Consider the following 72089-nt stretch of genomic DNA (forward strand, 5'->3'; position numbering starts at 1 on the left):
GAAAGAGCTTAGGACAAAAACTAGGGTTTCATCACCAATAGAAAGAAGCCTTCCAAAATCAAGACTCCCAATAGGCTAGAGAGGAAAACCAACAAAAGGGATAGAGCTCATGAAGGAGGAGGAAATAGTAAAGGGCCCCTTCCCTTAGAGATTTGAGTTGCAAACCACCATACAGTCCTTCATAAAAATAATAGTGCCAAAAAAAAAGTTACCTCGAACACCAAAACCAAATAATAAATAATACCCAAACTAGAATCCACTACCAATTTGAAGGATGTCAATTGGATGTCAAGAAACTTTCCCATCTTCTCGAATAACTCAGCTATTAATCGACCATGTGCTTGAAATGATGAGGATCCATTATGAGCCATTATCAATCATGAATGGAGGTACACACCTATATTAACATTTAGGAGAGGTGTCCATGTATGCCCTTCCCATTAGTCGAGGCATCAATCTCCCCACCCTTTGTTTCCATAATGCCATATCTGCCAACCCGATCTAGGAGAGGGGAGAGCTTCAGGTTTTTAGATAGAAGGATACTAGGTCATTCCAAAGGGGAAATGAGGAGTTGTCAATCTTGGGAAGATAGAGTTAATAGTTGAAACTCAAAGATACCTCATTATCTAGTCTATAAACTATGCTATTGTATTTCCTATAGATATGAGAGAGAATGGGACTGAAGATATGGAGCAACAAAGTAGGAATGTGAAAGAGGTACTTTTCCAATAACCAATTGTGAGATATCCATCTAGGTTGAGAGCTATTGAGGATTCTTTTCATCATTTTGATCACCGGTTTGGAGTCCCCTTTTATTATAATCTGCGAGAAGTTAAGATGAATTGCATGGTGGAGTCCTTTTTCTAGGGTGAATAATTCTATAACGACACTAATTTTAATTCCCAAATCCCAACATATATTAAAATGGTGTCTCCCTCCAAGTTCTAAAAATCCCACATAGCTTAAGACCCCTAAGTTTCCTTTAGGTGCTCCATCAAAATTAATTTAATGAATTGCTAAAAGAAAAAAAACCATTTGTCTAAAAAAATTCACTATTAAACTAAATCCTTGGTATCCTCATAAGTGACGAGGATGAGCTCAATAATTTAATATTTATAGTAATATGTTTTTTTTGTGTTATGATATAATTTTAAAAATTATAACTATAATATTAATACATTTAAATTTTTAAAAATTGAAAAAAATAAAATTAATAATTAAATATAAATTTAATTAACAATAAATTAAATATATTAATTTTGAAAATATGAAATTGATATATTATTACATAAAGCATATTTAAATATTTGTAATCCTAAATAATTCTATAATTTAATTATTTAAAATTTATATACTTACCAAAATCACAATTTATTTTTTATATTAATTTTATTTATCATATTATTTTATATAATTAAAAAGATACATTCACTTTGGATAAACCTTTCCTATGTAAACAAACCCTCGAGTGTTAGTGAACTAAAATAGGATGTAGCTGGAGCCCAAGGGAACTTGTCTTTCTATACTATATTTGGCTTTCAAAAAAAAATTCAGTTAAAAATAATAATCTTTCATTTTTTTCAAAAATAATTCTTTTGATAATAAATTGACAATCACTCCCGCACAATCCAATTCTTCTACACAAAATTGTTGCGACTTCAACATTTTTCTTATTAGTCCCTGCCATCTGGCAATGGCCAGGGACTATAGTAATCCAAATGGGTTGATTTAGCATTAATTTGAAGTGCTATTTCGGTGATTACGGTGGTTAGAGCAAAGTTTTCAAATGCGTCGTGCCAGGATAAGCAAAGTCTTCTGGTTTGCCATCTTATTTGGCCTCTTCCCGAGGTGGAAGAGGCCGGAGCATAGGTTATTTTTCTTAGCCGTGTTTATTATTGGTGACCGTCAGACGATTTCATATATTAATGTTAACATTACTTAACATTAGTTTGAATTATTTGCGGTTTGAATTATTTGCAGTTTTAGTTTGAGCATATTGGCAGGCAGGTGTTCTGCATGCAGGTGCTGCAGCTGTCCATGCATGGCGGAGGTCCCATGTTTCGCTGGCCTCGCTTGGTTGTTAATACCCTGGACCTGACCTGCTCAGGAGCCGAATTAACTGAGACCAGATCTGGGACTGGAACTAGAAGAGATGCTGAGGGGACTGCATCTTTCGAACGAATGGTCGGTATGGCTCCTGCCTTTGCACCTTTGAGCTCTCGACCTGGAAAGGATGCCGATGGAAACTTCATCAACGACAGAACCAACCTGATCAACTTATTCATCGCCGGGATCAATCGTTTTCTGCAACAACTCTCTGCAACAGCTATGGATACTGAATTGTTGTGCAACAGCTATGGATACCGAATTGTTGTGGATTCTGTAGCATACTACAGTCACCTCTTCTTCATTCTTATTATGTGCTTCTGCCCGTCACCTCTTCTTCATTCTTATTATGTGCTTCTGCTATGGGCTGTTCTTACTGCTGCCTTTTCCTCTTCTTCATTCTTGTTATGTGCTTCTGATATGGGCCGATGTTGCTGTGGACAGAGTCGGCTGTGTTTCTGCGGTGAGATACAATGAACCTACAATGAACAAGGTGAGATAAAACTGAAATGGTTACTAGCTATGGATACAAAAGCAAGGCGGTGGAAGCTAGCCTCACCTCTTCGAAAACGTTTACTGCCGGTGGTGGATCTGGCTTCTCCACTGCAACCAATCTGTGATTCGAATCCCTATTCATGGTAGAGTTGACACCAATATGTTATTTGAATCCCCATTCATAGCATCCCCATTCAGTAGAGTTGAACAGTCCCAAGTACTGCCCATAACTATTCTCAGGGAAATCATGTTTCTCATTTGTTACAATGAAAGCCAGGCCATCGCCACCGTTTCCACTCTTGTTTTGTTTAGCTTGACATGCTTCTCCAACTTCGTCTGACTCTAAAGATAGTGTTCCAACGAGAGGTTTAGAGAGTAATAGCAGGAGCTGAGTCGACTGAGCTACTCAACTGTGGATGCTGTGCATTTTGGCATCAAAAAATTTAATACTATATCTTTCGCTGCCCCTCGAATGACGGATTCGAGCACCCTTGGCGACAGAGCGCCACGATTCCTCGGGTGTTCTTGTTGTGCAGCCCTCTGACGGTGTTGTTTTTGTCTGTCAGTGAGCTTGCCTCTGCTAGCCACGATTCCTCGGGGGTTCTTGTTGTGCAGGCCTCTGACGGTGCTGTTTTTTCTGTCTTTGTTGCTAGTGAGGTTGTCTCTGCTGTTGCCTTTGCTGCGGTTGCACATCCTTAGGCAGATATCCAGAACTTCTGCTTATATTGTTGAACAGTATACAGGGTAAGACTACCAGTCCATAAAGGGGAGTATCCAGGGCATGAAGCTACTACCTCTACCAGGACAAAGATTAGATGCAGGAGTAGGATCCCTTCGATATGGAGCCCGAGATGCACGAGTAGCAGATGGAGTAGCACCAGTACGAGGAAGGGCAGATCCTGAATATCCAGACGCAAAAACGCAGGGCAGGCAAGCTTAAACAACCGTTGTTGTTGCGATTTTCATGAGCTGGTGTTTTTAGGATTTTTATTTTCTCTTACCACGTGCTGGTCTTCTTCAGAGACATGAAGACAAGTTTCATTTTCCTTATGCATGTTTACAGGTTTCGTTTTTTATGGGCATGCCATGTTTCATTTTCTTTCACTGACCACGTGGTTTCTTCGGCCAGCGGGAGTCTACTTTATTTGTGTCGAGATTTCTGGGATTCTGCAACCGAAAGCAAAAATCATTAAAAAGGAGGTAGCAGGAAAGTTAATTTTGTTTAATTCTTCATTTATACATTATTATTAAAACAACGTTTTCAATTTACGATAATGTTGTGGTTGAGAATGTGTAGAAAATCCCACAGAGTTAATTTTGATGCGTGGTTGAACGTGGCACATCAATGGCTCTCCTTGGTTTTGTACATCGGACAGTGGAGGTTCGACTTCGGCCCCTATGTGGAGTTTTTCGCCTGTGAGTAAACCTATGCCCATGTCTAATGTCGATTTGTATGTAGATTTGGACTGGTGTGATTTCTCCACTAACCCAATGACTTGTCTCACCCTACAGCCCTCTGTTATGGATATTCTTGCTACGGATGGATTTTCTGAGAAGATCTCTGCCATTCCAGGTAAGTGTCCTCCATAAAAATCTTTTCCTCTTGCAAACTTGTTTCTCTTTTGGCTATAGATTTTCCTAATAGGTTGTTTGGCAAGTGTTGCAGGTTAAGACGCTGGAACACCAGGTGGATTGGCTCTTGCTGTAGGCTTCCCAAACACTCGAGACAAATCCCATCAGCTATGCAAATGGGTTATCCAAAACGGCTGATGCACTCCTCTCATTAAATGAATTCTTTTCTGGCTGGAAAATGTAAATGAATCAGATCTTTACCTGGAGGCAAATGTTGTGATCAAGGTTTTAGTTGTAGGAATGAGTGCCCCTTTTTCGACTGTGTACAGGAGTTTAGCATGCTCCTTCTTAACTGTAACTGGCAAATGCTTAAAAACGGAGTTCCCTTGCTCTAGCTTCTGAATCATAACATTGATGAGCAATGGAACAGCTAGCATGCAGGAGTGGCACTTTCTCAGTCAATGCAGGTGCAGGTGCATTCTCAGGCTGAACTTAATGCAGGGGCAGGATGAGCAATGGAACAGCTAGCATTACTGGAGTTTGTCCCTGAATCTTTTGTTTGACTAGTTAGCTACAGTGGACTGATTTTCTTCACAGTGGTATTTTTTTATTCTCTCTGAGGTCTGATGCACTCCTCTCATTAAATGAATTCTTTTCTGGCTGGAAAATGTAAATGAATCAGATCTTTACCTGGAGGCAAATGTTGTGATCAAGGTTTTTTGCCATGATGTTGCTGGCTTGGTTTGGACCACCACTGCACAACAAGTTTCGAGCAGTGTTGTGAGACCTGGTTAAGATCCCTGAGACTTTCTGAAATGGGTAATCAGTATAAGCTGTATTTGCTTCTTACAAGGTCATTCCCATTAAGATCTGGTATGCATGGCAGTAGTTGAAACTTGAAAATCCCCAAGGCAGGGACTAGCTGCGATGCAGCCTCCCTTATGTTTTTGTTCAACCTTCTTTCCTTTATGTTTTTACTCCTGCTAATTTTGAAATATTGGTTTTAGTTGCTTTTTGGTGTGAAAATTGAAGTTTTCCAAGCCTTATTATTAATTATATTTTGTGTCTTTTCTAACCTTTCCACTTTGTGTCAGCAATTAAACAAGAAAATCATGACCCGACATTGCGTTTAGGCTTATGTTTCTGAATTTTCTTAGGCATGTTGCATGATAGAGAGGTCAACTGCTGGAACTTGTTTTTGCAGTATTATATGGTGTGTATAATAAGTTCTTTAAGCGACTGTTGCTTGTATTTTCAGGATATCAAGTATTGTTCTTTTGGTGGCCCTTAAGAAAATCATGACCCGACATTGCGTTTAGGCTTATTTTTCTAAATTTTCTTAGGCATGTTGCATGATAGAGAGGTCAACTGCTGGAACTTGTTTTTGCAGTATTATATGGTGTGTATAATAAGTTCTTTAAGCGACTGTTGCTTATATTTTTAGGATATCAAGTATTGTTCTTTTGGTGGCCCTTTGGCTACTTCTTTGTAAGCTAATATTTAGAAGAGCTTTATGTTGCCACTTTTCCTCTGTGGTTTTGAAACACTCAGTTAATCTCACTTTAAAGAGAATTCAATTCTGATTGTGTTGCCACCCTAACCTGCCATGAACATGTTTCAAGTAAACCAATGCATATACTACGCGCCAAGTATATGAAACCAAAATCAAAATTAGAGGATCAGGAATGTCATTTAGGCACAACTTACAGCACATAAAGGCAAAATACTTTGGTAATAAAGTATACATCTTCAAAATTCTTCTTTTAGTTCACTAATGTGTTTCATTATTCTGAGCACTAGATTTTCAAGCTTGAAACTTGCATCTCAGTATATCCACTAACTTGATGTTGTCTGCTTGATATGTTTTAATTGTTAGCATTTATTTTGTTCAGAGCCATAGGAATACAGTGCCTCCCATCCCAAGCAGCTATTGATAAAGCATAACTCATACACCTGCCCAAGAGCTACAAGCTGCGCTGCCACCTGCTCTGTTTCTATTCATGCTGCTCTGTTTCTATCCATATTTATGTTCTTCTGTTCTATCAACCGAATTTCAAGGCAGTTGGATCAAATTGGAAAATACCTAAAGTCCTCCTGCCTGCCATGAACATGTTTCAAGTAAACCAATGCATGAAGATGTAAACCAATTCTCAGGCTGAACTTGATGCAGGGACTTGCTGCCTCGCAGCTTCCCTTGTTTAAATTATACAAGCAAGCTCTGATTCAACTTGATTTTAAATAGAAGCAAAACAAGCTCAAGAAGGTCATAAGAAGATGATGTGTGATTAGATTTCATAACTTTTGGGATTTTAAGGAAATTCAACATTATACCATGTTTTTTATTTTTGTATAATTTTTTCTTGTATAATATTAAAATTTTTCAATATATAATAAATTTAAATAAAGATAATTTTTTCAATATATAATAAATTTAAATATTTCAACTAAAATGTGGTAATAGAAATTAGAATTAGGTTGATTGTAGATCTATTATGTGTTGTAGAGGGATTAAGTTTTTTTATTTTATAAATTTTAGATTACAAAAAATTACATAAAAATGATGTGATCATTTTCAATACATTATAGGTATGAAGTTAAAATAAATTTAAATTAATTCAAAATTAAAATATATTAGAAAATAGATTTAACTAATTTGAACTTTATATATATATGAATAAATTATCTATATTGCATACTAAGTTACTCACATGTATCATAGAAATTTTTGAATCATAAAAAAATTACATAAGAAAAATATTAAAATATTTATTTATCAATAGATTTTATTACTAGACACCCAGTATCAATTCCATATTAATGATTCATGGAATCAAGCATCACCCATCTCCTATTTCTCTACAAAGCACCCTTTTTAATTAATATGATTTTTTCTTATCGATATCATTTTGAATGCTAGGTAATAACTCCATAATGAACATAGAAAAAGTCACTCATTTCCCAAATAGTCCGTTATCAAAAGTTTTTTTATGTGCAATATATCGATATATAAAAAAATTATCTCCATGTAAAATAACTAGCTATGTGCAATATATCGATATATAAAAATATCATCTCTATGTAAAATAAAATAACTAGCTATGTGCAATATATCGATATATAAAAAAATCATCTCTATGGAAAATAATTTGCTATGTGTAATATATCGATGTATAAAAAAATCATCTTTATGTAAAATAACTAGTAATTACATTAAATGTTGTAAAAAAAATTTCGTAAGGCAATAACTTAGGAAAGAGTAGCATTAAATTGACGGTGAAAGTGCCACCAGATGTTGCCAACGGGTGTAAGTAAAATTTTGGATCTTAGTTAAAGAGGGGCTCTCAAGAATTGCATCATTGACATGACAAGAGTTTTCAAAGTATCAGGTTCTCTCGTTTTCATCATTTATTGTAGTTTCCAAAGAATGCACTGTAGAGATAGCAAAGATCTCTATCCTTAGAAATTATTGACTAGAAGACCTTGATTTTGCCTTTTGTTGAAACATTCATATGTAATTGCATTGGAAACACTTGTGTTTGAAGTATTTGCCTACTTGGATAGTTGGAATTTATCCACACCCTATTTGTATAGGGATTCAATATTTCTTGAAATTGATGTAGCTCTCTTAGGTTTAATTGAAATCCATTTACAGTGTTCCCCCAATTCAAACTCTAGCAAATATTTGTATCACTCTATTTTTTATGGTGGAGCAGGTCATAGTGACCTACATCAAATGATTTTGGATAAATTATAAGAAGATCAAGTTGAAGCCAAAATATGAATCTTTTGAACTCAAGGATGTTGAAAATATCAAATTACCATACTCTACCACAAGTATGGTAAATTTGAATAATGAAGATCGACACATTTGGTCTTTGAATCCTAGAAAGGACTATGAGCCTAGACTAGGATACCAAAGCCCTTTTAATTGATGATATCAACAACCCACGAACAAGTGATTAAAGTTTCTTTGGAAATTCAAATTTCTGTCCAAATAAAAATATTCATGAGTTCACTTTTAACTAATAAAGTTTTAACACAAAACATCCTCCAAAAAATATACTAATTAGTTAGCTCATGCTCCTTGGTTCTAATTTTCTTTTCAAAGCACTCCATGTAAAAATAAAAGTTCCTTCAAAATTGTTGAATAAATTTAAAGAGAAACACTTCTTTGAAAATTTTGATGAGATTTGTAAAGGTGAACTTTGATACTTTCTCAACCTCTACCTTTTTTGAAAACAATTTATATTACTTTAAAATTTTCAATATTTGGTGAAATTAAATTAAATTTTTATAATAAAATTAAAGTTATAATTAAATTTGAAATTTGAAATTCAAATAAACATAAATCAATTATATATATTGTATTTAGCTAAACTTCATTTCAAAAATAATTATAATTCCAAATTGAACCAAACAAATTTGAAATGATAAAATTGAAAGTATTCAAATTTAAATTGCTCTTAATGAATATAGATGACACTTAAAACACAAATTCCAAGAGAAAGACAAAGCAATATTCATATAAAAATTACAAAAGCTCTTGTGTGGTGTAAATTGATATCCCTCATTATTCTTTGCATTTACTATTCTATCTACAGTTGAAAGATTAAATTGTTTTAAAAGATTGCTACTGAAAGATAAGAATTTGGGTAAAAGTGATTGAAACAATATATAATACTGGTAAATTAACAACATCAATGTACCATTCAATTTATTACCACAACTGTAATCAATCACATAAGAAATCAAACACAATATTTATAATGAAAAGCAAGTAGAATATTAGGAGGGAAACCCACTATTAAAAAGGCACAATACTCATCTTTAAATCAAGTTAGAAGATCTAGATGTGTAATTTTGACTACTTAACTCTAAGTACTTAGATCATCAATCAATTCGTAATTACAGTTTCAAATGACTATCTATTTATAGTGAAGTCATTCCACAATATTAATTGGTAAAATCAAAATTGATTATACAGTATATGCATCATTACTTTACACAATAGATATGAACATTTGTTTGAAAAATCTAATACCATGATATTAAAATGAATAAATAAAATTCACATATTAAACTCACATTAAAGTATGAAAATACATTATTAGCTATTTAAATAAAAAAGTCATATAAATAATTTATAAAATTATATATATATATGTATCCAATAAAATAATATTTAAATATTATACACCATTGTCATAATAATAATAAATGCATTTATCATCATAATCATTCTACAAACATTTCATCTATTCAATTTTATTTTTTTTATTTTTTTTATTAGGCTAAGCTTAAACCTAGGCCAACCAGTCTATTGGATAGAAGAACCTATTTTCTATGTGTGGGATGTTAACCTATTGTCCATTAGTGGGATGTTATCACTGGGATGTTAACCTATTGTCCATTAGTGGGATGTTATCACTAGGATTGTGCAACTTCATCAAGCTCAAATGTCCCTTGGGATAGTTTAATTCCTCCAAAAAGTGACTTCCACCTTCAACTCCTCCCCATGAGAATTGAACGTAAAACCTCTTGGAATTCACCTATTCTAACATTATATTCATATAAATATTTAATTTTTTTTTATTTTTTTTATTTTTAACTTTAATACATAATTGTATTTTCTAAATAGTTGGAGGATGTTGAAATTATTTGAGAGAGCATAGTCATAATTAAGATTTTTCCTTACCATAGGAAGAAATGTATCAAAAGAGCTATATGATTGGAATCTCTTTAAAATTTAATGCATAGTCAAATTGTCTACTTGATGATCAAATGTTATTAAAATCTCATGGTAAAAATGATTAGTCTCAAGCTTTAATTGTTAATCAAATTATCTACTAGGTAGGTAGATTAGATAAACCTATGTTAGGAGTAAAAATTTCTATATATACTTTGCACTTGTGCAGATTGAGTGCAGAATTGAGTACAATCACATGAAGGGTATATTCAAATCTTCATTTCGATATTGTGTGTAACTATCTCTCGATTGATTGACATTTATAATGAAATTCCAGAAACAGTACATCAATCACTATATATAGTAAATGATTTTCACTTTCCAAAATATCTAACATCTAAGATTACTCTATAATAATGAATAGAATGTTTATGGAATAAATTTATAAAATTATGATTACAATTAATAGAATATTTTTGCAATAAATTTATTGATTGGCATTTACAATAAAATTCAGAAAGGGTGCAACACTCACTATATATTATAAAATTAATGAATTTTATTTTCTAAAATATCAAACAATATTTCATTTTCATCTTGGGTGCAATTCTCTATGTGGAAGAAGGGTATGAATGTAAAATCATATGTTTGGAATCTTCATTTCCATATTTTGTGTAACCATCTCTTGATTAATTGACATTTATAATGAAATTTAGAAAAAGGTAGAACGATCATTATATATAGCAAATGATTTTCACTTTCTAAAATATCAAACATCTCATATTACTATATAATAATGAATAGAATATTTATGCAATAAACTTGTAAAATTACGATTACAATTAATATAATATTCTTGCAATAAATTGTTCTAACGATTAAAATCATATACCATAAAATACCATCTTTAAATATTAAGAGACAATCTATGTTGGAAATCTTATTTAAATTTGGATTAATGTAAGTGATTTCTCTTTATCTTATAGCTTTGAATGGCATTTTGTTTACTAATTTTTGCCTTCTTTTATATGTCATTTGAATGACATTTTGTTTACTAATTTTTATATGTCACGATTCTTCTTGAATTTATGCCTTATGGTATTTCTTTTGCAACATTGGTGCAATTGCTACTTATAGATAGCATGAATATATCTAATGTTGACACTTAAAATGATGATTATTCACATAAATTTATTTTTCTTATAAAAAAAATATTTATTATAATTATAAGTAATTATATTTTGACAAGATGTACATAATCATATTATATTTGACTATTAATTATATTTTTGCTAACTAAACTATGATACAATACATGATATTTTTGAAAATCAATAAAAATATTAAACAAAAGTTGAGACATGGTATAACATTTAGATTAGCTATTATTAAAATCTCACAATAAAAATGATTAGTCTCGAACTTTAATTGTTAATTAAGTTGTCTACTCCAGAGGTAGATGTTGAAATTGTTTAGGAAAATGGTTGCAATGGTTAAGGTTAATTTTAATTAGAGGTAGAAGGGTTAAAATAAAACCATATGATGACATCTCCATTTCCATATTGGTGCAACAATCAATGTGGAAGAAAGGGTATACATGCAAAATCATATTGTAATCTTCATTTCCATATTGGGTGTAACTATCAATTGATTGATTGGAATTTATAATGAAATTTAGAAAAGGTGCAACAATCACTATATATATAAGAAAATTATTTATTTTCATTTTCCAAAATATCAAACTATATCCCATTTCCATCTTGGGTGCAATTATCTAAGTGGAAGAAGAGTATAAATGTAAAATCAAATGATTGTAATCTTGATTTCCATATTGGGTGTAACTTAACTATCAATTGATTGATTGGAATTTATAATGAAATTCATAAAAGGTGCAACAATCACTATATATATAATAAAATTATTGATTTTCATTTTCCAAAATATCAAACAATGACTCATTTCCATGAATCTTGATTTCCATATTGGATGTAAATATCTCTTGATTGATTGACATTTATAATTAAATTAAAATTTACAGCAATGACTATATATAGTAAATGTTTTTCACTTTCCAAAATATCGAACATCTAAGACCACTCTATATTAATGAATAGAATATTTATGCAATAAATTTATTGATTACAATTAATAGAAATTTATAAATGTGACGGATCCTCAAGTTGAATGATGGAAGAGCGTCTCCAATAAATTTATATAATGATGATTATAGTGTTCAAACCATTAAAAACCAAAACAACATTTACTGTACACCATAAAAGACCATCTTTAAAGATTAAGAGGCAAACTATGTTGGAATGATTATAGAATCTGTCAATTTGGCATAATGTAAGTGATTTCTCTCTATCTTCTAGCTTCTAATGGCATTTTGTTTACTAATTTTTATCTTCAACAGTTTTTTATATGTCACGATTATTCTCGAATTTATGCTTTAAAGAGTTTCCTAATTATAAATTACATTAATATATCTAATTATAATATTTAATATATTAATAATTACATTAATATATCACACCACTGGTAAGCTATCGCTGCCTCCACCACACACAACTACTCATAGCTGATCACATCACTGGTAGGTAAACACCCACACAATAAAGGTGTCAAACAAAATAATCCCCGTTGGGAATCCCAATGTTACTAAAAAACTAGTAGACCAATCCCCAAAACCAAGAGGAGAGAGGAAGACTTATAAAATCAATATAAAAAATTCAGATCTCTCAAGCGTCATCAAGTGTGAGTTATTATCTCAGGGTTAAATTCCTGCATTTAACATTTTGACGGTCTATGTTAAGCATTAATAGAATTAGCATCACTCTCATATTGAAATATTGAAAGGGTGGATAGAATAAGACTTTTTTTTTACTCTCCATTACTGTCTTCTTTTTCTTTTTAATATATAGGGAGAGTCTAGATGTCTAAATTAAACATTAAATATTCTATTTATAGTTAATATTAAATATTTTATTTATAGTTAATATTAAAATGTTTTTTTGTTATTAATATTTTTTTAAATATTAAATTTCAACTTTACATATCACAAACTAAAAAAATTAAACATCCTTGTCATATTACACTATAAAAAATATTTTAATAATTTCCATATTATACACTAAAAATTAGACATTCTAATCATATTGAATTATAGAGAAGGCATATAGTGAGAAAATTTCCAAATAAACTTAAGAGAAAGAACTAAAAGAGAGGATATACCTTGCAATAAATTTGTGGTCATGGCCATCCAGCATGGTTTTTTTCGTGGTCATGGCCATCCAGCATGGTTTTTTTCTTTCTCTCTAAATTTTTAGTTACATGATTCACTATTTACTCACAAGAATATTTGCTCAAGTTTTGAATAGATTTTTTTTCCCGCTCATTTTTAAAACTTTCTTCAATATAAAATTAGTGATTTTAATAACTTCGAAGAAATAATGATCTAAGTAATTCTGATATCCCTTTAACTTATAAGAAAAGTAATAATCATAGTGATTAAAAGATCAATCTACACATTGTTAAGATCAAAGTATACATAAAATTTCAAAATGCAATTTTAAAATAAGTGAGTTCCAATTTCAAAAATCATTTTTTATTCCGTGATGTATGAAATAATGAATAACATGAATTGGAATGTGGGGTAGGAAATGGATTATGAATTTGCATAAACAATGGTGTGATTCATGGAATAAGGGAGATTTGTTGGAGGAGAAATTATCTTTAAGTATAGTTTTTTTTAATGTTCAAGAGCTTTATGTTATATTGACAAATGTATAAGGTACATGTTAAATATCAGTTAAATTTCGTTGGAATAGGAATCCGACTGAGAACACTGATAAATTGAGAACACTGATAAAGCCTAGTCTCAAAATGTTCCAAAATAAGCATATTGAGTTAGTTGAAGGTTAATTACGTGATTACGTGATTACATGAGTTACAAAACTTACGTATGATAGTCATGATAACCAGATAAACATGAAAGAAAAAGATATTTCTACTAGAAATGAAGTAAACTAACAAGCTTACCACCATTGGCAGTATCCAAAAGAAGAGTCATGAGATTAAGAAGTTGGAGTAGGGTGCACAGGTGGACCAGGAGGAAGTTGTGGTTCTCTGTATTGTAGTAGATTTGATTCCATTCTTTGCATCTGCCAATCATCATCTAATAAAGCAAATGGATCTCTCCCATGCAAAAGAGGAATTTGTCTCTACTTTTGTTGTGGTCGAATAAGACTTTCTGCAATAAAATTTTGACATACCAATATAGATAAACCATGTGTAAGTATTGATTTCCACATGCCCTTGGAGTACCTATGTCTAGAATCTATATTTCCACCTACTTCATAAATTCAGAGTATAAGTATTCATTTATTTCATCCAACAATTCCTATTCCATGTCGATGATTTCATGTTGTACCACCAATGGACTGTGTTGGATATATATTTCCACCAAGGCCTGGGCTTGAGCTTGTGCCTAAGAATTACAGATTGGGCAATGCCCCCTAACCCCATGCCTTGAACAATCCCTTTTCTTGGGCATTGTGGATACTCAAAAGGCATCACAATTGAAATAGCCAGCATAGGGGAAGAGAACTCGAGCAAGAATGGGAATGATAGAGGTGGTGAGAAAGAGTGGAAGTAGTAGGGAGAAACTTTGGAAAGAAGGAAAAGCACTAAAAAAGGATGAATGATGGAGGTCTAGTTTATGAAACCATAAAGAGGCAACACAAATATCCAAAGAGTTAACTAGATAAGAATATAAGAATAAATATGCATGAGGTGACTCGATTCCTGAAGTAGAGTAATATGGAAAATGTGTTGATGAAGTTTTTAGCATTAGCCCTCGTGCAACTAGCAAGGATGTATGGGGCTAATTGCCTACAATTAAGATGGTTTCTTAGAGGTATAGGGACAAGGCTAGGAGGGCCTAGTTATTCAGCTACAAATAAACCACACTTGGAGCTTTTCCTTCTTGTGGCCATATACCGATGGGCTGGTTCATGTAAATATTTTCTAAGATGGAAAAAATTCCTAAATACCTCCTAAGCTTCTCACAAAATTCATTGAGAGTGACACCACATCCATTAATAGTCTATGTTCTCCTTTGTACTTTGATTATAGATTGAATGCACTGTGTTGGGTAATCACTCAAAGGAAGGATTTCTTGGGCCTTGTTTAATGCCCTAGGCTATCATTCCTTGATATGCCAAACAATTTGACACCTCACTTAATAAGGACTCTAGCTGTCCACTAGCTTCAACCTCAACTAGTGCACCTTCCTTAATTCTATGCTGATTGTGTCTAGAGATAGAATGAGGCACCCCCATCAAGGGGTAGTTGTTTTGTTAAAAATATATTGGTTGCCTTTGGCCAGAGATTCTATGGCCATATGCATTTCCATGTTTTTTGGATTTGAATATCATGGTGACTAACAACTGCGAAATAATATTCCTTAAGTATTAAAGTCCTCTTCGGTTGATAAGACCATCAAAGCTTGTCTGACCCTTCTTGAAGAGGGAATTTTCTATCTTGTAGATTCTCCCCACGAATGTTTCATGCTAGCATCCTCTTTAGGGTAGGGCCATTGATCTTTGTCTTTCCATAACTGCTAAGGAGAGGTTCATAGGTTTTCCTTCCAATAATCCATCGCCCTTATCAAGTTCTTGGATTGCTTTCTAGCTTTAATATCATTAAAGGAGTTACTGCTTGTGAATTTATAAAATTTCTACCACAAATGGAATTGCTACAAAATATCCTCCCAAAAGAGACTAGATTTTCCATCACACATATCCTAGAAATTGTGTGCCTAGATAATATTTTTGTTGGAGTTGGCATGATTCTAGATAGATGAAACTTGGGAGTATGACATGGCTTTGATATGATATTAGAAGGAAACATTGTGGATGTATTTGTATGTTCATATAAGTTTCCAAATTTATGTGCCACCTTGAATCAATCTACACAATATATTGGCTTTGAAGACCTTGCTAAGAACTTTTTCAAGATCAAATCCCATTTACTCTGCATGGTGCCTCCACCATGGAAAAGAGCATTGAATGTATTTTTATGGATTTGAGGATTACTTTTGGGGGTGCCATGGTTGAGAAAAGAAATATAAGAATAGATTGCAACCTAGATTTGAGAAGAATAAGTCGACCATCAATACAGAGGGATCTAAAGGTCCATGATTTGAGCGTGTCTCTGATCCGGACATATGAAAGAATGCAACAAAATATAGAAATACCCATATACACAGAGATGCTCAAGAGGTGGTAGCTTATATATGAGAAGAGATGTGATGGCTATATGTCTCTGAACTATGTTACAATGAGGCTCAAAGGCCTATTTATTATTGAGAAATAATGGAAAACCCTAAACATCCAAAAACCTACCCCTAGGAGATGAAGTGCCAAAATTGCGGGCCGTGTTTGAGTAAATTGGTACATCAACTTCCTGGGTTTGTAACTTTGGCATACGATCTCTGTTTAGCTATCATAATATCTCATTTCTAAGGTCTCAAAGAGGAGGCTGAAAAAAATTGAATAAATTGATTTAGGGCTTTTTCAATCTCTCCGTTTTCCCTAAAAACATCTTTTAGTCCCTCAAAATGGTTGTGGAAGTTTAGGACCCGAAAATCTGCCAAAAATAGTAAGTTGTGCTACAATTAAGGAAATTGAAAAGAAACAATGGTGGGGGTCTAAGTGGAATAGGCAGGTGGCCACCAATATCCACCTAGATCAGTCTCTGAGATTTCAAAGGAGTTATTTATAGTATTTGGATTTCAAGTTTGTTTCCTCTAGAGGAGCTCCCAAATATTTATCAAGTAAGTGATTGATTTGATAGCCAAAGATGTGAGCTTTATGCATCTGGATGGCCGTAGGAATATTAAAGAAAAATATGTTTGGATTTGGAAAGTTTTATGGTAGTACTAGAGGCTAGTGAGAAGTCATCAAGAATATTCTTTAGTGTGTTAGTTTCCCTCACAACAGGATACCATCAAGAGGGTATCATTTATAAACTATTGTTGCAATAAAATGAAATCATCTCCCATGATTCTTACCCCTTTGAGTTTCCCTTTCTTGATTGCTTGATGGATAATTTAGCCAATACCTATAGGGTTAGAATGAAAAGGAAAGGGAATAGAGGGTCAAACTAACAAATTCCCCAGGAAGAAGAAAAGGTTCTTGTTCGAGGATCATTAAGGAGGATGGAGAAAAAGGGGGAAGATGCTAAAGAGCCAATCCATTTTAGCTTTCATTAGGAAATCCAAAGGCTTTGAGAACCTCGTAGAATTATTAACAAAACAATTTTTCAAAAGATTTTGAAAGGTTGAGTTTAATTAGCATACCTATTTTTTTTATTTCTCTCAGAGTGAATGACTTCATGCACAACCATAATGTCATCCAAGGTCTACCTTCCTTCAATATAACCCATCTATTCTAGAGAGATAAGAGTTGAGAGGATGGGCTTATGTCAGTTAGCAATGGATTTTATTATTATTTTGTAAATGGTGTTGTAGAGTGTTATGGGTCGAAAACCATAAGCATCATTAACTTTTTCAAATTTTAGGATCATAGTGAGAAAAGTATCATTGAGAGCTAGGAGCATTGAGGCATTAGCTTTGGATTCTTATACTAGAGCGTGGAATTCCTACTTTAGAAAAGACCAACAAGCTTGAAAGAAATATTTTGTGAATCCATTCGGTCCTGGGGATTTTTTTCCCAGAATGTTCATGACCACTTCCTCTACTTCCTCTAGGGTGTTTAATCTGGTTAGGGCCTCATTATGCTCTTATTTGACTAGATAAGGGATGGAGTTGGTGATTCATCTAATCATTGTTGATTCACTCTCTTGAATATTTAAGAGAATATAATGCTACAATATGGTTAATTAATTCTCCTTGTCCACCCAATTAGTGATATTTTTACCCAATTCATTCTTGAGAGACAAGATATTGTCATTATTTTGATGCTTTATCATAGACTTGTGAAGAAACATGTACTTTTTTCACCTTCTTTTAGCCATCTCATGTGATATTTCTGCCTCCAAAGTATTTCCTATAGAACTTAGCCCTATCCCAATTGGATGAGGATCACTCCTTCTTCATTAGCAAGTTAATTTTATTTTCCCTTTAGAATAATGTGTTTTTGTATGTTTTCCATATTGGCTTCAAGCTTTTGTTTATATTGTTGAATATTTTGAATTCATTTGGGCTCCATTGTTTGATTTTGGCTTTGAGTAATTTGAGCTTTTATTGGAACTGGTACGTGATAGAGTCTGATGAAGGGGATTCCTCTTGCCACCATTTATTGGAATTTTCCACAAAAGAGGAATCTCTAAGCCAAAATATTTTAAAGTGAAAAGGACAATTCTTGGGGCTATCTTTGATGTCAACTTCCAAACATACCAACCAATGATTTGGTCCTCAACATGGAAGGATTGAGTCTTCCATGAAGATGTCCTTATCCCATAAATATTTAGACTAAGAATCGATCAAGTCAAGAGGAAATTTGGTGACAACATCCTCTTCTATTATTCTAGGTAAATAAACTATTGAGTCCTTCCACATTAGTAAGCTAGTGTGTTGTCATTAAATCCTATAAGAGATGGGAATTATCATCTAGTCTCCATAGACCTCTTTTTTTTTTTCCAAGGATTTAATCAGGTTAAAGTTTGCACCCATGATCCATAGGTATTCTAGAACAAGAGAGTGGATGTGTTCAATATATAGAGAATTTTTTCCTCATCGTTGAGAAGGGTTGGCCCATATATTGTGGCCATTATGATGGTGGTGTTGGATCCTGTTAGCTAAAATTTCCATAAGAAAATGTGAGGGGCCACTACTAAGTTTGATCATTTTTGTTTTTATGTTGTGGATAAAATCACATAGACACAAGGAGTTATTGCTATGTAATCCTTTCCCAGGGATCACAAGACAAACATGTGTGTAATCCAAAGTGCAATGAAATCCTGAATCAATTGCCTATCATACAGATCATAACATAAAACAAGAAGAGGAAGGGATGCCACACCTTTCAATTGAAGACACAACAATCAGTTGATGTAGATAGCTTTGGGGACACGAAATCTTCTAGTCTACAAGCTTCAAGCTTCTATACCTACACATATACAACCACACCCAAATACCTTCTTGCATTATTACATTAGCATGATAATTATTGATAATCAACACATGAAAAACATGAAAATAACATGAGCAACATGTAAATAATGTGAATACCAATAATATAAAATAAATAAAGTCATAGAAAAACAGAATACATGAATGATATACCTCCAAGACACATCAAGGTCATCCCTTCAACCTAGGAACCTAGTCTCCTCTAGCCTCTCACAAGAAAAAATCTCTTTGACTATAATAAGGACACTAGATCTCATATTCTAACTAGCCTGACCTTTTGATGTGATATGTATATATAGTCCTATAAGCCTCCCTAGGAGGATGAATCTAGAATCTTAGGCAGAAGATAAGTTAGTTAAGTTCCATAATAATTTGCCCCTAGCCAAGTCATAAAGGTTATCCATTGATCTGAGCTTCTAGGGAATGAAAAAATCTAGAAAGAAGAGGCAAACATGGATTAGATAAAGGAAAATATGCTACTCTCAAACTAGATTGTACACTGAAAACTAGGGGAGGTAGTAGATTAGATGAAGCTAACTAGCATCTGTGCACTAAAAATATCAGGAACAAGGGTACAAGTTATGCAAAAGGGTCAATAGTATAAGGATAACTGCAACTGACTCAAATGTGGGAAAATAGGCTAATAACAAGGTGATATTTGTAGGATTCTAAACTAACTAAAGGCCTACCACTTTCCCAGATGAATATAGAGTGGCCAAAGCACTTCCTTTCCAACACTTGCTTGCAATTTCATCCATTTTCTCATTGGAGCATTTAGTCTCTTGTAAAATTATTACTATAGGTTTTTCCTCATGGATTTAGTCTTATAGGAGCCTCTACGTACCTTTGAAATTTAGACCCCTGATATTTCATGTGATCAAATTCATTAAGAAGGATGGGGGAAGGAGGAGAAGACCTCTTATATGAGGGAAACTTACCTGTGTTGGCTAACACATCTCCTACTTCTTTTATAAGATCCCTTTTTCTCTTTCTTCCTCTATTATTTATCTCCAAAAGAGGCTTTGTTGAATCCTTGAAATTATGAGTGTGGATACCATGGCTTGATGATCTAGAGTTTTGTGCATTTTGTCCTTTACGATATTGAAGGTTGAGATAAACTTGTTGAAGCATATGTAACTTTTGATTAGGAACTAATTATGAACCCTTACCTTGTATCTCTTCTATCATGCTTACGAGGGTGGATTCGTTTATATACATCTCCTTCATCTGCTCTTAAGTTCCTTCTAGAGACACTTCCTCATATTTTGGGATATTCTTGTATAACTCCTTTGGGCTAGCTTCTAGGGATTTTCTTTTCATGGAGCCTCAGTTGACATTGGGTTTCTCTGAGATGGTTTCTAGAGTTCAGATATATGGAATTCTTGAGTCTTCATTTAAGGTTGAATACCTATTATTGGTTTGAAGAGGGTCTAAGGGGCAAAGAGCTTCTTGTTATCATGGATTTATTCTACATGGAGCCACCTTTTTAAATCCTTTTTTCTTTTTTTCCTAATTTCTCTGAATGTGTTTCCTTTTGGATCAAAATCATGATACAAATGACCATATTCATGGCATTTGTGGAAATGAAATGGGGCATTCTCGTAGTCTACTGTTCGTTGGTGAAATTTATCATAATAGTAAATATCTATGGTAGTCAGCAAGAAATCAGAAATATTCATATAAATGTAGATGCGGGCATATCAAATGTATCAACAACTTTTAGTTATCTTTGAAAATTTGAGGAAGGTTTTTATTATGTTTCTTATTCCTTATAAGACTTCCCTATTCGAAAATTCCCTTGGAAGAGAAAAAACTAAACCTATATAGGGGTTGTAATAAATTCTTTCTTTTCTAGATTGTATCCTTCCTTCTAGAACTACATGAAAAGGCCCACATTATTAAAGAAGTAAGGGACATTTTAAAGAACCATAGATTTGTCTTCTAGGTTTCTGAATGGTATTATGAAGAACCCTTTAGTCCCTAACCGTAGCTCTACTTTTCCTTTGAGTTTCCAATTACTTTTCATCCAACTGATTAAGGCCCTCTCGATTGGCCATAAACCTATAAATATGTAGATCAATCCATGATCCTTCATGTGTTGTATGTAGACATCCAATATACCAGATTAGATTTCTAACATAGGATTTTTTACTAGTTTGGGTAGGCATCTACCCTGATTGTGATTCTGTCAGTAAGGTATCATGGGGGATTTGTCTTTTCCTCCCTAATTTGCTTCTGTCACTTTATTCTTGTGTGCTAGTTATGATTGATGAGGTGTTTCACATGCATTACCTTGAGCTGCATTGTCTCTAAAAACTACATTATAATAGGAGGAGGGGCTCCCCCTCGAGAGAACTATGCCATGGTTTCTCTCAGTCGAAGAGAAACTTGCAAGGTACTAGAGAAAACCCATTCGGGTGTCAAGATTACAGTTTGAGAATACCAAGGCACCGAAAAGTTACAGAGCTCATTAGCCTTAAGTATAGTTTGTTAATTTATTGTAGTTGTTTTAATTAGACTATTGAGGAGTGAATATTTATTTCCTTTATGTAATTATTTCTTCAAATTTAATGTAGCAATGAATAACTTTATAAAATTCTCTTTCCTAAAATTTCATAAAATGTTATCACCTCATTTGTATGGTTTGGATATGCTCTCTCTCTCTCTCTCTAATCCAAGATATTTTGCTTATGGATACATAAAGAATTACATTTAAAAGAGCATATTAACCAAGGAAACTTAAGAGCAAATAAAACATGAATATAAGATCATGAAAGCATAAGAAGAGGACACAAAGGGTTGATAACAAAGTTCCTCCAAATTTGACTACGTCTTCGGGCCTTGCTCAACAGTGGGGATGCCTTCATTCATTAAGTGGCATTAAAGAGAATAATTACAAAAAAATAAATAAATATGAACCCTTATACCTCCAAGCTGGAAGATGGTCAAAAACTGGAGAGTCCATCTGTAGAAATAGATGGAACCACTAAATTCCTGGCGAAAAATTGTGCAAAAACAACTATCCAAACGCTCAGAAAAAAATCCCTTATGCACCTATTGGAATCTTTTTGATGGCCCCAAGATTCCCTAGGGCAAGGTTCCGACCTCCTTCCAGGCTTAGGGTTCCGCTCCTGCAAGTAAAAAAAATAATAAACATTAAGAAGCACGTCGATCCTCTAGTCCACACCACTGAAAGTCGAGTTTTTATATTGGCTAGGTGGTGGACTTTACAAAGCCATCACCCATGGTAGATTGGTTTGGGCGGACAAATGGAGGTGGGGTGGTCATGGTTCGAATCCCACTGACGCCGCAACCGTGGCATACGTTTTAACGACATATAAAAAGGATCTATATTTTTTGGATGGAATATTCAATAACTTGCAACTGCTAACTGTTATGAGTCACTGCCATTTGGTGGTTGTGAGACTGACTAATGGGGGCTGGCAACATGGGCGAAGTGGGTTTGAGCCCTGCTGGTATTGGTTGTTAATCTTGTTATAATTGATGGGCACTGTGAGTCATAGGGCAAGGTTCCTGGTCAGCCAAACCCCGACCCCCATTTTACATATTCGTTATACCATGGAGCGGGCATGGCGGGGGTGACAACCCACCCCCCATGTAAAATAATTTTGTCATATGGTTGTTGGGGGTGGCGGGGTAGGTGGCTTGCCACCATTTTAATATATTTTTTGTTTTACCATAAGAACATGTCAATTTTTGCCAATATTAGATATATTAGAAAAATTAATCGTCCCAAAAAAATCCCATCTGTTGGCTAGATTCCGGGCATCAGATCTAGCAAATTTTCTACCTCCTTTAGTCTGCCATTTGTACAGGTCAACCCTGAACTTTGACTAGCTCTATCTTCTTCATATAAGCTTGCATTCGAGTGTCATTCACACCATTTGAATTAGGGCAATGAGCACTTCGTTCTGGTGTTGATTTCACTGCAATTTCACCACTTTGAATTTTGAGCCTTTTCTCCATGACGTTTGTACGTTGGAGATCCACCTAGATTATTCCTCCCCACTGAGGAGCTTTTGGACAACTAGAAGCATTAACACATCCAACAGACTTCCTATGTCTTTCAATCACCTACATGCAAAACTTGTACATCCTTTGCAATCATATACAAACGATACATGACTCCAACAACCACTCACTTGCCAAGAGTTTATATCACACACTCTTTGGTCAAGGATTACATAATTAAAAACCAATACCTCAACTACTCATAAGAAAAGGCCAAAAACATCATCGCTGCATTTTGATGTGGTGTTCTCATCATCTATTGTTTTTGGGTTGCTGGCTATTTTGGAGCATTCCCCAACTTCATTCCTGACATACCCAAGTTCTGCATGACGAGGCAATTACTCTACTTTGATGGGGCTCATGATGCCTTGGCCATTAATGCAGAGGCCTTTCCCCTAATACCCCATTTTATTCAATAGTTTGGATCCAATACTTGTAGTATTTTTTTCAAAAGCAAGGAAATCATCATCACGAAAGGTACATGAAATTGAAGAATCACTTTGTAGTACCTCAAAGTGGTTATGTTGTAGCTTTTCGAAGGCTTCGTCCTTGGCTTCCAACTAGCATAGCAACCTTTGTTTCTCCTTTTCTGCTTCCTGTAGAAGTCTCCTTAGCTCTGTATTCTCTACTTAAATGATTTGGTTGATCTCCTCAAGTTCCTGGAGCCATGTTGCATTAGGTGTCCTTTTCATATTTGGTACAAAATCTATTGAAAATTTTGTTTCATCGCCCGAATCAGAACCCAAATCAACAAGTCCATCTACTGCGATCCCAAGAGTTACAATCTTCCTTTCATCACCAGAATCTAACCCTAGATCAATTGGTTACCTCATGCAAATCCTGCAGTTGTGATCTTCTCATCTTCCTCTAATTCAGACTCATGATCTTGTTGCACGGTGGTAGTTGTCTTCTGCCTCTCCTTTCTGTCATTCCTCTTAGGTCTCAGGTCAGGGTGCAGTTTCCAACAATTCTCTTCATCATGTCTCTCTTTCTCACAATGTGTATAAGAGGGCTTTGCCCCTCTTCTCTTGGTTGTTTTGGCTCTTTTTGGGTGCTCATTTTGTTCATGTGTCCCCCTTCTTTCAAGATGCATGACCTTCACATTGGTCTTGTTGATAGTTGTAGGCTCAAACAATAATAATGAATACCTTATGTGACTATGTAAGGAACCAATACACTTAGTTACAACCTCTGGTGAATCTAATGAAATTCTCAAATTCAATGCTTGTTTTCTAAATTCTTCGGTGAAGTATTGCACATTTTGACCCATGCCTTGCCTTAGGTGTTGCCATTGCATTAATGTTTTTTTATTTATATCCCAAAGGTAAAAATTGATTCTTCAATATAGAAACAAAATTTTACCATGAGGAGAAAATGTTACCCACATTTTTGCTACCTTGCAATCTGCTCTCCCACCAAACAAGAGCAGTGCGACTCAGTCGAAGGGATGCCAACTGGATATTTGCCTCATCTTCCTTGATTTCTTGAATCCAGCAACAGACCTCAATCTGTCTAATCTAATTTTTGAGCTTTTCTGCATTACATTCTCCAACATACATAAGCAAGTCAAACTTTACATCTAGTTTAAGGAAATATTTCTTAGATGTATGTTTATGACGCCTAGGAGAATGATGAGAAGAATAAGAGGAATTGTCACTGGAATATGGAGAGGGAGGGGGCTCTTCTTTACCATCTCCATGATGTACCGATCCACAATCATCTACATCTTTATTCTTGTGTTGGAGAGCCTTCTCATACTCAACAAACAACTTGTCTACTTTCTCATCCATGTTGTAGAATGCCTTGTGGTAATTCCGCTCTTCTTCCCAACGAGCTTCCTCATCTGCCATGTTTCTTATTTGTGGTGCACTTCTTGCTTCGGGATCAAAGGACTTAAGCTTTCCTTCGCCTCTTTGCAGCTTGTTCCTGGTTAGCATATACTCATGCAATTCGCATCGACAAAGAGCTGCTCTGAAACCAAACTTGATCCAAGATCTTTTTCTTATGGATACATAAAGAATTACATGTACAAGAGCATATTAACCAAGGAAACTTAAGAGCACATAAAACATTAAGAGAAGATCGTGAAAGCATAAGAAGAGGATACAAATGGTTGATAACGGAGTTCATCCAACTTGCACTATATCTTCGGGCCCTTCTTAACAGTGGCGAGGCCTTCATTCATTAAGTCGCATTTTAAAGAGAATTATTACAAAAGAAAATTACATATGAACCCTTATGCCTCCAAACTGGAAGATGGATGAAAAATGGAGAGTCCAGTTGCAGAAATGGATGGAACCACTAAATTCCTGGAAAAAATTGTGCAAAAATGATTGTCTAAACACCCAATTCTGACAAAAAACCCTTATGTGCCTCTTGGAATCTTTTTGATGCCCCCAAGATTCCCTGGGGCAAGGTTCTGGCCTCGTGCCAGGCTCAGGGTTCCACTCTTGTAATTAAAAAAATAATAAACATTGAGAAGCATGTCGCTCCTCTAGTCCACTGCACTAAAAGTTGAGTTTTTATATTGGCTGGGTGGTGGACTTTACAAAGCCGCCACTCATGGTGAGTTGGTTTGGGTAGACAAATGGAGGTGGGGTGGTCGGGCTTTGAATCCCGCTAACACCCAAACCATGGCATATGTTTTAACGCCATATCAGAATAATATTTATTTTTTAGATGGCACATTCACATAACCCACAAGTGCTAACTATTATGATTCTCTGTCATTTGGTGGTTGTGAGACCGCTCGGTGGGGGCCGACCACGTGGGCCAAGTGGGTTCGAGCCCCGCTAGTCTCAGTTGTTAATTTTGTTATATTTGATGGGCACTGTGAGCCACGGGGCAGGTTTCCCAGTCAGCCGGATCCTGACCCCCATATTATATATTCGTAATACCATGGAGTGGGGGTGGCGGGGGTGACGACCCGCCCCCAATGTAAAATAATTTTGTTGTATGGTTGTTGGGGATAGCGGAGTTGGTGTCCCGCCACCCATTTTAATATATTTTTTTGTTTTACCATAAAATCATGTCAATTTTTGCCGATATTAGGGATATTAAACAAATTAATCGTCCCACAAATTCATTTGTTTGTTGGCTGGATTTCGGGCATCGGATCTAACCAATTTGATGCCTCCTTAATTATGTAATTTGTACAAGTCAACCTAGGACTTTGAATGGCTCTATCTTCCTCATACGAGATCGTATTTGAGTGTCGTTCACACCATTAGAATCAAGGCAATGAGCACTTCAATCTGGTGTTGAGTTCGCCACAATCTAACCACTTCGAATATTGAGCCTTTTCTCCATGCCACTTGTACTTTGGAGATCCACCTGGATCACTCTCTCTCTCTCTCTCTATATAGAGAGAGTAATATATATTGATAATATATATTATACTAATAATTTATAATATATAATATCATATCATATAAAATAAGTGGACCAAATCCATGGGCAATGTTTAATCCCCATGAGGCCTTGGCATGGAGTTATGGGGGAAACTTGAGGTAGTTCTCGAACTTTTGGTTGCACATAAAGCGATTTATTTAAACGGTCTGATGACCTGTGCACACATAAATAGATCAAATGCCATCCTCATGTCATTCTTTAGAGATAATCCCACGTGGGTTGGATCCAATGGTGGAAAGTGAGGATTTTTTTCACTATTGGGCAAGGTTCAATTCCCATGAGGGTTTAACCTAGATCAATGAGGGAACCTTGAGGTAGTGTTTGAACATGTGGTTGAACCTAAATAGCTTATATTAAATGGTCTTGTGACCTATGAAAACATAAGTGGATCAAATCCCACCCTTATGTTATTTTTTTTTCAAGCTCAAAGGGGTTGATTTTGATGGTGGAAAGCAAAGAGCTTTTCGCTATTAGGAAATTTTCAAATTTTAATTCTATTGAATGCTTAACTTGAAGAAGAGGGGGCATGTTGAGGTTAAGTGATTAAATGTGTGGTTGCACACAAAGATATTATATTAAATGACCTCGTGACCCATGCACACATAAGTGGACCAAATCCCACCCCCATGTCCTTCAATTTTGAGAATATTCAATTAGTTTTATCTCCAATGGTTGGGAGAAATGATTTTTATCCTTTGTACCTAGGTTCAATTCCCAAAAATGACATGATGAGCTTTGTTGTAATGGCTTTAAGACTTGTTGTTGTTGAGGACTTTTTCACCACTCAACAATTTTCAATTCTAAAGAGGGATTAACTTGATGTCATGCCTACAAATTCCATGATGGGATTTGTTGTAATGACTTTAAGCCTTGTTGTTATTGAGGACTTTTTCACCACTAGGCAATTTTCAATTCTAATGAGGGATTAAAACCACTCGACAATTTTCAATGCTAACGAGGGATTAACTTGAAGCTATTGGAGCACCCTCAAGTCATGGTCAAATGTGTGGTTTCATGTGCAAATATTATATTAAATGATCTCATGATCCATGCACACATAAGTGGATCAAAACCTACCCTACATCCTTCAATTTTGACATGAATCAATTGGTTTTATCTTTTGTGGTTGGGAGGAATGATTATTATCCTTTTTACCCATGTTCAATTCGAGGAAGTGACATGACACGATTTTCTTGTAATGACAGCTCATACAAAATTGCATACAAAATTGTTTTTCTATATATTATTTAATATGCGTATGTAAAAGTACTTCATGTATATGATTTTGTAAGCTATATATATATATATATATATATATATATATATATATATATATATATAAGCATTTCCATATACATATAAATATCCCTTAATATAAAAGTACTTATGAAATACTAAATGGATAACAATCAATATCACAATTATGAAACCACTTCCATACATGCGCATATGTGGAAGGGTGTTGTCTACTGAGTGTCAATTTCACTCGAGCAACCAAAAATCACCGTAATGAAGCCATTTTTTTTTCAAAAAATATGACAGTAGGAGCACTTGAATCATGTTGTTTATGGTAGAAATGGATTCAACACCATTAAAAACCCCTGGGGCACCCAAAATATTGAAGCTTGACAGTTTTAACTTGGATTTCTAAAAATTTATGCTAGATTTTATCAAAATCATGACAAAATTTCCATTGTTTTATGGGAAAAAATGATGCCTCGTTAGACTACAACTATGTGAAATTGTTTTTTTATAATCATACATTTGTATTTTACACACTTCCATATAAATAATTAGTGAAATATATTATATCCATATATCTTCATTTCACTATTTTGCTTCAAATATGTACATTCATATGCTAAGTGCATATACAAAATGCTTTTTATAGTGATAGACTTGGTCTATATTGGAATTGGGCTTCAGGAATCTCAAATATTTAAATTATGAATGGTATAGATTTGATAATCTGGGAATATTATTCATCAAATACATGATCCAATGGACAATATGAAAGGTGTGAAAATCATTTTTCAGTATCTTACATCTCTTCCTAGTTTTAATGTAGTAAGAAGAAATTATGAAACATGGTTGTCCCTTTATTATCTTCGACTAACGTGGCTAAGGGTTACACTCCTAGGTTACATGAAATGTTTGCCCATAACGTCTCCCCTCCTCCTTGCTTATGAAATGTGGCTTGGGGGTTATGAAATGTCTACTTTTTATGTTCCCAAATTATGTAGTTGAGGCCACTGCAGTCAAGGAGTCATAATAGATTAAAGTTCGTATGCCAATTTTAAGTGGTTCTTGCGAATTTGTTGTTAGTCAAGGTTATACCTCTTCATTCATATTACAAAACCTCTCATGTGACTATTATACTACCCCCTACATAGCTCCCAAGGTGCATTGATGTGAGACTATTATACTCCTTCGTGCAAAGCTCCCAAGGTGTGTTGATACAACAAATAATGGATGACTTCACAAAGGAACAAAAGTCGAAACAATCTCTACAGTGACAACTTAGTACCTTAAGAGGATAAATTAAACAATTTTGTAGTTTGCTCGATTCTAGTAAATTTAATGGTGAAATTTAAAAGATTAGTATTTAGCTATTAGGGTAAGGGTTTTGGTTGCATAACATTTTTAGGATATGTGTTTATATCTATTAGTGAAAAATTGAAACATTAAGGTTTACCTATACTATCTGCGTATACCAACCACATTTATCAATGTGGTTGTGCTAGTATAACATATAATTGTGTATATCCTCTGGATGATTATATATTTCTTATAATATTAAAATAAAATGACTGTTTTATATTATATATTTTCTAAAAAATTTTAAATTATTTTAAATTAAAAAAAAAAAAAAAAATCTGAATTTAATTTAAAATTATTTAAATTCATAATTAAATTAAAAAAAATAAGATCATGAATTTTAAAGTTAAATTATATTAAAAAATGAAAGTTATATTTATGTTTTCGTGATAATGGCGTATTAAGTATAAAAATGGTATCTCAGAAAAGAAAAGGAAAAAAAATAAAAATTAAGAATGATTTAAATAAAAATTAAAAGAAAATTTGTATTATATAGTGTAGAATAAATAGTGATGGGGTGTACTATTGAGGCACTTTCTGATGTGAAGGTTATCGGTTCGAAATTTCGTTGGAAAAAATCAATCCATCTTAAGGGGTGGTGTATCCCAGGCCAATTGCGATCCCCGGGTGATTTAGATGGCTTAGATAACCCTTGGTCGTGGTTTCTCAAGCCAAAGGTCAAGCATGTAGTATTCCCAGGACTCACACAACTTAGCAAAAAAAATCAATTTTTTTTAAAAGAAATTAATTTAAAAAATGTATAAGAGTAAGATTAAAAATTTATTTATATTTAAAAAAGAAATACCATAAAAACAATAACACAAAAATGGAATAAATGATAATTGGAACAAATAATAATTGTTATATGATATTAAGGAAAGGAAAAAGTAATATTATAAGTTTTATAATAAAATATCTATTATAAAAAAACTCCTAAATTTATGAATTGTTTTTCCTTGTGCCATTGTATAGATGGGTATGAGAGAAGTTTGAAAGTTTTTTGAATGAACAGAAATGACAATTATTATAATTCTCAATTTAAGTTGATACGGTTAGTTAAAACTTGCTATTCTTATGGACCATATAAGGTCTTCACTAAAAAGTAGTTAGACTAAACGTCATTTAAAACTATTAATTTTTGTATTATAGGACATAATTACCATAGGAGAACCTAAATGTACGGAGAGAAAAGTCATAATTACTAAGAGAGAAATGTTGTTGACAGTAACACGTGAGGGAACATTATCTTCTATGTGAGTTATATATCAGGGAGGGTGACTTAGATTTTCTATATTTCTCATCTTTTTCTCTGCGAAGTTGATCCTTCCATTTATGTGTAAAAAAAAAACTCTTGAAAATATCTAACTCCGTGTAAGAGGGCTCTCTAGTGTTGTCAAATTATTCTTTATGATTTCCAACTCAGAGTAAATTTCTTACGATGTCAATTCATGTTGGTGCTTGGAGCTACGTATAGCTCAAAGCTCTCCAAAACCCATTTCTTCACTTATGACAAAGAAGGGGGATAATTTAACTAGAATTGAACCATATGTTATCTTTTCCCACATCGCGTTGTGACCTATCAAACAACGGTGAATCCTAATTTCACCGCTATTGCAAAGTTAATGCCCCTGACATGCGGGGGCGATAGCCAGATATAACGTGCGCCGTGATGAGTAGAGGAAAAAAAAACGGCGCGCGTTATATCTGGCTATTGCCCCAGCATGTCAGGGCGCATTAACTTTACAATAGAGGTGGAATTAGGATTCGCCTCAAACAACCACCATTCTCATTTAGATATCCTCTTTAGGTGCAAGCCATAAGTGATGCCTAATAAATCCCACAATGGTAGTGTGGGAGAGGACAAGAGTTAATAAAGCCTCCACTAAAAACATAATGTGTCATCATGGCAATGTGTGGTGGTTGAACACAATGCATGACTTGAAATACCCAATGGTGGCTTCAATTGATGTTGGTGTGATGTGACAATTGTTGTTGCATGAGATTATGGTATATCATGAGTGACATTTGTTCCTTTTAATAAAACACCCCCCTTTTTTTTCAAGTTGATGGCCAACTTGGCCGGCGAGTCTACCAACTAATTGTTTTTCCACTTAATGTGGAACCATTCTATCTCACACCCCAAGAATCGAACCTGAGCTCAAATTTTGTTGATGATGGCTTCCAATTTTATATCTTTGGCCTTATATTCTTTGTGCATATTCCTTATTATTACTTGTGGGTCTCCAAAAACCATTAGGTGAATTTTGTTGATGATGGCTTCCAATTTTATATCTTTGGCCTTATATTCTTTGTGCATATTCCTTATTATTACTTGTGGGTCTCCAAAAACCATTAGGTGATTGGGGTAAAGATATTTGACTAAAGAGATACCTTTGAAGAGAGTGTATGATTTTGTTGAATTATTAGTTTGCAGATGAAGTTTCCAAGTGAATTTCCCTTTGAATACTCAAGTTTACAAAGCTCTATATATTCTATCTCCTTTTGGACTTGAATCTTTGACCTCTTATGATAAAACACATGTTCTTAACCATCAAAATTTAAATAAATCACTGCAATTAAAATATTAGTTTTTTAATGCATTTTTAATGTAATTTTCTTTTAATTTTCAAATTATTTTCAATTGTTAACTTAAAATTTAAAATTGATTATTTCTTAATGCTTAAATTATTTTTTTTTGCTGTGAAAGTCATTTTTATTGGCTAGATTAACTTTTGACCATTGAAACCCAACGTTCCTCCCTCCTTTCTTTGCACCTATATAATCCTAATTGCACTCTACTCATTTGGTCTCCGAGAATGGGTGGAGTGTCCATCCTCAATCCACGTGCAGAATAAAAATATCCAAAAATAATATTACTATAGTATAAATTTAGTTTACTATTTTATAAAAAAGTTAATTTTTATTTTTATTTTTCCAAAGAAAAATCAAACTTTTTATTAAGATAATAAAAATTTACATTTGTATATGCCTTAAACATTCTTGTAACCGTGTGTCCACAAAATACACAGAGAAACTAAGTAGTATATGAAAAACCCCAAAAGGAATTGCAATACTCAGAATAAGAAAAAAACCAAAAATTAGGCCTCTCCATACTCTGGAGAAAATATCCGGCATATAGTCGAGTTCAAATATTTTAATCATTGTAGCATGTTAATAAAAAACATAGTTGTATCAGGAAAAAACATTACACCTGTAAAGATAAACCTGATAAAACTGCATGAGGTGTAAACTGAGCAAAAAAGAACGTTGCTTATATAGTAAAAAACATGTAATAAAGAGTGTCAGATGTTGTACGACTGCTAATCAGAATCTCGGATCCTACCCTCATATGTCCCTCTTATATGCCTTCTGCCGAGATCCTATTGTAAACCCTCCTTACAAAGGTAGTCTGCCTCTGTCTTATGTTCCCTGTATATGTGACAAATAGAGATGAGATCAAAACCCTGTTTAATATTTAAAATTTCTTCAATGAGTGGAAACAAAGTGCGATTTTGACATCTTTGTACTTCATTAAACCAATTAATGACATTTAAAGAATCACCAAAAACTTCCACTGAATCAATTCCAATTTCCTGAGCCCAACCTAATAATAATTTCAGTGAGAGTAGTTATGCAAGGTTGTTTGTTCTAGTTCCAAGTCCAACTAATGCTTTTAAGGTTCTATGTCTATTGATGTGTATAACTAGACCCACACCGCATTTGTTTTGTGATTCAGAAGTTCCATCAAAATAAGCCCATGGGATCTATGGGTTTATTTTTTCCTCTCTTATAATTCAAGGAGATGGGTTTGCTGATGAAATTGGAAGTAAAGAGAAAATTGCAACACACTCAATAGCAATGAGGGAGGGAGTCGAAGGGATATTGTGAAAAATGCCTTTGTTCCTTACCAACCATATACCCCATATGATTATTGGTGGAACATTCCTAAAATTTTCATCTTGCATTGAATTCCACCAATTTTTCCAGGCTTCAACAATGTTTAAACCTCTCCAGCTCAGATTGAGGCCCATAAGCCTTAGAGAGGCCTCCCATAACATACACCAACCAGGGCCATGTTTAGGGTGAAAGGGAAAATTAAGAAAAGATGGTTTACTGATTCTTCTAAGTTTTTGCATAACATACACCAACCATGGCCATGTTTGTTCCTTTTCTAAAGCTTATCCGATGTTGGCACCTTGTTTCTCAGAAGACACCAGAAAAATAGTCTTGACTATGTAGGACATTTTTGTTCCCATAGCGGTTTCCACCACCATGCGTGCACTCCTTGTACTCTCATGTTCATTTGATAGATGTATCCAGACTTTGGAGTATAAATACATGAAGGATCATTGACCCATCTGAGGTCATCTGGTCGATCCCTTATCCTGACATGAGTTCGCTGCAATTCTCTGGTATAGTCCTGCCAATTAGCTCCCCATTGAGGGTTTAAGAGAAGATATTCGGCTGACTTCCAACCTTGGTGCCAAATCGAGGATCTCGCAGGATCTGCAACCTGATTCAAAAATTCAATTCCTTAATCATTGAGAGAGGCTTTTAAGTCCCTTGGTAGCTCATATCCTTTGTTACATCCCACCCAAGGATCAATTCCTATTCTAACCTTCTCCCCATTCTCTATATGTCATGCAAGTCCGTCTTTTATAACCCTGAAATATTCAACAATGGATTTCCAAATGACAAATTCATTTGGAGATTTTTTGTCTAGTCTGTGTATCTATTCCTTAACGGGAAGAGGATTAATATATTTTCTTTTAACTACAACATTCCATAGATTATCCAATGAGAGTATCTCCCATCCAGATTTTGCGGCAAGAGCAGTTGAAAATATAGGAAGATCCTTTATTCCCCACCCTCCCCGTGACTTTGGGAGAGCTATCTTGTCCCATGCCACCCAAGGGAGTATTGCTTCCTCGTTTTCTCCAACCCATAAAAAACGACCACACAGTTTCCTAATCTAGGATAGAATTCCTTTGGGTATCCAAGTGAGGGAAATCCAGTAGAAAGGTATTGCTATAAGAACTGATTTTATTAAAATTAGTCTTCTCACCCTTGAGGGCCACTTATAACTCTATTATTTTATACACTTTTAAATCTTGGCCAACAACCACATCCAATCTTGTTTTTTATATGAATCTAGCTTAAGATGGAATCCCAAGTATTTGAAATTGTTCTTCATTGGTTTTACTTCAAAGGGAAGGAAAGTATGAGCTCTATTGATTTCTTCCAAAGTGAAACCTTCATGAACTAAGGAGGACTTTTGTTAATTTATACACATGCATGCAAATTTAAGGAACAGGGTGAGAGAAACTTTTAACTACCAGATTTCTCCTCTAGATCCAGCATTGAAAAGGAGAATATCATCGATAAACGGAAGGTGTGTTGCAGAAATATGTGTGGCTACTTCAATCCCTTTTACATCTCCTATTCATTTATCTGGAAGAATCATCTGACTCGGCCCTTCAACCACCAATAATAAGAGTAGAGGTGATAAAGCACACCCCTATTTGAACCTTCTCTGGCTGTGAAAATAAGGGGAATTTCTCCATTAATTAATACTGCAAAACTCACATTTGTGATGCATCCCATTAACCAATTGATAAAACCAATTTCAAATCCCAGATGAGTAAGTAAAAGGCACAAATAGATCCAGATGATTCTGTCATATGCCTTTGATATGTCTATTTTTTCTATCAATCCTTTTCTTTTTCTCTTTTTGATATTGTGGAGGGTTTCCTAAGAAACTCCTATGGCTTCATGAATTTGTCTTCCATCTAGGAATCCAAATTGTTCCCTGGAAACAAAAAATTGCTAGGATTAGTTTTAGCTGGATGGGTAAGATCATGGATATTATCTTGTATAGGTAATTACAAAGAGAGATTGGTCTAAATTCCTCAAAAGTTTTTGATAATCATTTTTAGGAATTAGAGCCAATAATGTAGAGTTGAATAACTCATATATATGACCTTTGATTCTAGATTCCTCCACCACCTGAGTAAGCTCTTCCCCTTTAAGCTCGAAGAAATGTTGGAAAAATTCAACTGTCCAACCATCTGAACCTGGGATCTTGTCTTTTTGCATTCCTTTAATGACTCTTTCTACTTCTCCTTTTGTTACTTGAGCCATAAGCAAATCATTTTCTTCTTCCTCTGCGTATCTAGGGAATAGTTGGGTGACCTGAATTACTTCTTTTATAGTTTCTTGATCCGAGGCTCTAAAAGGTGCTTTGAAGTGGTCTCTCCCCAGCAACGCTAACTCATCAAAAAAATTTGTTGTGCTTCCATCTTCTTTATTCATTTCCCAAATAGTGCTTATGTTCTTTTTGCCTCTTACATAATTTTGGAAAAACTTTGAATTTTCGTCCCCTAAGGCTATCCAAATGGCTTTACTTTTGAGTCTCCATTATTCTTATTTTTCTTTTAGGATATTCCTTTTTGAAGTCTCTAGTTTATTTATCCTCTCCTTTAATTCTTCTATCTCATATCATTCACCCTCTGGAATTTCCATTTTTCTAGGGATTCTTCAATGATTTATAATTCAACCTCTTCCCTTATCCTTTTTTCTTTTTCCTAGATAGTAGTAGCATGTTTCACTCTTTTGATATTTTTCATAAAATAATTTGTTATGGAATGTTATTAGTCTTGGGCCAGAGGGATCCAGGTAACCTTTACCAAATCATTAAAACTATTTCCTTTAAGCTAAGCTAGAATGAATCTAAAGGGGGATCCAGGCCTCCTACTAGTCCCTTTCATCTCTAGGAAAATAAGAAAATGGTATGATTCTCCTCCCATCCATACCCATTTCCTAAAAATGGAGATTCTGCTAATAAGGTCTTCATTCATGAGAAAGTGATCTAGTCTCTTTACCACCCTAGCTGAACCTAAGCGTCGGCTCCTCCAAGTAGGTTTATTTTTTATCAAGTTAATATCTATAAACTTACATGTCATCAAATTGTTTACAAAGAAATCTACGAGAGGATTATCTTGAGCCTAAGGCCCCTAGGTATCAGCCATACCCAGAGAGAAATTGTAGTCCCCTCGCACCACCAGGTTTGGAACGTTCATAAAGGATTTAGATAAAAGAGAATTACAAAAAGAGACCCTATCATGACAAGGACCTTAAATATTTATGAGCGAAAGATCCATGTGAAGTTTTGAGGAGTAGAGCTCGGCACCAAAAACTAGGTCTGAACCACAAGAGTTTATTAGCTTGAAGCTATTTCCTTCAATCCCATAGCTAAAACCTTTGATCTTCCCTTCATATCAAATGTCAAAAAAGACCAACCTGACATCATTTTACTGAGAGATGCTGACAAAACATCTCCATTACCAAAAGTTTATTGAAGCATAAGTACATTGGGGCACGAATTCTTGAAAATTTCTTTCAGAGCTAGCTTCTTACAAATGCTAGCAAACCCTCTACAATTGAACGATAACACAATCATTTAGAACCCACCTTAAGGGATTGTGTCGCTCTAAGCGCCCCTTTTAGAGAGAGTTGTTTCACATCCACTATATCCATATTTTCTTTAATTTGGGCCTTAGATAAATTATATTTCCTACATCTATTCTTCACAGTTTTTGGAGGCTCATGAATTCCACCTATACCTCCTATGGAGGCTATGGAAAGTTCCTTCTTGTCTTGCAGTCGCAAATTGTAGTGGGAGTCGAAAGAAGAAGAAATAGGGGAGGATGTTGGCTCAATATTAAGTGGGGAATATACAAAGATATTAAGGGTAGGGATTGCTGTAATGATACTGTCCAAACCAAAGGATAAACAACAAACTGAAAGCAAATCTGAAAACAATGGTTTGGAGCGACAATGGCTTGGTAAAACATCAAGTAATGAGTGAAAAGTTGATGCTAAAGAGTAAGGGGGAGGTAAAGTAGTACCCACATACTGGGAAGGAGGAATGATGACTTTGATATCTCCTTGAATGCCCAATTGCCTGTTGTTCCCCCATTCATCTTAGCGTCCAAGCAACTGGTGCTGAGATTCTTCCACCTCCATCGAGTCAAGTCCAATCTCCCGTTGCTCCCCTACTTCTTGATTTTGATTTTCTCATTCCTCCTCTACATTTAATGGTTCTTCATCTCTTGGGACTCCCCTTTGTCTTCTTCTTCTACGAATACCAGGGGACAATATCGTGCCAAATGGTTGTGTTTGTGACATCGGAGGCATCGAAAAGGCAATTCCTTGTAATCAATCATCTGAGTGTGTGAGTACCCATGTACATGTAAATCATTTTTTTCTACCAACACCTCCCTTGGGTCTACCTTTACCAATATTTGAGCCACAGTCCTGCTCTTGGTCTCCCTGAAAGACATGTCTACTTTAAGAAAAAACCCCAGTTTGTTCCCAATTGCATTAAAAATGTCTTCTATCCATAACTGAGGAGGCAAGCCTGGTAGCCGGACCCAGACTGGTATCTCTTCGAGCTTTTCTCTTTGTGCCTCAAATATTAACTTCCATTTCTTGGATAGAATCGATGAAATCTCAAAGCACCAATTTCGCTCAAGTAACCATTCAAGTGCTTTTTCTTTATTAAATCTTACCATAAACCACCCCGGCACCAAGGTGATCACCTCTAATTTATTTTTCAATGCCTACCTTCAAGCCATTGATATCCATTCAACAATGTAATTCGCCAAGTAAAATATTCCCTTTTCTCTCCCCACAATGATGAGTTCGGAGGCTTCCATTGCCTTGTTTCTTTGAGTGTCAACCCCAAGGACAAGACTAGGGTTCGTTGATTTTTTTCTTATGTATTTTCCTTTCTTCCTTTTCGTACCTGAGGACTGGCTAATTCCCTTCCCAAAAACCTCTGGCTAGTTCTGCCCTCCCTTTGAGGGATCGAGGCCTTCATTGAACTTTCCCTTGTGACCTTCTATCAAAATATTTTGTTTGGTAATATCCCCAATCTCTGTAGTATTCCCCTCATTCCCTGGTTGAAAATTTGAAACCCCCACCGAGGCCCCCAAAAGACCCACCTCCAGTCCTTCACCATTCTCAGTCCCCGAGGTTTCTTGGATGCCGATTTGACATCTTAATTCCTTTACCATTGCACATAAACCATGGTTATTTACGACTTTCAACGCCAAACTGACAAGAATGCTTTCGCTCCCTAAAAAAATAAATTGGTTGATAATCTGTTGAGTATTGCTTGTCACATCCTCTCCCTGCTTCCAAACAATTTTAATGGCAAGGAGTCTATTGAATCTTTGGGCCAAACCCTTGTCCTTAACATGTAACTCTTTGACCAAACATGATTTAAGCCCCTCATTTGCCCACATCTCTTAACTATATCTTCAAGCCCTCCCGTAAAACCTACGGATTCAGGAATTTCCAAATAGTTTATGGGAATTACTAGGGGATCCGCCGATGCCTCTATAGAATAACTCGTTGATCTCGCTAGAGTTGTTTGTCCATCCAGAAACCCTTTTTCAAAATCCGAGGGTGTTGTAGTGGGAGAGATGGATTTAACTTTCTCCAGAAACCCTAAACCACCATCAACTTTCTGCTTGTGCCCCGATAGACCCATTTTTCCAGCTTAGATATAGTTGGTAACCTTACCTTGTCTAAGTTCTGTTGAGTTGGCTCGAGACCCCAAACCAATAGGATGTCTTCCGGCTTGACTTCCAGGTCGACATAATCTCTCGGACTAACCATTTTCCCTGCCTGTGTGAATAAAAATATTTACTCTACCGACTGTTCCTTTAGCTTGGTAAAATCCCCGTGGAGATGGGCACTAACAAACTGTGACAACGAAAATTGTTTACCCTCCTTTCTATTACACGGAAATGCCTCCAACAGCTCTTGGAGTATACGAATCCCGAAAAGCGCTCGCCTTCTGCTGTGTGTCTGCTAGATGTTGACAAAGATCTAACTGCGAATGCCATCCGTGCAGCTAAGGCTTCCTTCCTGCGTCAAAACCTAGGAACCCAAAAGCTGAAACTCTAAACTTCATTGCTCTATTTAGTATTGTGTTGTTGCTTTAAATGAAATTTAACTATAAAAATATTAATTATCTAACAAATATTCAACATATTCAATAATAGTAATAATAACCAATAATAATATGAAAAAAAAAAAACTTAATTTTCTAACAAAATATTTAAAACTCTTAATAAATTATAATGAAATTGCCTAACTTAAAATAAGAAACTAGTAATGATATTATTTAACTTTCTAATGCTAATAATTCATTATTGGTTGACCCTCTCATACCAATAATGAATATGATTTCATTATAAGAGATTGATTATTGGTTAACTCTGTGATACCAATAATTTCATTATGAGAGTCATTGTTGTAGTGGTAAAACTTACCATTTTTAAAAAATGGTAGTATGTTAAATAAATAATATAAATATAATGTTAATATTTTTAAAAAGACAAGTAACATAAAATGGATATTTAAATAATAATAATAATAATACTAATATATTTTATTTAAATAAATATTGCAAGTGTAATTTAATTGGTGATTAGTGATTGTTATGTTATATAATTATAAGTATATTATGAAATTAAAAATAAATCTTTTTCAATGAAGTTAAAGAAAAAAAATATTTTATTCAAAATTATATATTTAAAAATAAAAAAAAATTCTAAATTTAAGTTTGATTGATCAATAATGAATTACTAAAATAAATTTTGGTAGACATCACCTAATATACTTTCTAGATCAATAAATTTGGAGCTAACCAATATGATTCATCATAAAAACAAACAATAAACCAATTAATTAAAAACTGATAAACCAAAAATTTTATTATACCGTTTCTATTAAAAAAACAAAAGTAAATAAATAAATAAATAAAAATAAAAAATCCAAGACAGAAAATTTTATTTAGAACGTCTTCTCAACCTTTTAAATTCTCAATAGTTCACTCTTTAACACCATCACTATATTCTCAATAGTTCACTCTTAACACCATCACTATTGGAATGTTTTCGAGTTTCAAAATCTGTTTCTTTACATGAATTATTCCGTACATCTATTCTCATGGGAAAATCTGCCTTTTTTCCACGTTTTATTAGTGAATTTTGTTATTCTTTTTCTTTCCACCGCAGACTGCAACGGCCGCGGCTTTTCTTCTTATAGGTTGTCTCCTCTCTCCTCTTTCGTCTGAACATCTTCTCAAAGGGATATAGGGCAAATCAATACACATTAACAGCTGGTTTCTTTCTCTTTCTCTTTTTTTTTTTTAATTTATATATTTTGAATATTATAAATTATTTTTGTATTTTAAAATGAAAATTTCTGTGATTTATAATGTTATGAGATAATATTTCCAGTAAATCACATATCATTTTTTGTTGTAGACATTTTTGGAACCACTAAATATGATTTATTATCAAAACTTGAATGAAAATATTAACTCAACCAACAATTATATATTATGAAGATGCAAATACACTAGAAAAATAAACATTGAATGAATTAATAAAATAATCAAAATAGACTTTAAAAAATCAATATAAAAAGAAGATATTAAATCTAGTCATAATAAAAAAATATAATAATATGTGATGAATATTCTGATATAATTTCCAAATTATTATGTTGACTTGAAATTATTCCTTTGACTTGATACTTTGAAATAATAATAATTTCAAAAATAAATAAAAAGAAATATCTAAATCTAGTCTCAATAAATGGTAATATTTTTTTGGTTTGTCAAATAGTTTGTCATCCTTCAAGCTTTTCCATAGAGGGCATCTAATCTATCAAAGTCATCTGGGATATCACACTAGGCCTGGGCATCCAATTCTTCATGTGAGCCACGCCAACCCTAAGTTGATTAGATTTTTTAGTGTCTCTTCCCTAGCACAACCACCTCCATGAGGTTGATCATAGGTAGGCTTGCTAAAAAGACCAATCCTCAATGGATTATTCTAATGAAACTTGACTAAATAAATGATAATATTATTATCTTCACTTAATCTTATTACTTTGAAATAATAATAAATTCTCAAATATATATATATCATTAATTTAAGATTTTGCAACATTTTGATAATATGTACTAGTCTTTATATTATTCTAAAATAACTCTTAACCATTCATAGAGTGATTTATTTATTTTCTCTTGGAAAAATATATCATAATTTAGAAAAATTTATCATAATTTATTTTTCAAATTAATAATAGAGCTATATTATAATTTAAAAATTTTTATTACAATTTATTTGTCAAAGTAATTATATATATATATATATATATATATATATATATATATATTTGTAAGTTTGGTAAGACTATATCTTCATCATATCCAATTTCTTACTTTTATTTGTCAAATTAATAATAAAGATAGTTTTTTTGTAAGCTTGGTAAGACTACATATCTTCATCATGTCTAACTTATTTGTCAAATTAATAATAGAGATATATTATGATTTAGAAAATTTTATCATAATTTATTTGTTAAATTAATAATAAAGATAGTTTTTTTTTTTTTTTTTTTTTTTTTTAAGTTTGGTAGGACTGTATCATTCAATCATGTTCAACTTCTTACCCTTATTTGTCAAATTAATAATAAAGATAGTTTTCTTTTGTAAGTTTGGTAGGACTACATATCTTCATCTTTTTTTTTGTAAGTTTGGTAGGACTACATATCTTCATTATGTCTAACTTCTCAGCAAGATCGGGGTATGGCACAAGATTTGAGCCTAAGACATCTTTATCATATCTAACATAGTGTTTTTTTTGTAAGTTTGGTAAGACTACATATCTTCATCTTTTTTTGGTAAGTTTGGTAGAACTACATATCTTCATTATGTCTAACTTCTCAACAAAGTCGCGGTATGTCACAATATTTGAATCCAAAGCTTCCAGTTAGGTGAGACAAACTTCATTTCAACAACCATTTCCAATTAAACTACCAAACAATAATAAAAATAATTATTGTAACTAAACTTCAATATTATTAAAAAAAAACTGATCATTTAAAATTCTCTAACTAATAATACAAACCAATACAGTTTCACTCTGGCAAAATACCTCTTAAATCATTCTTCTTCTTCTTCATTTTTTTTAAATGATTGTCCACCTGCCATCCATAAAAATTTGGACCCCTTACTCGTCCATCCATTCGGGAACTATTACCTTTTCTTAATCTACTAAAACCGTTTGGGCAGCTAACGACAACCATTGACTTTTACAGAGATTCTTCATATAATTTTAAAATACTTGAGCATCAAACAACTTGGATGAAACTTTATAGCAAAATACTTTTATATGCTTTTGTTTTTTCCGCTGTAATCCGGTTTTTAATAAAATTTTAAAATACTTGAACGTCAACAAATGGGATGAAACTTTATACAATTTTTTTATTATATATTTTTCTTTTTTTTTTAATTTAATGATATATAATTTTGGGTTAGAACTTAACTTTTTGTTTTCTTAAATATAAAAATAATGATAATATTATAAAGAAAAAAAAAATCTGGAGTAATTTTTTTTTTCTAATTTTTTTTTGAGTAATTTATATATAATCAAAATTTCAATTTAAATAATACAAATCAAAATTTCACCTCAAATTTTTCTATCAAATTTTGACATTAGAAAATCCAAAATATCACACTAAAAACAACTCAAAGTAAGATTTCAAAATTATTCAATTACACATTAACCAAATTTTAACATTCAGGTAAACTGGAATCAAGAAGGAACATCAGTGATGCGTTAATGTAACAACTAGCAGCAACAACAGAGACTCGTTACTTTGACAACTGGAAGCGACAACACTGATGCGTAAAATGATTCGCATAATTGCACGACGTACAACATGTTAGAGCCGTTTATTTTTAAAAATGTTCGGCCAATAAAAATTTACAATATTAAAATGAAACATGTATCATGTTGTTAAATGAATAATCTTTAAAATGAAATGATATGTTTTTATAAATGTCCAGAAACTATGATGGTTATCTCACGTTATTTCTTTTTGAAAATTGTGTTTTATGTAAATATGTATGTTTTATTTTTTTGAATAGTTATAAGAGAATGAATGAAAGTGGTATATATTTTATTGGTTTAATTATATAAGTTAAATGGTTGATTAATGTTTATAGTTTTAGGGATGGTTTGTCTAAGGAGGCCATAATTTTGCTAGGAAAATTAGATTTTTGTTAGAATGTGGTGATTTTTTTTTAAGAAATTCAATTTTGTAAGTGTTTGAATCATTTTTGTTTGGTGGAAATGGATTCACCACCATCAAGAACATCTTGGCCACTTAAAATCTTGAAGCTTGATAGTTGTAGCCATGTTTTTCCATTATTTTGGAGGCAAAAATGTGGGCTTGTTAGACTACGACAAGAAATACCACTAGTAAGTTGAATGCTCATAGGTCTAAGAGAACAATGCAAGAAAGAAAGACAACTATGGCAACAATGTTGGTAAGAATTAAAATATTAGAGTTAAGGAAGTTAGTTGCATGGTTAAGAAACCTCTTAATAAAATCCCTATTTATATAACTCAAGTAACTTAATAAATTTAATCACAAGCTTTCATTAAACAATGATAACCGATAATATTATTTTTATTAAATCTTTGACCATAAACTTAAGGTTTTTAATTAAAAACCTCTAAAATCTAGCACCCTCTTTCCAATACAAAATTGATTTTTTTTATTAAATCTTGAACATAAACATAATATTTTTAATTAAAAGAATCTAAAATATGACAACCTCTTTATAATATAGACATGCATATAAGGCTAATTAATATGATGTTATTAATGGGATACATTAACAATTTCATATTAAGATTTGATACTTATATTTCAATAAATTTTGAACAAGTGTTTTGTAGTGGTTTGTATTTGTTAATTTGATAGGGAGAGACACTTATGAAGAAAAATAGTTCACCCTTCTCATCATTAAATAGATAATTTACAATAGAAATTTGACTAACAACCAAATAGGCTTGATGTTGTGAAACAATAGAAATTAACTCCTTTCTATAAATAGCAAAAACAACTAACTAATCAATATTTATATTTCAATAAATTTTTAAAAAGTGTTTTGTAGTGGTTTTTATTTGTTAATTTGATAGGAAGAGACACCTTTGAAGAAAATAATTAACCCTTCTCAATATTAAATAGATAGTTCACAATAGGTTTGATGTTGTCAAACAATAGAAATTAAACTACTTTCTATAAATACCAAAAACAACTAACTAATAAACTAATCACCAGGACATGGTTGAACAAGTAAGAATACATGCTTTAACATTCCCTCTTAATATGAAGTATTCCATTCTTTAGTATTAGCAATGCCTAAGCACTACCTTTGAAACTCAAAAACAATTCTTCCCAATGGTTTAGTCAAGATATCTACTAGTTGATCTTTAGATCTACAAAATTGAAGGGAATTGTCACTATTATTGATAAGATCATGAATAGCTTGTTGTTCATTATGAAATCCACCCTCATCTCCCATCTGATATCTTGAGAGAATCCCTTCGCATTTCCTCATCATGTAAGTCAGTAAAGGAGGATATGAGCCTATCCTATTCTCTGCTTCTTCAACAAGCCTCTTGAGTTCTAAATCTCGTGGCCAACCTCTTAGGCTCAATGTTGATGTGCCATCCTCCTCCCTAGCCTCAAAATACGAAGACACCTCTTCTTGGCCACATATTTAAACCACTACTACCATCTTGGACTCCCTTGCCTACTCCAATTTACTTGTCCTCTTCTCCAACTTTTTTACTTTGTATGTCAAACTCGACATGATGTCCACATGTCATGAGAAAAGAGACTCCACATATATGATGCTTAACTCTCTAAATGTCACACCACAATACTTACTCTCAAAGATGGTGTCCATCCTCACTATTGTATTTGGGTCTCCCCTTTGATCTTATGTTGACCCTACCACCTATAGCTTCCCAACCTTAGCTACATCTTGTTGCTCCAAAGAAACCACTTTCATCTTGATCGAGAAATTCCTTACAAAGTAATCCTCTATACAAATCTAATAAGATATGGGCTTCTTCACTTTGGATACACCTACTGGTTTGCCATCCTTGGAAGTCTTCCCTTTCTCTTGGTCATTCTTCTTCTTCTTTCTCCTATCACTCCAAATAGCCTCCAGATCCTTATTATCTATCTAGTAGTTAAGAAGTTTCTTAACTACAATGATGGATGTTGCAAGAGATTGGACTCCTTGCTTCATAAATTCCTTCTTTCCCCATGTGTATATATTGTTGAGGAAGTCGTATACCCTGTACTTCTCATGCATATCTCTATGATCCAACATAAGACATAAGAACTCTTTGATATATCTCTAAATTTTACCAATATGATTCATCTCCCTTAAGCGATCCCTTACCACCCACTCATGATTCCTTGGTCCAAACTATGCATACAAAGCCTCTTTCAACTATGTCCATGTCTCAATCCCATTTGTGATGCAACCTGTTGATAAGTCTTCATCCCTAGTCCTCTACCAAAGTCTTGTTGTACCTGTGAGGTACATGGCTACTACTTTGACTTTTATCTCTTTAGAAAAATCCGTCATAAGTTCCAAAATTTGTCCCATGTCCCAACAAAATCTTCCCAATACCTGAGTGCTCCTTGTCCCATCATACATTTCTATTTCTTTCAACTTTACCTTCATAGATGAACTGCCTCAACTTCATCCTATGACTTGCTTCAATAGTACAATGGTATCAGTCTCGTCTCTTGTGAGTGCCACAAGAGACTTCACCTTATATTCCAAGTTCTTCATCTGATTGTCGTGATCCTAGACTTGTATCATTATCAACTCAATGGGGTAGGACCTTGACTCACTGGCCCCTTAATATCCTAAATCTCTGCTCAGAGTTCCTCAAACTTCCTTCCATGACCTTCCATCCCTTTAGCCATCCATGCCAAGGTAATCTCAAGATATTTGACCTTCTCAAATATTGTTATCTCATATTGGTCCATTGGGTTATATCTAGTATTGGCTATTGTGACTTTCTTATTCCTAGATGTGATCTTGTCAAGCTCACTTCAACTTTCCCAACTACAACGTAAACTAAGAACAATTAGCCAAAAATCCTTTTCCCACTTGGAAGTCAACTACATAAGTCCCTTCCCCCAATAACTTGCAAACAGAAGGAAAATTTCTTTGAAATATTCCTTCAGCCTTACTTCCTTCAATGTACTTTGTATGTAGAGTGGTGTGCTCTCAATACCACCTTAAGGTGAAGAAGTGTGATAATGGTATCTACTATATGTCCACCTAAAATATGAGTGATATGCTCTAATAACAACTTCAAGTTGGTGAAGAGATCTACTATTCCACCTAATGATCTCTTGCTTCAGTACCAACTTTAAGTGGTAGAAGAATAATGCTACCGACTCCTCTACCTCTTCTTGGTATAAAGTGGGTTTCAACTCTAATACCAATTGTCACAATGTTAGTTGCTCCTACAATCACAAGGCACCTCTTGGGTGCACCACAATCCCTCAAACATGCGAGATTGATGTGTTTCGTAGTTGTCTAGTGTAGTACAATGTTACTTCACTAGACTTTGCCTCACAATGTATTACCCATGTTTTTCTCTATATTATTATTAATGTGTGGAATTCATCAAACATAGAGTAGTAATAACAATGTCACATCATCTTCCACTAAAAAAATCATGAACATCATATGAAAGATAGCATCATCATAATAAGAGTGAACAATTTCAATGGAAACGACTCTTTTTCCTTCTTTTATTAAAATTTATATGTACAATAATTACCTAAGATAATGGCTCGGTTATGTTATCACTCCATAATTTCCTAGGATGTGGAGAGAAGCCCAAAGGTAACCAAAAAACCACTTGCAAAGCTGGGATCTCGCTTCTGATTTAGATTTTTGTTTTAAGATACTAGGCTAGTTATTAAGTTTCTGAAGTTGGTTTTTCAAAGATTTGGTTGAAAATTGCAAGGAAAGTCCATTGGGCATGGAGTCACGAGTCTTTGGGTGATCAAACACAAAAATAATAGAGCAGTTGTAACAGGGCAGGATAGGCAAACTCTTAGATATTTAAAAGTATTTGTGGAGTGTGTAAGATGAATATGATTTAAGTTCAATTAAATATAGAGCATTCTGGGATAAATTTTATACTTAACACCGGAATGAAAACAATGATATTGTTTACAAGCTAGAGCAGAGTACACTTAAGCAAATTTGGCCCTTTATCTTCTTGAAACAATATAGATTGAAAACATATGGAAAACTCAGAAAATAACAATTTCACATGAGAAAGTACATCACCAATTACTTTACAAGGAAATCCTAAAACAAAAACTCTCTATATTATTGCAAACTGATCACTTTAGTAAATGCATAACTTATATTAAAATATGGCTCCTTTCTTCATACAATTTCCATTCCTTGTTAAGCCTTATTACGATATATTTATAAAATTTCTGCTAAACTACTTTCAGATTCCAAAATGAATTTATTATAGAAAATACTCTAACAAAATTACATATTTCTCTAAAACATAACTAAAAAATAGAATCTTTGGACAAATTCGACTATTTGTTGAAATCTTTTAGGGAATTTGTTGTCAATTGTGCTCCTTTTCTGCTCCTTGCTTCTGTTTCCATACCAAAATGTAGGTCTTCACTTTTATGTTTGATCAAGAAACTCCAATAGTTGGTCCCACCTTTCTTCATGTGGGATTGAAAAATTCACCATGCTCCTAAATTTTTCATCCACTTCAGTGTAAATTTGGAAAGTTGGCTTATTTACAAACAAATGATGAATTTTGCGTTGTATATTCAAATCATGTTGCAAACCCTGTAGGAAAGCTTCTCCACTGATGCTTCCCTTTGCTTTTGTAAACTTTGATACATCTACAACAATGCTTTCCTGATAAGTCTCTAATGGAATCAATTCACCATTAGATTTTCTAAGCTCTGGAAGTCCCTTTTCCTGTAGTGCAAAAATTGTTTTATTGAATCTCTTTACCTGTAGCACCAGCTGTTTGTATTTGTTTTCTAATTGTACCATCATATTTTTTTATTATTCAAAACTCTTTTGACTTCCATCACTACTTATTTTTTGTCCTAGATATTAAGCTCCTCCAATTCTTCTCTGGTTTTAGAATTTAACATCCTGATAATTTTGTGCGCTTCTTCTAGTTTATGCCCAATGTCAGCACTTGTCTAATCTATTTCTCTCTTCACTCTTCGTACCAATTCCTCCTATTCAAAAATGATTTGAATGCAGGGCCATAAATCTGTAATGTTGGCATTGATGTTATGCCAAAAGATGCTCTTTTGATCTGAACTTAAACATGAACACAACAAATTACATACATAATCATAAATATAGAGATGCAGTAGAAAAAAACTTCATTTCATTAATAGAACAATATTGAACTATGCTTACAAACAAAATGGAAATAAGATAGCTTGGGCGATGGTAGGTTATCTCTGAGAAGATATCTGACAGCTACATGCCAACTTAACTATGTTATAATGGGGCTCAAGGGCCTATTTATTATTGAAAAACATGAGAAAACCCTAAACAACCAAAACCCTAACCACATGAGATGCAACACCAAGAGTTTCTGGGCCCCATTGGGGTTAGTTGAGCAACCAACTTCTCGGGGTCATAACTTGGTCATATTATCTCTGTTCGGTGCATACGATACCTTGTTGGAAATTTCTTTCTGAGTACTACAGGTTTCACCATAGGCCCCTTCCTACAACTATGAGGCTGCAAAAGACCTAAAAAAATCATCGTTTAGGGTGTCAAAACTGTTCTGGAAGTTTAGGACCCGAAAAAACGCTAAAAATAGTAGATGCTGAAACAAACAAGGAAACATATGAAAGTGACAGGGGGGTCTAGGTGGAATAGGTGAGTGGCCACCAATATCCACCTAGATCATTCCTTCCCCCTTAGGAAGAAATGGTCCCCATTACATGTAGAGCCTGCATGAGGTGAGGAATTTTTTTTTGAACCTGGTCCCTAGTGAACCACTTACCCTCGTGAAGGAGTTGGATTTCATTGACAACTCGATATAGCTGTATCCTCTTTCAGTGAGTTTCTTGATCTGTGTGTCCATGATCTGATCAGTTGTGGTCTGTTCCATGCAGTTTGAGTTGAGCTCTGTTGGTTTGAGTTATTCTCCAATGTCGGATGTGTCCAACAATGGTGGAAAGTATGGCCAAAGGTGGTCTACATTGAACATTGGGTGTAGACCAAGTAACGGTGGTATGTTGAGCTCAAAGGAATTGTAACTGACAGCCTTGGTGATGGTGTAGGGTCCATATCGGAGTGGGCAAAGCTTGCAGTGGGGTCCAGCGAGGCACTCCTTCCGTGACACTCAAACTTGTCGCCCACCTGGAACTTGTGCGACACTCAATGTTAATCATGGTGTTGCTTGTACTTAGCATTGGATCTGTCCAATATATCATGGACCTGTTGGTGGATGTGTTGAATGCACTCAATGAATTTGTTAGCCCTTTTGGCTGTGTACCGGATGTGAGTTGAATCTTCCTGAGTGGCTGTAAATGGTACGACCACATAAATGGGACATAATGGTTGAAATCCTAGCCCTACCTGAAAGGCGATGTGGCCTGTTGAGCTATTGAGATCTCTGTTGTAGCTGTGTTGAAAAACAAGGGAGAATTTCATCCCACATGCATGGATGCTTCGAGTTATACAGGAACAAAATGTGTACAATCATCCTGTTGACAACCTATGTTTGGCCATTAGTTTGGGGATGGAAAGTCATGGACTTAGTAAGTTTTGTATCCAGCATCGACCAGAGGTTGGACCAAAATGCACTGAGGAATCTGTTGTCCTGATCTGAGAAAATGGACTGTGGGATCCCAAAGTGTACCAACACTCTTTTAAAGAAGAGCTTAGCAATGGCCTCTACTTTGATACTCTTCTTTCAGGCCGCCATGATGACCATCTTAGAGAATCTGTCGACAACCATGAAAATGTAATCGTTGCCTTAGTAGAAGGAAGGCTCGACATGGAATCCATGGAGATAGATTCCCAAGGCCGACTAGGAGTAGGTAGAGGAGTATATAGGCCTTGCTTCTTGATGGTTGGTTTGGAAATGGTGTAGGCAGTGTAGGATCTAATGTACTTCCCAACATCCTCACAAAGTTTCAACCAATAGAAATACTTCTGCAATACCACCACTGTTTTCTCTACTCCAAAATGTCTACCAACCCATCTGTAGTGCGCCCCCAAATCATATTGGCACGCTTGCTTAAGGAACAAAAATGTGTCCCAGGTGGTATAACAGTGCATCCTAAAGGTGAAAATTTGGAACTTTCTTCCCTTCTAGGATTTTTTGGTATGTGCTGCCAAATTCTGGGTCGTTCTTGTAAAGATGCAACCACCCCAAAGTCTTGTGACCATAAGGGTCAAGCACAGTGATCAGTGCCATGAATAGTAGTAGGTTGAGGAAATTAAAAACATTATGGGTGTTTCCATTCTTATACTTAATGTTCAAATGGAACTGTTGCAGGTAGGTGGACCATTTCTGATGGAAATCTTTCTGAAACTTCCCCTGTGTTTGTATGAACTGTAGGGGTCGGTGGTTGTGTGGATAACTGTTTCCTTCCCCATAATGTAATGCTTCCATTGACGACGGGCCTACACAATGGAATACATTTCTTTTTCGCAAGTAGGATACTTTTAAACTGTGTCTGAAAGTGTCTCACTGTGGTAAGCCACTGGATGCCCATGCTGAGTATGAACCACAATAATAGCATATTCAGAGGCATCTAACTCAATATCAAATGGTTGTTTCAGGTATGGTAATGTGAGCACTGGTGCAGAGTGGACGTGATTATTCAACTCAGAAAATATTTGTTGTTGGGCTTTAGACCGAAAAAAATTTCCTTTCATTCTGCCCTTGGTGACTTGACTTAAAGGCCAAGTGATATGAGAGAACCCAAAAAGTTGTGGAGCTCTATTAGAGTTTTTTGGGCTGGCCAATCCTGAATGACTTGTACCTTGGCTGGGTCCACATGTACACCCTTATCAGCAATGATGTACCCCATGTTTTGAACATGGGTTAGGCAAAAGTGAATTTCTCCAAGTTAGCACACAACTTATGTTTTCGCAGGGTTTGAAGGACCTATTAAATATGGTGGAGGTGGTCTTCCTAACTTTGCCTGAAGATTAAGATGTCATCTAAATACACCATAACAAATGCATTGGTGAAGGGTTGCAAGATGTTGTCCATCAGTTTCATGAAGGTTGCAGGTGCATTCGTCAATCCAAGTGGCATCAACAACCATTCGAAAAGGCCCTCCTTGGACTTGAAGGAAGTATTCCACACATCAGAGGGTTCAATAGGCACCTGGTGATAACTTGACTTCAATTCAATCTTGCTAAAATATTTTCCCCCCTTGAGCTAGTCCAGAAGGCCATCAATCCATGGGATCGAGTACTTATTCTGTACAGTGATTTTTTTCAGCACCTGATAGTCTATACAAAGTCTCCAGGTCCCATCCTTCTTCTGTACCAATACACTCATGTTATAAAATTTTATTTTACATAGCAATGGAACACATAAAATATTGCAGTAATATAAACACAGAAAATGCATAAAATAAGAGAGACACAGATATACGTGGTTCACCCAGTTTGGGCTATGTCCATAGAGAAATAACCAGTCCTTCCTTTTATATTATCCAACAAACTAAAGAGATAAAACCTACAGTAGATCCACTATAATTCCCTCTTCACTCTCAATCTACTCTCTCTTCCTCACTCAGAATACAAATATACATAGACGCAATACAATTCCCTCATATATAGCGAGGGGTTGCCTTCTGGGGAAAAAAAACCCTAAATTAAGCATAACTTCTACCATTAGCTCTCCACCTAATGAACGACCTAGATTGACTACGAAATTACAACATTTTACAAGGAAATTTTACATCTATTTTTGCTTTGGGGGTGCTGCCCCCCTGGACCCCTTGCAACGTATATTTTATAGGCGACTTTGTCATCCCATTACGAACTGGGGTCCAAGGCGGCGATACCTTTGAATACAAAATATAATCAGGCTCCACACCCAACAATCTCCCACTTGGAGACCCATTATAGCATCTCTACCGCTGCTTCATTTGCTAGACAATGCCTCTACTTTGGACCTGGTTGTTTCTTATCTTCTTCATCATACTTGAAGACCTTGAAACTGAGCAGACTCTCAGTTTCTCCCTAGTTACAACTTTTGTTAAGATATCTGCAAAATTCTAGCTAGTGTGTATCTTTTCCATATTCAACTGTCCATCATCCAATGTTGACCATATGAAATGGTACTTGAGCTGTATATGTTTAGTCTTGGAAAGAAATGCAGAGTTATTAGCAAGATGTATGGCACTCTGGTCGTCAGTGTATAACCTGCCCAACTCCTGCTTATTACCCAATTCATCCAGAAACCTTTGTATCCAAATCATTTCTTTACTAGCCTCTGTAGCAGCAACATACTCTGCTTCTGTTGTTGAGAATGCAACAACACTTTGCATTTTTTAGACCCAACTGACAGTTGTTCCACCTACAGTAAACACATACCCTGTGGTGTTCCTCTTGTTATCTCTATCACCCGCCATATCTGCATCAACATATCCCTGTAGAGTAATGTTTGAACTACCAAAGCATAATGCTTGATTTGTGGTACCTCTAAAATACCTGAGAACCCACTTTATTTCCATCCAATGTTCTTTTCCTGGATTGTTCATGTACATGCTTACAATTCCCACTGCATGTGCAATATCAGGCCTTGTGTAGACCATTGCATACATTAAGCTTCCAACTACTGATGCATATGGAACTTTAGACATATCATCCATTTCTTAGTGAGTCTTGGGACACATTTCCTTACTTAGTTTGAAATGGCTAGCGAAAGGTATACTAACTAGATTTTCATTTTGCATATTAAACATTTTGAACACCTTTTGTATGTACTCTATCTGAGACAATGTTAATTTGTGATTCTTCCTATCTCTAGTTATTCTCATACCAAGGATTTGTTTTGCAGTGCCCAAATCCTTCATTACAAATGAGTTTGCCAACTTTCTTTTGAGCACATTTATTTCTTGCTTGTTAGAATCTACAACAAGCATGCCATATACATACAATAATAATATAATATAGCTGCCATCATTTTGTCTTTTGAGATAAACATAACGATCAAAGTGACATTTAGTATAACCTTGTTCAGACATAAACCTGTCAAATTTTAGATACCATTGCCTTGGAGCCTGTTTTAAGCCATACAAGCTCTTCTTCAACCTACACACTACTTTCTCCTTCCCTTTTACCTCATATCCTTGTGGCAGCTACATATATATCTCTTCCTCTGAATCCCCATGGAGGAAATTTGTTTTTACATCTAACTACTCAAGATGCAAATCTTCAGCTACTAGTAGACTTAAAATAGTTTTGATTGAAGTCATTCTAACAATAGGAGAAAATATCTCATCAAAGTCTATACGCTTTTTCTGTGCAAATCCCTTCACCACAAGTCTAGCCTTATACCTTTGTCTACCTCCATCGTCTTCCTTAAACCTATAAACCCATTTATTCTGCAATTTTGTTTTACCTGTAGGCAACCTGACTAAGTCCCAAGTCTAGTTATGTGCTAAGGAGTCCATCTCTTCTTTCATGGCTTGCTCCCACTTCTTCTTGGTTTCTACCTGCACTGCTTCTTCATAACATTCTGGTTCACCATAACCAGTTAACAATACATAATATAATTAAGGAGAGTATCGTTTAGGGGTTCTACTTATTCTGGTAGATCTTCTAACACCATTTTCAGGTGTTTGAGGTGCTTGTCGCTATTGTGGTTGTTGTTTTGGCTGTTGATCATTATGATTTTCAGGCACCATCACTTTTTCTGTGATCTCTTCAAGAACTGTGTATTCTATGTTTTTTTTTTTTTTCCTGTTTCTTTTCCTACAACTGATCCTTATACAAAACCTTTTCATTGAATATGACATCTCTACTCCTAATGATTTTTTGTTTTTCATAATCATAAAAGCAATAACCAAAATCATTAACACCATATCCGATAAAAGTACATTTCTTTGATTTTTTCCTCAAGCTTTGTTCTATTTTCTTTATTAATGTGGACAAAGGCTTCACAACCAAAAGTCCTTAAAAAAGAGTAGTTTACCATTTTACCTATCCATGCCTCCTCTGGAATACCACCGTCCAAGAAACTTGAAGGCCCTTTGTTTATTAGATAAACAACAATATCTACAACATCTGCCCAAAATTGTAAAGGAAATCCTGCATGAAATCTCATGCACCTTGCACGATCCATGATTGTCCCATTCATCCTTTCTGACACATCATTTTGTTGTGGTGTTCCTGAAACTATCTTCTCTCTGCGAATTCCATTTTTTGAACAGTACCTATCAAAATATTTGCTACAATATTCACCTCCATTGTCTGATCTGAGACACTTCAACCTTTTCCTGTCTCATTTTCAACCAAAGGTTTCCATTTCTTGAAAGTGTCAAATACATCAGATTTATTTCGAATACAATAAATCTACGTTTTTCTCGTTGCATCATCAATAAAAGTAACATAGTAACAAAAGCCACCAACAGATGATACCTAACCTAGTCCCCATACATCTGTATGCACAAGCTCTAATTTTTCACTATTCTTTTCTTTCCCAACTTTGAGAAATCTGACTCTCTTCTCTTTTCCATAAACACAATTTTCATAGAATTCCAAATCAACATGCTTCAAACCTGGCAACAAATTTCTTGAGTGAAGTATCTGCATCCCCTTCTCACTCATGTGCCCAAGCCTATGATGCCACAATTTCGTATATTCTCCTATAGAGGTTAAAGCATTAACAGAATTAGAAATACCATTGCATAAATACAATGTACCCACCTTTTCTCCTTTTGCTATTACTAGGGCTCCTTTCATGACCTTCCAGGGTTTATCTGTGAGAGTAGTTACACAACCTTCACCTCCCAATTGCCCTGTTGAAATCAGATTTTTCTTCAGATCTGGAACATGCCTTACCTCCTTCAGTAGCCATTGATTTCCATTTTGCTATTTTATGAAAACTGTACCCATTCCAATGATTTTGCAGGGTTTATCATCACCCAATCAAACCTATTCAAAATCTCCTTGAACATAATCATGAAAATGTTTCCTATCAGGTGTGGCGTGGAATGAGGCCCCTGAATCTACTACCCAGGCATCAATAATATTTTCTAATGAAAGAATCAAAGAATCTTGCAACACATCACCTGTCACATTCGCTTCATGATTGTTTTCTTGTTGCGCGTCTCCTTCTTTTCCCTTCCGAGACTTGCAGTATTTCTTCAGGTGTCTTTTCTTCTCACATTTCCAACACACTATCCCTGACCTGGACTTGGATCTGCCTTTTCTTGACTTACTGCAATATCCAGGGCTCTTTCCTCTTTCCATTTTTCTTCCCCTAGTCTCTGCAGTCAAAGCATTACCTGATGTCTCACCGGAGCTTTTCCGTTGCAATTCCTTGCTAGGGATTGCACTGATAACATCATAAAACTTTAAAGTACTAGATCTAGAGATAGAGTTACTAATGGCCATAACTAAACCATTCCAACTTTCTAGAAATGAGCACAAAAATAACAGAGCCCTAACTTCATCATCAAAAGTTACCCTTACAGAACTTAACTGACTGGTAACTATATTAAATTCATTTAAATGATCAGCAACAGATCCACCTTCTGACATATTCATATCAAATAAATGCTTCATAAGAAATACCTTATTTGAGGCCAAGGGTTTTTCATATAGTTTGGCCAATGTCGACATTAAACCCTCTGTTGTCATTTCCTTTGAAATATTAAATGCTACTGACGTCGTTAGGACCAACCGTATTGTTCCAAGTGCTTTTCTGTTGAGAATATCCCATTCAGTGTTTGTCATACTCATCGGCTTCTTTTCCTTTCCGCTCAATGGTTGGTATAGATCTCTCTAGTACAAATAATCTTCCATCTGCATCTTCCATAGTTGGTAGTTTTGGACGTTAATTTTTTCGACCCTAAACCTACCATCTTCCACCATTGCTCCCACTCGAACCAGGAACCCTTCTCTCCTGTGAGTTTATTAGCCAAATAGACCTCCGGCTCCAATACCAATTGTTAGAAAATTATATATTACACAGTAATGGAACGCGTAAAATACTGCAGAAATATAAACATAGAAAATGCATAAAACAAGAGAGACACATATATACGTGGTTCACCCAGTTTGGGCTATGTCCATGGAGAAACAACCAGCCCTTCCTTTTATATTATCTAGTAAACTGATGAGATACAACCTACATCAGATCTGTTGTAATTCCCTCTTCACTCTCAATATCCTCTCCCTTCCTCACCCAGAATACAGATATACATAAACACAATACAATTCCCTCATATATAGCGAGGGGTTGTCTTCTAGGGAAAACAACCCTAAATTAAACATAACTTCTACTGTCAGATCTCTTCCCAATGAATGACCCAGATTGACTACAAAATTACAACATTTTACAAGGAAATTTTACATCTATTTTTAGCTTCGGGGCACTTCCCCCCCTGGACCCTCCCTGCAGCGCATATTTTACAGGCGGCTTTGCCACCCCATTACGAACTGGGGTCCAATGCGGCGACACCTTTGAATACATAAGATAATCAAGCTCCACACCCAACAAATTGGGCTCCCATAGGATGGTGAACTTGGCATGATGTACCTTTTCTGCAATAGTTCCTGAATTTGCCTCTTGATCTCATCATTCTCCAGAATAGAGCATCAATAGATTGATCCATTGGGTAGCGACGCATCCAGGGTCAAATCGATGGAGTGCTTGACCTAAAAATGTAGAGGTACCCCTGTAGGTGAGGTGAAAATATCCCTGTACTCCTCCATGACCTTATCCATCTGCTACTACTATGCAGAGTAGCCTTGCCTAGAAGTTGTGGCCACAACCTTCTTCTTGCCCCGAGGGTGAAAAAAATCCTAGTCTGTGAAAGATCTTATTACATTTATTTTTAGTGATCAAAGAGATGGTAGTAGGCGGGGCTACCTCTGGTATCCCGCACAACTTATTGGCCAAAGAAATAATCACAAAGAGAGGTCTATACTCATATACATAATGTCACTTCCACAAGTATGGTTTTCCTAACAATACATCACAAACTTCAAGAGGACCAACATCATATAGTACCTCATCCATGAAGGTCTTGATGTTGTATGGCAAGAAACAAATTTGGTTGACATGGAGATCTCGTCCTTGGTGAAACCACCAGATGGTGTACGACTGTGGATGTCTTTTAGTTTTTAGGCCCTTCCGCTTCACGACATCTACTAAAATGAGGTTCTTTTGGCTCCCGCTATCGACAATGAACTATAGCAAAGAACCCTTCACCCACATCTGTGAGTGGAAGATGGGTTCCCCCTCCTCTAGATCTTCGGGCTCAATATTCTGGATCTTGGTGGTGGTCACAACGGTACTGGGCTCTGCATCAATGATTTTCTTCCCTTTGTCATTCCCCTGATCGGGTTTTGATTTAGAGTCGGAACATGCATATGATTCATAGGCCTTCATCTCAGCAACAGTGATTGCTTGGCCCGACACTCATTTGTGTTGTGAGTGGAGCTCTTATGGAACTCACACCATTTTTCCCATGTTCTTCTTTGTCTTCATGGTGTTGTTCTTTGCTTGCAGCTTTGGCAAGATTTCTTAGGTAGCCTCGCCTTGGCTCTTCCCTTTTATCTGTGGTTTGGGGGCACCTTTTCCTTGCTTTAGATTCGCAGATCCAAAGTCCCGCTTTTCTCATTTAAACTTATGCTCAATCTTGATAGTGTATCGGTATGTCATGCTAAGCGAGGAAATGTCCAGGAACTCAATCTCATCCTAGATGTAATTGTGGAGATAGTCATGGTACTTGAGTACCAAATTCTGCTTAGTATCCTTGATACCGAGCTTCGTGTGAAGGGTATGGAAAATATTTTTGAACTCTGGCACATCTTGGTCCCTTCCCTGCCATAGCGTGGTCCACTTTATGTATTTATCTTCATAGCTCTTGACAGGGTAATATTGTCCCTTGATGGCATCTCGGAAAGAATCCCAAGTGGGTGGGGCTGAAAATAGTGAGGGTTCACTCTCGTCTTTTTGTTCATAGTAGGTTTCCCACCACTCCTTGATGTGTCATGAGCGGCTTTGAGAAGTGCAAAAGTAATCTTTTCCCGATTGGAAAAGTCATGAACTGAAAAATATCCTTCCAACAGATTTAACCATTTATCTATGGCGTTTGAATCATCGAAGCTAACTTGTACCTTAAAAGGAGTGGTGATTCTAGAGTGACTGTTGGATGAAGATGTGTCGTCTGTGGGTAGCCGTCGAAGGATTTGGGCAAAGTTATCCATCATCGCATTCCTCTCTCGCTTGAGGGCTTCCTTGAGAAAATTTTTGAAAGGATCTCTTGCCCCCTCGTCTTTCTTTTCTTCTTCCATGGGAGGTCATCAGACTTTGTGAGGCTAATCTTGCAACGGTTCAACCAAATCGAGCCCTAACTACTTATACCCTGACCTCGTTGGGGACATTCAATGAAACACAGAGAAAGAGTAGACTGCTATGATACCACTGATCTGAATTGAAACATGAACGAAACAAATTACAGATATAATCATAAATACAGAGATGCAGCAAAAGAACACTTCATTTCATTAATAGAAAAATATTGAACTATGCTTACAAACAAAATGGAAATAAGATAGCTCGGGAAATGGTAGCTTATCTCTAAGAAGAGATGTGGTGGCTACATGCCAACTGAATTGTGTTACAATGAGGCTCAAGGGCCTATTTATTATTGAAAAACATGAAAAAACACTAAACAACCAAAACCCTAACCCTGGGAGATGTAACACCAAGAGTTTGTGGGCCCCGTTGGGGTTAGTTGGGTAGACAACTTCCCGGTGTCGTAACTTGGTCATACTATCTTCGTTTGGTGCGTATGATACCTTGTTCGAAATGTCTCTCTGAGTACTACAGGTTTTGCCATAGGCCCTTGCCAATGACAATGGGCCTACAACGGACCTAAAGAAACGTTGTTTAAGGGGCCAAAACTACTTCGGAAATTCAAGACCTAAAAAACTACTAAAAATAGTAAATGCTGAAATAAACAAGGAAACATATGAAACTAATTGGGGGGTCTAGGTGGAATAGGAGGGTGGCCACCATTATCCACCTGGATCATATTTTATTCCCCTCACATTTGAATGATGATAGTCTGGATCTCAAACTTCTGAATTTGCTGAATAAGTAAGAAGTTCTTATGCACTTCTCCCAAGTATGCATTAACTGCCTTTATTTTGTTCTCCTCCATCTTGGTCAAAGCTGCTGCCAGTTTCTCAACTTCTTTGTTTGTTAAATACAATTCCCCCAAAGCTTGAGTTAGCCTTTTTGAGGAGTCTGAAATTGCTATTTGTAATAGGGGCTGAATTATAGTCTCTGTTGTTGATGTTCTTGTTGTTGTACCTATTGCTTCCCATCTTTCCTTTTCCTTTTGCAGTGCCTCCATTTCCTATTCCATTTTTTGTATTTGAGCATTCTACTCCACCACTAAAGTAAATGACTTCTCTTTCTCCATCTCCTAACTTGTGACTTCTTTGGCCTGGGGGTGTTCTGTAGTAGGGAGCTTAAGCTATTTTTGAGAGCCTGAATGTCAACATTCTTGATTTTAATCACTTCCTCTATTGTCTTGACATGAGTAGGATCATATCCTAGTTTAACAACTAATTCTTCTAACATTTTGATTCTGGTATCTTTAGCCATAGAGGGCATCCTCTCAATCTTGAGCTGTGAGTGCACATTGTTCAATGAAGCCTATAATTTTGAAGCAGCCATGGCAGAGATAGTCAAAGTAGAATAAATCATATCTCTTGCCTTCTTATGAAAATCAATTTTATCGATTGCATGGCCCTTCTTAGTGTCAACTGAAAATACCAAGGCTTTATAATCTTCATCACCCTTGGGTGCTGCAACTTTGGGCTCCAAGAAGGCCATTTGAAATTTCCCCTTTTCTGAGTCAAAAGAAGACAATAGCTTGTGCTAAGTTGTAGCAGTTTGTTTCCAAAACTCTAAGTATGTTGAAGCTTTGAGAGCTTCATTCTTCAGCTTTATCTCTCTGTACCTAGAAAAAATACTTTGTTGTGGTGGAGCTTGAGAAGTAGAAGAAACAAGAGACTGATTTATTTCTTCTACATAGGGAAGTGAGGTGGTTTGAGTGCCTGTCAACACTAAAGTTATCTGCTCCTTGGTATCCCTCTCTTTTGAAGATTCTTCCTGAATTTTGATCACTTGAGGTTTAGTTCTGCTATCAAATTTGGTTGTGATCGGTTGATCCTTCTTCCTTCTCTTAAAAACAAGAAAGTTTACAGCTTGTGTTTCTGAGTTGGTAGGTGACATACTTTCCCTTGGCCTCTTGCTTTCTTTATCTTTAGGGATGGGAGTCTGTAGTGATGACTGACTAACCAGTTGTTCCTCAGCTTCCTGCAAAGTGTTTTCTACCCATTCCTCTTGGTTTTCATATTGTTATATCTCGGTCCTTGGTGTATGAGGATAAGAAGTAATTTTTTGTTCAACCCTCAGCTTAGATATTATTCCCAAGGTATCATAGAACCATGTAAAACTGAGTTTGAAATTCATCTATTTCATGACTGTCTCTATCTCCTTTGCTACTACTCTAGTGTTCACAATGTAAGGGCCCACTTGTGCTTTTAGTTTGAACTGTGATTTTTTCTTGTTAGATACAAAATGTAGCTCATCCATATTAAGCATCTATCTAACATACTCTAAAGAAAATATTCTTACTGGTACAAACACTGATGGGCAATATGGAGGGAGTTCACATCCATAAATCCTTATCTCGGTGTAGTTCTGGTATAAGTACTAGTCTCCAACCTTTAACTATTCTGAAAGGTGTAATACCTTCTTGATTTCTAGATATATCCTTGGTATGATGTCATTACATAACAAACAAAGAGAAGTGTGAAGAAACTGATTGACAAAATCTGCATAGGTGTATTCCTTTGAATTCCTCTTAACCAGTGAAGTCCAATGGATAACTGACAAAGGGTTGCCCTGCTCATCCATCTTCTGTAATTGGAATTTGAATCTGTATGCCTAATAATATAACATGACATACACTAACATTGACTGGTATTTGAATGCTCCAACTTTTAATTTCATAAAATTCTCATGGATGGCATCAGATAAGAATTGACTATAATTGAACAAAACTGAAGGATTTTGTCCTACTTAGAAAACTGATAAGAATCCTAAAACTACTTCATCTACCCATTGGTATGAATTATAACCAACCAGTTGAGTGACCATTGAAAGTACCTGTTTGGAAATTTCTAGGAAAATGGAAATAGGGTATGGGGGGTATGTTCTAGGTAACTCAACATTTTCAAGGAGGAAACACTCCACAATATGAGCTCTATGGGGAAAGGTAAGTTGATTGTATAATTCCATCAATGAGGCCGAGGAAGAAAGATGTAGGAATTATTGGGGATTTATTTGTAAAGCCTGACAAATACTTTCAAGAGATATAGAGAAGATAATTTCATTGTTCTAAGCAATGACTGTTTTCTTTCTAGGAAGGTATCGAAGGTGACACCAGGTGGATAACTCAAGGAACAAATGGGTTTGAGGGAAAATGAATTAGGGGAGAAAGGATTCCTAGATGCTCAGATCATCGCTATGGTCGAGGTACTTCTGCTTCACCCAATTGTGAATTTCATATAAATCAAACTCGCAATCAATCACAATAATCTTGAATTGGGTCTCAATCAAAGGTATTATGTCAAGGTTTGGGACTGGGGGAACCATCAGGATTTCTTCCACCATTTTTCCCTTTCCCTTCTGTGTAGACATTGTGAATTGAGGATGATCAAGAAATGGGTCACCCAATTTGCAATTTGAATATATCTCGCTAGGATCACAACTGACAGCAGCACTACTCACTGTAATTTCACCCTACAACTACCTGCACATAGAATAAGATCGAGAAAGGAAAGAAAGGTAAGTCCCTCTGGTGGGTTTTAAAGATAATGTGAGGGATCGTAATGGAAAATTAACCGTTTCAGGCATGGTGGGGAAAACATTAATTTGTAATGGATCCATGTAGCAGGAAGGATTAAATGCACAATGTTCAATTTGAGGGTAAATTTGAATGTTTGAATGATCGGGTGGTATAAAGAGATGTTGACATGGAGAGGGATGAGGTGTTTGTAGCCTAGAAGACAGAGGAAGGACCAATGGCACAAGGGAATAGGTGGAGGTGATGTGGGGAGGTGATGTGTGGAGGTGTGAAGGAGAGGGTGGTTTTTTGGGGGAGGGGGCGTGTGTGAGCAGTAAAGTATTTTGGGAGGGGACCCCCCAAAAAATACCTGGAGATGACATGTCACCTTCAAGGGTTTTGGAGGAATCCGCTTTTCGGGACCCCTCCTTTTGTTAGTTCTCGAGAGTGCTAGGGGGTCTGAAATGCCCCTCCCGCCGTTGATCCTGTTGGAGGAGATCTCGACCATCGGTACATGCACCAATTTTACAACAACATTACAAAAATATCATATCATGCTAAAAAAACATTTTAACCAAAGTTTTTTTTTAGATAATAGAAAAAATTTCTACTTAATTTGAAAAGCGACATTTTAAATAGCTCTCTATAGGGGGCCTTTATTATATCTATATATTTTTAAACTTTTAATCTTTTATTTTTTATTCCCCTTTTATTTTATTTTTTAATTTTTTTTCTTTTTTTCTTTTCAACATAACAATCTTGAAATGATAAAATAAATATTTACAATATCCCAATGGGATAAACACTTATTGAAAATACAAGACTCCTATATTTATAGGACCCTAACATTGGCTCCAATGGGGATGACACCCTCCCTGTGAGGTGTCAAGAACATCGTAGATCAGTAGCCTTCTCCATTGGGAAAATAGGTTTATCACCAAACTGAGACTAACCTCTGTAAACTAAAAAATCAAACAAAATATAACAACAACTCATCTAAACTTAGGGCCTTCACTTCAGGCTTCAATTCCTAATGAAAACCACCCACACTTGCAGTATTTAAAATAGTAAAATGATATATACAGTGATGTGTTTGTTACTAGTTGACTTCAAGTGAAATAGTGTTTGAGCAACCTGCCATTTACAGGTCCTCCGGGTAGTGTTTCTCTAGTGAGATCTTCTAACAAAAATGCATGAGTTCCTCGGAGAACTGCAATCCTATAAGGGCCTTTCCACAAACTATCAAACTTCCCATGTTTCCCTTTCTCTTCATTCCTAGCATCCCACTTTAAAACAATATCATCTAGCTGAAAATCATCTGCTTTAATCCTCTTGTCATGAGTTTTCTTGATTTTATCTTGAATGACCTGTGTATTATTGTAAAACTATTCTTTAGTTTGCTGCAAATGTATCAATTGATTGAGCCTTCTCTGGGCATCATTTGATTTGTCTTCCTCTTCCTGTAATCATTTTAGCACTAGAATTCCTAGGGAAATAGAAAAAACTGCATCTACTCCATAAACCAATTGGAAAGGTGACATTCCAATTGATTTCTTTGTTCTTATCCTATTAGCCCATAGGGAATTTATTAATTTCTTGTGCTAGGATTTCTTGTTTTCATGCAATATTTTCTTTATAATGTTTAATAATGCCTTGTTACGAGATTCTCCTAACCCAGTTCCATGGGGATAGTAGGTAGTAGAATGACCTATCACTATATGATACTTGTTACAAAAATCAATCATCCTTTTTTATTTAAAAGTAGCAACATCATCTATAATAATTTTGTGGGGACAACCAAACCAGAGAGAATATGTTCCTCAATAAAATGAATGATGAAAAAAATTGTATCTTATCTGGTTGGGACTACTTCTATCCATTTGGTGAAGTAGTCTGTTGTTGTTAGGATCGAGTTATGTTGAGTTACAAAACTTGTGAAAATCTCTTCAGTAAAATCCAAACCTCACTGCTGGAAAGGCACCTCCACTGAGATAGGCTTGAGGGGTAGAGGTAGGAGTTTTTTCTTGCCTTCAAAAATTTGACATTGATGACAAGTTGGAAAATTTTTATGAACATCTACAAAAAGGTAGCCCACTAAAAACCCACTCTTAGGATTTTGTTGGCAGTGGATTTCCAATATAAATGTCCTCCACAGTCACCTTGATGAAATTCTTCTTGGACTTTATTTGCTTCATCCTTCAATAAAAAATTCAGCAAAATACCTCCTACATCCTTCCAATATAGAGATTGATTCAAAATGCAGAACTTTACAATTTTTAGTTTAAGAAATCTAGCCTTGGTTTTGGTCAAACTAGCAGGAGCTTGTAAATATTGTAAAATATACACAATATATTCATACCAGGGGTAAGATACAAAGTTTTATGATACATGTGGAGTCGCCTTATCATGTTGTTCATTTAAAGAAGCTACAAAATTTATTTCTAGTGCATGAAAATTTGACTCGCCCATCAGTTTGGCTAGTCCTTGACCTTTGAAGAGTTTAGCAGGCTTTATTACAATGTCATATTCTAAAATCACTACAATCCATTTGTTGAAAATAATACTGAGAGGGGGGGGGGGGGGGGGTGAATCAGTATTATCAGAACTATAAAACTTTTTCAATGCTCAGAAACATATACGCTACTTTCGTTAAGTGAACCAGCGTGTACACGCAACTGTGTCTAAAGAAAACAGCGTATAGCTAGAAATCTTATAATTCAGTTAGTTTATCTTCAGTTAAGTGCATAAGGACATTATTCACCATATTAAGAGTAAATAGATGCAGTAGAATAGATCACACAAAAACCACACACATGAACACCATGATATAAGGTGGAAACCCAATGTGGGTGAAAACCACCTGCTGCAAGTCGTCTCTATCTTTCTTTAATATGAAACTTCAGTTTACAATCTTTTTGTACTAGTGCAGCCTTATACCAGTACGCAGGCTACAACCTGCTGAAGGCTTCAACCTTCTCTCGTTCTCCAAACTCCCTTGGAAGGGAGCTCCAACCCCCTTTTCTCTTGTACTAGCTAAGATACTAGTACGTAGGTGCTGACCTACAATCTTCTTTCTTTCAGGTACCACCTTTCATACATTTTCAGACTGGATATTCCTGAAGCACAACATTACAATCTGAAGACCACAATTCATTCAACTTTCACAACAGATCATTGAAGCACAAAACAACCAATACTAGCATCATCAATCTTTGAATCACTGAACCACTGAAACCCTGTCAACACCAGTCACAAGAACTCAGAGCAGACTACAGAACTCTGCAATAGCAGTCAGATCCAACTGCAACCCCAAAAATCAAACTTCAAAAGATATACGCTACTTCAATGAGAGAAACCCGCGTATACACGCGCTTTTACCGAAGACAACCAGCATACAGATCTAAAAATAAATTCTCTTAACTTGCAGCTGTACCAGACATCAGTTAGACCCAGGACATAACATTGCGTCAGTATGCAGATCTAGAAATACGCATAATCAACCATATCATAATAGTGCATTTCAAACCATTAGATCCCGATCTATCCTTAGATCTAGTCTTCCATCAACCGATATGATCTCTCCTTAGCTTAGATCAAGCAACCCAGAACCTGCATATCAGATCTCTTTCTTTTTCAGATATTCAAGCCTTTTCAAAAGATATCTTTCCCTAATGATCTTCTTCTCCTTATATAGCCTTAGGCCTTGCTCAATACCAAGAGCCAAAACCATAGAAATCCAATACCATCAACTTAAAAACTAGGGATCAACACGTCTGTCGAGATACTTTGGTCCAAATTCATAGGCTCAAGTACCGAGGACTAACTACCACGGACCAAAAGGAAGTTTCCCGACATATACACCCTTTTCTGTTCATGCATCTGCGTGTATACGCGCCTTCGTATATAGCTCTCCTGCGTATACACGACTTAGTATGCAGATCACGAGCGTGTATACGCAACTTGGACTTAATTAACCTGCGTATATGAGATTTTCTCTTCATTCTGTAGTCTGAACGGAGATCTGTCATCAAAGAGAGTTGCCATCAAGAAAAACACCTATATCATAGCGCCACCCCTGTGCCAAAATGCCAACAATCTCCCCCTTTGGACTTGATGGCAACCTCAAGCTCCTTAGAATCATTCTCCCCCTTTGTCATCAAGGGCAAAGGGCTGTGCTCCCCCTGAGTACATGTTGATACCTCTGCTGGGCTGTGCTGAATCATGCTCCCCCTGACTGTAGGCAAGATCTGCAAACGATGTTCTTCAAAGAGAACCAAGACTTATACACCATAAGGGACCTTCCTATCACCAAAAGATTCAATACATACATCCATACTCCCTACCAAGAGGGGACACATCAGAAACAATCAATTATAGTACATCATTCATCCCAGGCATAGTGGGGAAACCAACATAGGCCGTTACATGACCTTGAAACCATAAAAGAGATATCACACAAGAGATACATGACATAGAGACAACAAATCTAGACCAAGACTTATGAAAGTCACCAGCAGCATCTGATAAACATCTTTTAGATCAGCAACCAAGATTTCTTTCTGAGCTCCTTCTCCTGAAACCAACATCAGTCAAACATCAAAAATGCCAACAATGCTTTATGAGACTTTAAGCTGCTCCCCCTGAACCTGTGCCTGCTGCACCCCCTGAAACTGTGCCTGAAGAATTCTGGCATACCCATCTCAGACCTTTTCCAACCAGAGTCTGACCTTGCTGTTCAGAACTCCATATACGCGATTTCTCCTGCATAAACCTGCGTATGTACGCGGATATACTTACTGCAGCACGCGTACATCATACACGCGACTTTCCCACCATAAATCGGCGTGTATACGCGGATATCCCTTACGTAACTTGCGTATACCAACTTTTCTGTAGAACAGACAAGCTTCAACAGCAGGATGAAGCATCAACTACTCCCAGCTTTTGTCTGAGATATTCAAAAGTTTCCCTGGGCAGTGGTTTTGTGAGAATATCAACAATTTGTTCCTTAGAGGGAACATACTCCAACTTGACCTTCTGCTCAAGCACTTGTTCCCGAAGAAAATGGTACTTGATTGGTATGTGCTTGGTTTTTGAGTGCATGACTGGATTCTTTGAAATGCTGATTGCACTTGTATTATCACATAAGATAGAGACTGGTGGAGTGCAAGTGATTTGAAAGTCCTGCAAGGTCTGCATCATCCAAAGAATTTGTGTGCAACAAGATGCCGCAACCACATATTCTGCTTCAGCTGTAGATAAGGCAATCGAACTTTGTTTCTTGCTGAACCAAGATACTAATCTGGAGCCCATAAAGAATGCACCACCACTTGTGCTCTTCCTGTCATCCACGCTTCCGGCCCAATCTGCATCGGTATAAGCATGAAGTGTGAGGTCTGTATCTCTAGGATACCATAAGCCATAATTTTGTGTCCCTTGAAGATATTTGAAAATTCTCTTCACTGCCTGAAGATGAGTCTCCTTTGGATTTGCCTGAAATCTTCCAACTATTCCGACTGCATGCATGATGTCTGGTCGGGTACCTGTCAAATAAAGCAAACTCCCAATCATGGATCTATAAGTTGGTTGATGAACTGCTGCTGATTCATCATTTGCACTGAGGCTGCATCCTGTAACCATGGGTGTACATACTGGCTTTGAGTCTTCCATGCCATACTTCTTCAAGATCTGCTTGAGGTACTTGGTTTGAGACAAGAAGATACCTCCTTCATTTTGTTGGATTTGCAACCCAAGAAAGTATGTCAATTCTCCAAGTAGTGACATTTCGAATTCTTTCTGCATAACCAAGGTAAAGTTTTGACTCATAGTCTCTTCATTGCTGCCAAAGATAATATCATCTAAATAGACAACAAGTATTAGCAATTTGTTATTTTCAACTTTTATATAGAGATTGCTATCTGCTGATCCTTTTGAAAAGCCTTGTTGGTGAAGATATTTGTCCAACCGATAATACCAAGCCCTTGGAGCTTGTTTGAGTCCATAGAGAGCCTTTTTCAATCTGCATTCAAGGTTTGAAACCATCTGGCTGCTCAATATATACTTCTTCTTCTAAGTCTCCATTCAGAAAGGCTGATTTCACGTCCATTTGAAACACCTTGAAGTTTTGAAAGCTTGAGAGAGCAAGGAACATTCGGATGGCCTCAAGTCTTGCCACAGGAGCAAAGGTCTCTTCAAAATCTATTCCTTCTTGCTGCGCATACCCTTTACAAACAAGTCTGGCCTTGTTTCTAATTACTTCTCCATTTTCATTCAATTTATTCTTGAAGACCCATTTTGTTCCTATTACATTCTTATCTTTTGGTCTAGGAACTAATTCCCAAGTGTTGTTCTTTTCGATCTGCTCAAGTTCTTCATCCATTGCTTTGACCCAGCATTCATCTTTGCATGCCTCTTTCACATTTTGTGGTTCAGTGGAGGAGAGTAATGCCAAATAGCTTGAAGCTTCTGCAAGTGTCCTTCTTGTTTGTACTCCTGCTTCTTTCTGCCCCACAATCTGAGATTCTGGATGATTCTTTTGAACATATCTGGATGGAGTCTTCTCTTCTATTCTTGTCTGCTCCTCTGGTTCTTCTTCTTCTTGAGGTTCTTCTTCTTCATCATTCCGCCTTTGAGGGTAGCCTTCATCTTCTTCAATGTCTTCATGATGAACTTGCCTAGGAATATATCCCTTCTCATCAACCACTACATCAATGCTGTCAACAATTCTGCCAAGTCTTTTATTGTAGCACTTGTATGCTTTGCTATGTGGAGAATAACCAAGAAGAATGCCCTCATCTGCTCTTGGTTCAAGTTTGCCAAGTTGCTCATCAGTATTCTTAATATAACATTTTCTCCCAAAGATTTTGAAGTGCTTCACCGAAGGAGTCTCACCACTCCAGAGCTCATGAGGTGTTTGAGTGCTGTTTACTCGGACATTTGTTTTGTTAAGAATAATAACCGCAGCATGTGCAGCTTCACCTCAGAAGGTTGCGGGAGTACCTGATTCATCAAGCATAGCACGAGCCATTTGTTGGATTGTTCTGTTCATTCTTTCCACAACCCCATTTTGCTGAGGAGTTCTAGCTGTAGAGAATTCTCTTCTTATCCCATGTTCTTCACAGAAATCGAAAAATTCGTTTGAGGTAAACTCCCCACCTCTGTCAGATCTGAGGCACTTAATTTTGTGTCCTGATTCATTTTCAACCAAGGCTTTGAAGGATTTGAATTTTTCGAATGCTTCATCTTTGTGCTTCATGAGCCCTAACCAAACAAATCTGGAGAAATCATCAATGAATAATATCAGATATTCTTCTCCTCGAGGTGTCCTCTTCCTAAATGGACCACATACATCTGTATGGACTAGCTCGAGAGGCATGCTAGCTGATCCTTCCTTCTCTGGAAAGTCAGTTCTGGTTTGCTTTCCAAACTGACAAGATTTGCATATGGTATTGTCTGGAATTTTGATATCTGGAAGACCACGAACTGCCTGATATTTGCATGCTTTCCTTATTTGTGAAAAGCTTAGATGCCCCAACCTCCGATGCCATAGCCAATGTTCATCATCCTTGCTTAAGTAGCATTGTTGTCTTTCCTCAAAGATATATAGATTATTTGGAGTCCTTCTTCCTTTGATCACTGTTTTACCTGTATCAAGATCGCGAACACAACATCCATTTGATCTAAATATTACCTCGGTTCCTTGATCGCACATCTGACTGACACTCAGAAGATTATGCTTCAATCCATCAACATATAAAACATTTCCTGCTTTGACCTACTCTTTCAACGGAGCAACACCTTTTCCTTTTATGGCTGCAGAGATATCATTCCCAAAAGAAACTTTCTTCCCCTTTTCTAATGTGGTATATGACTCAAGCTTTTCTTTGTCCCCTGTCATATGCTTCGAACATCCGCTGTCAATGTACCATAGACTTTCTTGACCTTCTGCATAAAAGGCTATCCCACATCTTTCTGGTTGTGATTCTTTTATTCTCCATGTTCTAACATTTGAGGTTTGTTCCTTCTGAGTTGTCTTCCAGAACCTGCTCCTGCATTCAGAGTCTTCATGACCAAAGTTATTACAAATAGAGCATTCAACTTCATTTTCAAGAACCGAAAAATTGTTATAAGTCCTTTTCATGGTTCCAGTCATTCTCCCTTGCTTTTGAGCTTCTCTAGTCATGATTGTCTTGTAGGCAACACATTGAGCTGCTTTGTGACCGAAATTATGGCAAGAAAAGCATTGGCCATTAAAGAAACTTCTGCGATAATCAGATCTATCATCCAACCGATTGTAGCTTCTATTCACATTCATTCTTGGAGCAAATTGGGAAGATTTTACCTGTGGCTGATTGTAGCTTCTGTTTGTCCTTAAGGCAGTTTGTCCCCGAATTTCTTGATGGTCTTTATTTGTTCTTGGGGTAAACTGTCCCTGATTCACCTGATGGCTTTTATTTGGCCTTTGCTCGCTTCTCCTTGCTGCATCAAGATAACTTTTAGAGGTAGAGGCTTGAGATGTTTCTCCATTATATCCAAGACCTGTCTTGATCACAGGGTATCGCTGCACATTGATAATCTCATCCAAGGTTTCAGATCCTTTAACAAACTTAAGATTAATTGCTTTGGTTTTCTCAATCTCCTTTCTAAGACAAACAATCTCACATTCCAATTTTTCAAGATGTTTTTCCTTTTCAGCTAGTTGACATTGTAGAGAATCAATAATAGCACTCTTCTCTTCTAAACAAACTTTGAGATCTTTCATTTCTTCATAAAAGCCTTCTACATCTATAACATCCATGTAGTCATCATCTTCAAAAGCCATCAAAAGTTTATATCTATTACCTTGTTCATCTTCATCACTATTTGAAAGTCCATCACTATCTTCATGAGTGTAATAGCTTTTCTTCTTTTCATATTGTTTCTTGTTCCATTTAACAGGTTCCTTTCCCTTGTCATTCTTATCTTTGTGAGGACATTTGGTAGCATAATGACCTACTCTTCCACAAGCAAAGCATTTAAAAGGTAACTTACCTCTTAACCTTCCAGAACCCCTTTGAAGATTTCTGACAAAATTTGATTCCTCTTCTTCATCTTCTGGCAGGTGACTTGCTTCATAATAATCTTCTTTGCCTGAAGCCTTGAAGGCAGCTTCTCTTCTGTCTGATGGACCTCCCTTTCTCATTTCATAAGCGGTTAGAATTCCGTGAAGCTGAGACATAGTAAGAATTTGCAAATTTTCTTTTTCTTCTATGGCAGACACTTTAGATTCAAACTTGGGGGACAAAGATCTTAGAACCTTTTCAACCACAATAGCCTCTTTTATTTCTTCACCCATGTTTTGCATGCAATTGACAATCTCATCTACCCTAAGGAAGTAGTTAGCCACACTTTCATCATTATACATTTTGAGAGTCTCATACTTAATCCTGAGAGTTTGAAGTTTAGCACGCTTTACCTGATCGTCTCCTTCATAGCTCGTGACCATTTTATCCCATATTTCTTTTGCAGATTTATAGTGCATTACCTTCATGAATTCTGATTGAGAGATGCATCCCAATAGAGTATTGACTGCTTTCGCATTTGTTTCATATTTCTTTTTCTCAGCTGCATCTGTAGGAGTAGCTGAAGGAAAAGTGTAGCCTGTCTCTACGATGTTCCAAAATTCTGTACCAAGAGATTGAAGATAGGCAGTAACTCTTACCTTCCAATAATTGAAGTTTGTCCCATCAAAAACCGGTGGCCTGATTGATGCTTCTTTCTCGTAGTTGCTCATGATGAACGATCTACCTTCAAGCGGTCAAGCTTCTCTGAAGGACCTGCTCTGATACCAATTGTTGAAAATAATACTGAGAGGGGGGGGGGGTGAATCAGTATTATCAGAACTATAAAACTTTTTCAATGCTCAGAAACATATACGCTACTTTCGTTAAGTGAACCAGCGTGTACACGCAACTGTGTCTAAAG

The sequence above is a fragment of the Pinus tabuliformis genome, chromosome 3_2 (assembly GCF_031772625.1).
Source record: "Pinus tabuliformis cultivar Carrire ecotype Pingquan chromosome 3_2, CPIR1, whole genome shotgun sequence".
NCBI classification, from domain to species: domain Eukaryota; kingdom Viridiplantae; phylum Streptophyta; class Pinopsida; order Pinales; family Pinaceae; genus Pinus; species Pinus tabuliformis.